We start from the raw sequence: 72,089 nt of genomic DNA on the forward strand, positions 1-72,089 counted from the left end.
TTTAAAATCATGCATGTGATTCATATTCATACAGTTTTAAAATTAATCATCGGGATTTATAATCATATGGTTTGCAAGTTTAAAAATCTCACTTTTTTTGTCAAATTTTTGTGTGTTGTCTCTTTTTTTACTTTCTGAATACTCATCCCTGAATCTATAAATATGAAGATGCAGAATATAACAGTTTTGGTTAAACCTATCATTTCAATAAATGTTATAATGCTTTTTTTAATTTATTGTTGTGTTTTTGTCGTAGCAAATAGTAACTTTGTTAAGTCATGAAAAATTCTTAGAATTAGTCATGGATTTATAAATCTAAAATGTAGCAGATACCCTGTATAAAGTAAATTTTATTTAAAAACTTTTCTTAAAAGACAAATTAAGAAATTTAACAACAAAAAAACCACTCCGGGAAAAATTTTAATTGTGAGCCAACCAAATAAGTATTTAATGAGCATAGAATAGTATGATGAGTGAAAAGTCCTTCGAAGAATTTGTTATATGCCCCCCTCAACAATTGAGAATCTGTTAAAATTTCAGACAAATTTAGAAAATTTTCGTTTAAAAATCCTTAATGTTAAAAACAAGAAGGAGGTACAAATAATTAAACCTTTTGCCGGTATTTAGCATTGAAGGGAAAAAAATTCTTATAAGTGAAATTAAGAGATTTTTTGTGAATCCTAATTTAATTTCGTCCCCTAAATCAAGAAAAAATGTTTAGAAAATTTATAAACTTGGGGGAAGGAGCACACATCTCCCTTCTAATTGTTCATATTTTAAAACTTTCACCTCTCGTAAGTTATTCAAATAAAATTTCCCCTCATTGAAGCCAAATCATAAAATTATCGAGAAATAATAAATAAGGAGGCGTTTTCAGATATTGGCAGTTAATTGACAGAATTAAAATTCAGGTAGTCGTTTGAACTAAGAATCAGAAGTTTCGGTGTTCGGGCTGATTTTCAGGCAGAGTATTGAGAAAGGGAAAGTTTCATCTAATTATTTAACAAAACACACACTGCGATGATAATTTCTGGGGATGTAGAAACGTCAATGTTCCGGTTTCAATAACAAGTTTTTCTCATCAGGAAAAAAAAATTCTACCATCAACTTTTAGCTTCTTGTCCTTGAAAGAAAAAGCATTCACTGAGAAGCTTTTCAGCAAATAATCTTTTTTTTGGTAAAAATAGATAAATATCAAATTCAAATGATTTCTATTTGGTTTTTCTCTATTCTTTGTGGACTATCTTGTGCTTATGGTGAGTAAAAGTTTTCCAATTAAACCTTTTTAGCTAATCACGTATTTTTCTTTTCAAAATCATATTGTAAAGATAGGAACAACCAAGCAACGCAAACTATCGAAATCTATGTATTCATAGGATTAAAAGCTTTCAAACTGCTTTATTACTGCAGAATTGTTTGTACAAACGAACTATGTATATTACTGCCGAAAATAGTGCCAAATTTCGGATATAGCTAAAATTGCCTGAAAATTCCAAAAGCGCTATGTAGGGATGGAATATTTTATATATATATATATATTTTGCGTTTTATATATAAATATTAAGTTAGCCAGCGCACTTCCAAAACTCAAACGCTGGTAAAATTTCTTAACGGATATTTGAAAACTTGCTGTTTTCCCATTCAAATTTAATACTCTGAAAATAGAAATCCTTCACAGAGATTCTCTTACAGAATTTTTTATTATTATTGGAATGATGCATTTGTTTAGAAATTTTTCTACCAGTTTTTTAGTTTCGGATGGATGCTGGTCAGCTTATATATCGTAACGTAGACCTGAAACGTAGGTCGCAGGTCTTCTACTCCAAATTGGAAAGGGAGGGGCATTTTCTAGATTAATACGAAAGTGATGCGTTCAACTTTTTTCGTTATCAGGTTTGAAAAATGTAGTTTTTAAAATTTTATTATTCTTTTTTTTTATTTTAGTTTTGTGCTTGTTTTTTGTTGATAGATATTTTCAGCTAAATCGTAATTTCGTAGGACGGAAAATTCTATTTGGAATCAATTGAAACTTGCAATGTCATGAGGCATAGAACTTCATTTCATATTTTAATATAGTACTTATAATCTTCACTTATGACACCCCAAGAGAACAGATGGATTAATTTTGTTCTATAAGTTATATCTTAAATGTGCTAATTAATTAAGATTAAATTAAGAAATCAGGAGCAAAAACAATCTTTCTTTAGATTAACATACTTTTTTAATGGGGGGGGGGATTCAAATCTTTGACAATTTAAATATGCTTCTCTTAGTTAAGGTAAGAGTGCAGACGAAGCTTTGAGCCTCAAAAATCTCATTTTTTGCGAATTTCCCCACATTTTTTATGCCAATCGAAACAATTTCGCTCTTAATTATAAAATAAGTTTAATGAAAGAAACTATTTGTAAAAAATAATTGCTAATAATTATTAATTATTTTGTTTCATAATGGTAAACTCAAGTTATATGAATGTTTACAGCATTTTAAACTTTAAAAATGCAAAATTTAAACGAAATTGGTCGAATATTTACAGAGTTATCAAATTTTAAAAAGTCATCTGCTTAAAAAAGAAAATTAAAAAAATTTGAGGACTATTTATCGTTTTTTTCTTCTTTTTTTTTTTCTATATTATTGTCATTTGAAATTGCATACTTTCTTTCAAAATGATGTAAAAAATCTGTATACTTTGCTATTCAAAAACTTTTCGACTATTATTTAATAAAACAATAATTATAAAAAATACATTTTACATGGAATTATAATTTAGATAACCAAATTTTATAATCGTGTGCAACAGTGGCGTATCCAAAAATTACTTTTGTAGGGTGCATATTGCTATTGCCATGAAAGATGCGGTTTCTTTAGATTAGAGATATCATTTGATGATAAAAACTTTAAAAATAAAATACACCATATCGATCTAATTTCTCCTATTTGAAATAGCACAAGAAGAAGAAATATTATTTCAAAAACAAAATACACAAGCAAAGACAATTTACAAGAAATAATACCATGTAAACCAAAATTTTGCTTGGGTCATGAATCCAAATCCTCTTTCCCTTAATGAAAAAAAAAATTATACTGAACTTTTTAGTGTGCTTGATGGATAATTTTATTGAAAAATATATATATATATGTTTAACGCATAAATAGAACGAGTATTGCAAGATTACCTGAGATGGAACTACACTCACATGAATCCAAGTTGTACCGGAGCTGGTGGAAGTGTAAATCCTTGCATGGACATAAGAGTTTGTGATTTTGCTGCTGCGTCCATAGCTCTAGGTGGTTGGCCAACTCTGTGTGGATGGGTTGGAGATAATGTGCCCAGAGTTTGCTGTGGTGTACCATTGGTCTTTGGAGAAACCTTGATGAAAAAGATCGACGAAGAAAACGCAAGAAAAAGAGGTACTATTTAACTTTCTATTTAAAAGTTAAAAGTGCTACTGAAGTCATCCGCAAAGCTTATATTTTGTATAATTAAAAGCAAACGTGATTTGTTAAATTTGTGTTCTTAGTGAACACACTTAGTTCAGAATTACTTATTTTTAATCACATCATGTATTTCGATTAGATCCAAATCAAAATAGCTTAAAATTTGAAAAACTGATTATCTTTTTTTTTTTTCTTTCCCCGAAAGACTATTTATTCTTTCCTAAAAATGATACAAAAATGTTTAGTTTTCAGACAATCCTTTGTTAATTGGATGTGTTTTCATTTTTGAGGCCTGCATCTGTTCAAAAATGATTTGGTGTTGTTATAAAAGGAAGGTTGTTGCCCCCTGCTAAGTTAAATGGAGAAATATGGTGACAAACAGAAAAAATTAAATCCTACAAGAATCTAAGGCAATCTAGAGATGGAATAACGGTTTTCTGCTCATCTAATCTTACAGCCGCATTTTCGAAAAAAGAATATATATATTGAAGAAAACGCATTTCAAAACCTTGCTTTGGCAAAAAGAAATATAATCCACGTAGCAGATAGAGCCGAATATTGCAATAGTGCATGCACATAGACTTTAATTATCTTTTGTTAGCACATTTATTTTTTGGAAAAAAATTATTCGAAATTTTGCGACAGCTAAATAGTATTTTTTATATTTCACATTGATAAAATTTTGTACTACCATAATAAATACTTCTACAGAAAACCGCTGTTTTATCAAAAATTAGTTATTTTGCACATAATGACATAGCTTGATTGAAAAGACACGAAGTAAAGCTCTTATTATACTGTATTGGCCAAATTATTATATTAGTTTCATTATTTTACGAAGTATATCAATATTTTTTTAGCATGTTTTATTCACTTTCTCTGACATTTTAGTACTTTAGAACCATTTTAGTACTTCGAAGTACACCCTGTTGCCTAACTTGAAACTTCGCTTCGATCAGAGCAGAGCCGTCTTAAAATTAAACACACAGAAGAAATTGTAAAACATTTTTATGAAATAAATTATTAAAGTTCTAAAACTATAATTCTTTACCCTCATCATCCAAGATAATACCAATTAATTTACCATTGTTTTAATATGCAATATTTTATTTTACAAATCAAAATTAGAAATCGATAAAGAATATATAAATGGAAATTATTTAAAACAAGTATGTACAATCTATATGATTCTCAGGTCACGAAATAAAGTGACTTTTATCTGTTTTACATAGTATTTATAACACGCTGGAATCATCACTGCATATAACTAACACAAGACCAGCTGAAACATGCATCGCAATGAGTGAGCTTAGAGCTATCACTATCAATACAGAGCTATCACTATCATTATAAGGTCACTATCAGTACCGAGACCCTATCTTCTACTGCAAACTCCTTTCGAGGGGCCCTGCTTCGATGCGGCTCATTTAGTATGCTTTCATTTGCAATCTTTGTTTTATATTTTTACAGAAAATTAATGCAAGAGAAAATTTAAGAAAACAGTGCAATGAACTTTCTTTTTTTAAATTTCAGTATAGTCCAATTTTAATCTTTTTCAGAATGTGGAACAGTTATTCACTCCCCCGGACTATCAGAAACAGAAAACAAATTTTTAGAGATTAAAAACAGTTTGCCACCTTTGGATAAAAGTAATCCAAACAAATTCGATCCACCGCTTGGTAAGAGGCATTATTATAACTAAACTATTTGTTCCAATAAATATTTAGAATAATATGAGTTGTTTTGATGTACTAAGCAAATGAAAATGTTTTCTATCTTATTACATACCTGCCAACTTTTACGCATTTGGGTGTAAAATTTTATTTTTATATTTAAAGTGGTAGTAAAATGTATACTTTCTATAGATTCCTCGCATTTATAAACTTAATTTATAATCTTTTTGTCAACCACTATTTTTTAAAAAATTAAGCATATATAATAAGATGTAATACTGTTCTGCTTAAGCTTTTTCAAAATACAGCGTATGTTTCTGCCTAAAATTGTAATTAAAATTTCATTTTACTACCACTGGGGAAAAACCTCCTCGAAAGGATTAAAAGTTGGCAGGTATGTCATTATTTGGAAGTGAATTATTGATTGTGTGCAACGATTTTAATTATCTATGCATATGTACGAAATTGTTTTTGATATTAAAAAAAAAAATTATGAAGCTACTATTACAGACCTCAAAGATTCAAAAGGCCCATCAGTTTTACCTGTTGGCGGTGTTTCATCTAGACAAGGGGATTTCCCATGGATGGTAAGTTAGAGTTCAATTTTCGCCCTAACTCAAAATTTTCTGTAGTTTGTTTAAAGATTTATTTTTGAAAAAAAAATTTTATTTTGAAGAAATAAATTGCTAAGTAAATCTAGATATTTCAGATAAGTAGATAAAAATAAAGATTTCCGTTCCCTTTCTTTTTAAGAAAGACAAATCTACTTCATGGCTTATCCTTAAGGATGAATACTAGACAGTCGCCGATAACCTTCTAGGGCAGCTCTAGTGCTATATTAGCTAACAAAATGAAATCTTAACATGGGTTTTGGACTAGATTTCTTGATCATCACAAAATCAGAGTTAATGACAAAAGTGAAAAACTGATCTCAAAAGTGAAGAACGGTTATCAGCATAGGCGTAGTGTCTGGGGGTGGGGCACAGGTGGTACGTGCCCTCCCTATAATTATTTTAAACTTAAAAGACTTAAAATATTTTTTATAGTTACTTCTTTCTTAAATCCTCCAATAGCTTTTTTTAATGTAATAGTTCAAAATCCTTATATCAAAAATTTTTGATAATTTATATATATTTTAGCGAAACAATTTTATGATTATCACTTTCATGTAGACTTTCTTAAAAGCCATTAAAGAATTTTTTTTAAAGTCGTCAAAATTCGAACTCAATGGAACAAAATTTAAGAATAATGAAACTATTTTTCAATGAAACATAATTTAAGTAATATATTTTTTTAGATTTTTCAATGTAGTTAGCTACTATTTTAGTTTAGTTTATGCACAACATAATGTTTTTAGTTGTAATAATTATTTGACAACACTCATTATAGTCTAAAGATTTTTAGTACCGTTTTGATTAATTAGGAGACTCAGCACTAACCAAAGTGTAATCACACAACATCTTTCGATCATCTCTGTTTTCTCATTAGTCTTAAAAGAAGATAACTTTATTTTTTAAAGAAAGGATCATTTGTTTAAAAAATATATAATAACTATAGTTTTGTGTAAGAACATTTTGTTAACATGTTAATAGCCACAAAGTGGACTTGGATTTACACATTACTCGGATTTGCAAAATATTCAACTAAACTTTAATGGAAAAAATACTTAGAAATACATTACGTATTACACGATAAGAAGAAATAAGTGTAAATTAATTTTACCTGGTCAATATAATATACCGATAACATAAAGGATTTGGACAAAAATATGGAACACTTCTATACTAACTCTACATAAACAATTTTTCTATTAGCTGGAAATGTTTTGCATAGCAAAACTGTTGGCACAATTAGAAAGATCATGCTTGATACCCATAGACTCTAACTCATGCCCATGATCCGTCTACCACTGAGGATATTTTACGTCAGCACTGTGGTTGGTGCAAGCCGGATGCGGAATTCCTATCGACCAGCCATCGCTGTGATCGTACCCGGATCGCCTCATTGGAAGGCGAACTCTCTATCCTCTGTGAAATTTTTTGTTGGAATCTTTACGTTTTCTGTTTCAGATCTTTCCTCATTCACGTCTGTTGAGTTTTGAGAATAGGCGCTTATTTTTGTGGGCTCGAGGCATTGCGAGTATATGATTTAAGTAATCACCCGCGACTGCATATAATTCCGCTCTATTCTGTTATCAAATTATACAAATATACATTATACACAATTTAAATTTAAAAGCTTCTAAGAGTTAAACACGTCAGACAAAAATTTAATTCATGCTATCTTTTACGATATATAGAAAAATTATTAAAAAGAGGTTATAGTTCCGTTCCATTATACAATCTTTGCCATGACTTGGCGACATATATAAATAAATAAGTAGAACATTCGTTCATGGAAAAGACACAACTATATGACGTTGCAAGAGCATTGTAATTAATTGGACAACTAAAAATGGCTGGTCTTATGCTGACATGCTCTTAACAAATCAAAGGCGAGACAAAGAATTTTTACTTTTGATTCGCCGTAGAAGAAAATCGTCTGCAGGACACAATATTTATTATTCTTCCATCAGTTTCTTAAAATGCGAAATATTTATTATGATTTTTAGGTGTCATTTTTAATAATTCTTATTACTAGTTGATGAATTATTTTGTTAATAAGAAAGCAAGCAAAAGGGAGGCTGTGCAACGTCGTTTCAAAAAGCTCAGTAGCAAAGTAACATGAGCTCGTTCTTTTTCATTTTTTAATTTGCAACTGAGTATAAAAAGAAGTTACAAACTTCTTCTTCTCAATTTGGTTAACTGGAAATTTGCATGGGTATAAAGAACATCATTTTTAAAAAACTAAAAGCCTCTTTCAAATTGGGCCAACAGTTTTGCCTTGTAAAATCTTCCGAAACATTTGCTACTAAAAGAAAGATTGTTTACGTAGAGTTAGCTTAGAAGTGTTTCCATATTTTTGTGTTCAAATCCTGTGCATTATATAGCAATTCAAATCGGAAACTGTCTTCCTCTCTCCCGAGATTTTGAGACAAATTTTAGGATTCATATCCGGTAACATCTAACGTCTCTTTAGCTCTTTTTTTTTAAATTTTTATTTATTAACCTTGTTTGTTGCTTTTGAAATCAACTCAAGTGTAAACTTATAAAATGAAGATCTCGAGAGAGATAACTAAGGTTTTCTTCAATAATGGGTAAATAGTCATTAAACATTAAAATTACTGTCTGTCTAAGCTAAGAACTCCTCCCGCCACAAAGTCTGAGGCCTTCTGGTGCTATGGAAAGAAGAATGGCGCATTTTAGGGAGGGTAGCTTTACTCGAGGAGTAACATAATAGACTGAAGAAAAAGATTCCCTTTCTCAAGCCGACCCGAAACCACTCCAAAACATTGTCCCCGCACCCCTACTTGAAATAGTCAAACCTCGTTACCATAGTCACCGCCACAGGTCCAGACGAATGTCTGGAGGAGTTCTTATTTTAGACAAACTATACGCCACTGTGCGTGTGTATAAATTAACAAATATCTTTTAGTTAATTTATCAAATCTCCCTTAATTTTTGGAACACCTGATAGATGAAACATACAATACGGTGATAGGAAATGATGAAGCAAATACTTATTATTATTAGATGGGACAAAGAATGCCCGATTTCTTTCCGGTATATATATTCATCGTTTAGTATTTCTATTTCTTTACTTTAAGTTATGCAATTATAGGTATCTATTCGTAAAGCTGGTGTGCACTGGTGCGGCGGAAGCTTAATAGATCGTAATCATATTCTTTCTGCTGCTAATTGCTTTGTATCAGGAAGGTAAGATGTCGTCTATAACGTTCCTTATTTTCCTAAAATTTCAAAAACATTTTTTAAGAAAATGTACTTAGTATAATCTTTATAAATATCTACTTGTTGTTGTTGTCGTATGCCATTAAGGCAAGGGGTGGAATTGTTCTTGTCTTCCAGTATCGCTGTTTATAGCTAAGAATTCGACTTCTGCAACGCCTCTTTATAGAGCGGACCCATTCATACATCCACAGATCGTGATTTTGACGTGAATTAGGGAACTATCAATCTCCAATTCAGTACCACCAGAGGTATAGTTTGTTATGGAAACGTGGAGGACTTTGTGACCCGACATATTTAATGTGCACCAGTCACCATTTACTGCACGGGGAGTCTCCCGTTCTCACGAATGTGAGACCAGCGTCCTGCCAACCAGGCTATCGACGTGTGTACTATAATATAAAAATATACGTCTAGAATTAGTTTTCTTTATCTTTAGTATGATTCATTTTGATTATTTTTTTATTTATTATTATTTTGTTTGGTTATAAAATACATTTAACGGTACTTTCTTTCGCTTATAAGGAAGAAACCAGATCCTACCATGTACATGGTGCATGTTGGCAACATTCATATCGATAAAGGACAACCGTATGCTGTAAAGAAAATTGTGGTCCATGAAGGTTATATTCCAGGGAAATTTTATAACGATATTGCTATTCTGACTTTGCACGAAGAACTGCTGCATCCGATGATTGCACACATTTGTCTGCCCTCGCCTCGAATAAATTCCATGAGTTTAGTTGGAAAAAATACAACTTTATTGGGTTGGGGAGATACTACATTTGGTAAGTAGTCGGCTTTTAATGAGTATATAGTATATACTTTTAGATTAAAAATAATCCTTGTAAAAAAAATTTTATTCACCTCTTGAAGTATGCTCGATGACGTTTCCTGTTGCGACTTAATTAGCGCATTGAAGAGTTGATTCTTGACATCATGTTTATGATACTTCCTTAGGAGGGTCCTACTAAATATACGGCAATGTTTATGAAATTCTGTGAATGTTTAAGATAAATAACTCTTTATCAGAGTGTGTAGCTAAATCTTTCCACAAAAATAAGCACCTTTTAAGCACTCAGAAAATATTTTTAAGCACTATATACATTAACAAAATAATTTTCGAAGACTTAAACATGATCATGATAAAATAACAAAGAACTCTTTTCTTCATTATATTAGCCGTTGTAAAATGATCGATATTTTTCGGTTCGATATCAGAGGGTAGAAAATGAAGTCTGAAATTGAGAATATCTTGCAAAATGCAACAGAGTAGCACATAAGAAAGCAATAATCTCGCCGAACCCAGCTCAGTAGACGCACATTCGGACTCGAAAGTATTTTCATCAAACATGTGAAATGATTGGCGCTTTCGTACGCTATGGACCAACTGTACGCCGAAATGGATTGTGAAAACGTTGAATGGAACAATGTGAAAAGCAAGCTTTTGCAAATTACGTGCCGAAAATCGACATGTAAACCAAAAAAAATCTAATTTTTGAAAAGGGAAAATTAAGCACTTTGTAAAAACACCCAATGAAAAAAGCACCTTTAAGGGCTTTTAAATAACGAAGATCGAAAATAAGCACCCTTAAGCTCTTTTTAAAAATGCTACGTACCATGTTTATAAGCGAATGTTGGATAATCAATTTTCGAAAAATTTTCTTTGTTTTCTGTCTAAGATTGCAAAGAGTATTAAAAAACTGTAAAATTGCTAATGAAAAATAATAATTAAGATGAGATATTTCTGTAAGATTAACAAAATACTGATCTCAGTTTATTAAAATATAAGGATGTTGTATTGTTATATAACAGTTAAAATTCCTTCTTTGAATTGTTAATACCTTACCTTCAGGGACTAATTAACGGAAGAAAATTCGAGGCAGGTATGGATTTTTTGAAATTGTTTTTTTTTCTGTCTCGTGTTCTCGAAATAACGCTATTCTTTAAAAATTCTTCGTAAAAAATGCATGGTGCCTGAATAAGAACACGGAAAGAAAAAGAAAAGAGAGTGCTGGTAAGGGCGGAATAAATGTCTCGATAAAAAGATTTGTCTAAGTTATGAAATTTAAATTTTAGATTAAAAATTTGTCGGAATATAAATTATCGATTCTCAGAAGTCCGCGAAGAATCATATGCCTGTTAAGGTAGAAAACATTAAGCAGTTAACTAACATGCTCACAAAGCCAGAGATTGAAAAAATGTGAAACAGGTGACAAAATAGTATTTTACGATGCAAAATCGAGTTCACTCACAAAGTTTTGAAAAAAAGTTTTAAAGTGGGTGCTACACCGATGTGTGCCATCAAATCCCTGTCCAATTTCCCAGAGGTTTCATGCATCCCAAAAAAGAAAAAAAAAAATCTTTTGGGAACAGATCTAGTGAACGATGTGGCCACGAGATAGTTTGAATTTTACCATATGATATGATTCTAGCTTGTTATCATGCTTCTGATCTTTTCTTAAAGTCCACTTTTGAACAATAGTTCTGAATCACCCCATAGGTATCTACCCTAAACCCTATTAATACAATACATATATAGGTATCCAATACAGGTACTGTTGTAATAAGATTTTTGCGATCTCTTCGATACGGAATAATATCCCAGATAGTAAAATAAGGTTTATTTTCACTCAGCAAAAAACTTTTAATGTAAACCTAAAAGTGTTTTTATGCGGTTTACGTGTAAACCTTCTAACCTTTAAACGAGATCTGCTCATTCTACACACATTACCCTAATCCAAAACATTGGAGAACAACCGTCTATATAAAAACCTGAAAATTGAGGTTGTCTTAGGGTTTTCAAGCGTGAAAAAATCCTTGAATAAAGCTAGTCTTAAGGAGATAATAATCTTAAATCTAGGTAATTATGTTTCTTTTCGCAACATCTTGTATGCTCAGCTACCCAAAGTGACAATCCTTTTTAGAAAAGCTTTAAAAAATAATTTTTATTCCTTTTATAATGAAAGGTTCGAAACTGCAATATTTTTGCTGTATTGAAAAAAGCTTTATTCTCACGAAAATTTTTGTACTAAAAAGTACAAAAATTTTCGTGAGAATAAAATGAAAATTAAGACACAACGTTGCCATAAGGTTACATGCTTTCTGGGTATTATACTTATAAAAATATGTCTATTCAATTAGTTATATTCTTTTTGAAAACGGACTTATCATAAAAATTACATTCTCATTTCGGTTTTTTTCAGGTGGCAGAGGTACTTCTGTTTTGCACATAGTGGAAGGATTACCAGTAGTATCAAATGAAGAATGCCAAAAAAGATACAAATCAAAGATTGTCAATGTCCTACCGCATGGAATAACTGATGAGTTTATTTGTGCAGGATTGCCAGAAGGTGGAAAGGATGCTTGTCAGGTAACAATTTTTGTAGTGAACTTTATCTTTAAATTTTCTATACTTATTACGAAATTAATATTCCAAAAACGGAAATTTAATCATTAAAACTTTCATTCTGCATAACAGTAAGTATTTGTTATGCAAGACGATGTATATATATCTTAATTTTCTTCGTTAATCTCTTTTTCTTAAATTATTTTTGTCCTTATGTTAATCATGTAAATATATGTATAAAACTAAAATCCCAGACTTGATGAAATTCTGGATCACATTCTTATTAAATGCAGAATTTTTTTTTATCAGGAAAAAAAAGGCTTTTCATTTAAAATTTACATATAGGAAATACTTTTACAATACGAAATAATTTTTGGTATAAACGCATATTTTTAATTAACTCAAAATAAATGTAATTTCATTGTAATGACATAATGGACAACATACGTCTTTTGCTGTTTATGACATCAGTTAATTAAAAGACGCATCGCTGGTTCAAAGTTAAAACGACACTTTTGCACTCACTTCTCATTCAAATAACGTGAGTGCAGAAGTGTCTTTTTAACTTATAATAGACATCAGTTTTTTTTAAAATTATAAATTAAAATAAAACATCAGCGAACGGTACCGTTATCTGTATTGCTAATTAATTACTTCGCTTATAACACTCCAGTATGGGCAAAAATTGTGAATATTGCCCAGCTTTCGTGAGTAGTTCATGGTTAAAAAGGCTAGAAATATTTATTTTGAACCTCATTGCTCGTCAGTTTTAAGGCAAACCTTTTGCCATAAAAATAACTAATTCTTTTTGACATTTTTGTTTGGCAAAACTGGAGTTCAGCGATAAGTGAGGCACTATGAAATTAGCTACATAGTATTTGTGAAAGAATAATAAACCCAATTTGAAATATCTATCCATTGGTATCTGTCGTAGGCTAGTTGGAAAACCCTGCACTTTGAAAACTGCTGATACGCACAGCTAGCAGTCATTGGCTAATAAGAAAATCTAGCTCTTTGAAAACTGCCTAAGCTCACTGTAATTAGAATTTTTCTCAGCCTACGGGATTTATACTATAGGACAAGCATTTGAGAAGTTCAAATATATGGGACTTTCGGGCAGTAAATAAAATCGCCTAACTGCAATTAACATTTTCAAATAATATAACAAGATTTTATTTTTAGAGCGATTCCGGGGGACCATTGATGCTTAAAGATAACGACAAAAACCTACGAGACTTTCATCCAAGTATACCATACTCCTTGGTCGGTATAGTTTCTTCTGGATACAGCTGTGGTGAGCCCGGTTATCCAGGAATTTACACCAGAGTTTCGAGCTTCATTGACTGGATTAAGAACAAAACATAACTTAAAAACGTAATAAATTTTTTTTAAAAGATTGATTGAATTCAGTTTGTATACATATTTTTAAAACACATAATTCTTAGATTTTAGCTGAACTTCAATTATCCGCAGCAAACGTAAAAGCTTACTCCAAAATTGTTCTACAGAACGAAACGAAGATCACGGAAGATTTTTCGTAAGCGTTGATACGCTCTGCTTAGAAAATATAAATTTGCCCCCACTAAATTTCAACTTTACAAAGTTCGAAAATAGATGGCACTGCTGCCTGAAAAAAAAACTAAGTTTATTGCAAATGAAATTTTCGAAAACATCTGTTCTCGAAAAGCGGTCACGTGATGATAAATATTTCTTTTCTTAAAATTAATTTAATAAATAAACCATACATTTTTGAAACATCAAATCGGTAATTAAATGTAACTGATTATAACTAATTTTATGAAAAAGTGCAAGGGGGGGGGGGTATTGCGACCTGTTAACCTAAGCAACAGTGCAAGATCCCTTGTAACATTTGAACTGCCCCCAAACCCAAATAAGCCATCAATAACTACTGAATTCTTATTTATAATAAAAGTATAGGTCGCTTAATTATATTGTGGTGTATGAAAGGAGTATCCTTTTGTCGTGCAGGATAGGTGACTGGGACTAGAAGCTGCTGGTGGGGAATCGAATTAACTCAATAGAACTATTCGTTTTGAAACTAAAATCACGAGGGTTTTACATCTACTATGAATTCGAAACTATCTGTTCTAGCAACATTATCTTGATTTTACTGGGTTTAGAGCAGTGTTTCCCAACCTTTTTTGTGCCATGCCCCACTCAAGCCTTTCTAAAATTCTTATGTCCTCCTTGTTCACCTAAGAAACTTAAATGATAGGTTTCAGTGAGAAATCTCTAGTAAATTGTTGACGAAACACAGTAAGTAAAATTTCGACTTATAATGAGAAACTAAAATTCAAATTCGAAATAATGTTCATAAAGAATTTTCTATAATAATTTAATATGGAGAGATCCTTGCGCTTGCTGCACAGAGATTTTATGTTAGTTTCCAATTTGGTTAGCTTGCAGCCTCAAGTCTACCCACTGTGTTATATCCAGGCGATTTCCCTTTCTTTTTTTTTTTACCAGTAAATCATTTACAGCACTAAATCCACATTCAGCTAAATATGAAGATGGAAACGGTAACAATAGTTTTCTTGCATATTTGGGTATTTGATTTCTGTTTCCTCACAAAGCCATGCCATCACTCCTTTTATATGAAAATAAAGTTTTAACTGACTTATCATTTAGCATTTCTGAGAGTTCTTCTTGACACTGCATATTTCATATAACAGACAAATGCACTAACATTGGCTGCATCATCCGTGTTGAAAAATCTATTTGTTTTAAATCAGAAAATCTTTCTTTTATATCAGCCGATAGAATTTTCAGACGATCGACAATATCAAGTAAAGCGACATGATTTACTTTTAATTTTTGGGGACAATTAAACTGATCCAAGGTTTTGTTTTCAGACTTAACTCAATAAGGGCAATGAAGCCAAATATCTTCGTTTTTGTATCAACAAGAGTTTTACTTGTTCCTTGAAGTTGCTTAGTTAATATATTTAGTTTTTCAGAGATATCGGCTAATTAACTTACAAATACTTTACCTTCGACTGTCAACAGATAGTTCCTATCAGGTTTGTCGCATAAAAAATTACTAAGAGTATCAAACAGTTCCATGAATCTTTTCAAGCAGTTCCCTTTAGAGACCCATCTTACTTCAGAGGAAAGTAAAAGTCTCACACGGTTTGCATTTTGTTCTTCATAAAACAGCTTGAAAAGGCGCTCACATTTGGTATTAGCTTTAATAGCATTCATACACTTTATTAGTGAATGTAAGTACTTCATTTAGAACAGGCGAGATGTTTTTAGCTACCAAGTTTTCCCTATGCAATAACACAATGCACAAGAATCATTTTTGAATTCTCATCTATCATCAATTTTAAGTAGCAATTTTTCTTGCTCATCATATTAGGAGCACCATCTGTAGCACAAGATGTTATATTTTTCATTGGTATATATTAACATCTAAGTAGTTTTTTCAAGCTTATTATATAATATCTTTGGAGGTAGTGGTGCTTTCTAATCTTTTACCGAACATTTCTTTAACAAAATGCCCTTTACATACTATGCCTAAATACATACTATGGTATTGATTTCTATCACTGAATGTTGCGACGGGCCATTCAGATGCGAACAACTGCATAGTTTAGCGAAATTTTAAATCGTCAAGGGGTCTACGCGGAGCCGCCATGTGCCGCAGGGAGGTTAGTTAACTTGACGACGCCAAAAACCCAGTTGATATTTTTGTCTCATCAAACGAATTTATAATATTTATTGACCGCCATTATTTAAAAATTTGTTTTTCTTCTTTCAATTTTGGCACCGAGATCTAGCATTGTATTTAAATGTCCCGGAGCAAATGGGTAAAACTCTTGTCGAGTCCATTTTCGAATTGCCCCCCAGTGGGGCGTGGGCCCCACTGGTTTAGAGTAAAAAACAATACGAGAAACCTTGCCTTACTAAATTAGTGCTGGAGGCGTTTCGATTAGCCAGAGTGCCTAGTGATTCCCAACCCTCGGACGGTGAATCATATAGCACCGAGTCAGCTAAGGAACATTTAAATTTCCACTTTATTTACTGCGTATTTATCTCGGGTTTGTGCGACTTACTACGGACGAGAAGTTATCTTAGATAAACACACACTGGGAATGTATTTTGTCAAAAGTAAGAATTCTCCTAACTAGCCATGCGCCTTGACTCGTGGCGGTGACTACGGTAAAACTATTTCAAGTAGGGTTGTGGCTCTGATCGGCTAAATCTTTTTCTTCAGTCTATTGTGTTAGCCGCAGAATGAAGAGAAGTGAGAACCTCCCTGGAATGAGCTATCCTTGTTTCCATAGCAGCAGGCGCCTGACTTAGTGGCGGGAGAAGTTCTTACCATAGACAAACTATAACTGCATTTTGTTTTGAAGGCATGTTTAAATTAGTAAATCAAAACTATCTAACATATATAGAAACATCCGCTGCCGCGGTAAAATTATTATTAACTATAAAAAGTTTGGGGAGCAATGCCTTAAGCCACTGTGGCTCATTACCCACCCATCCTTGAAATGGAGATGTCTTGTGGTCTTCTAAAATATTAAGTAAAATTGGATCAAAATCTGCACTGTGACAAAACTTTCATAACTTGTCTAACTTATACCATATTGATACATAAAATGAGATCAAAACCAAGTCACTCCACTACCACATGTCTATGCCATAAGCTAATACCCAGCTCTCTACTTAGCAATTCGTCAACGACGCTCAGGGCGATAATCTTTCAACGGCATAGGAAATTTACAAAGCGCTAGCTCACGACATATATGCTAGAATGGGTTGAAAAGCATTCTTTTTACACATTAAATATCAGTTTGACATCAGAAACAATGTATCATACTTCTTTTAAAAACTAGCAGTATTAAATTTTTTTTTAATCACGCCATAACTTCTCTACAAAATTTAAGAAGAATGAGACCACTCAAAACACTTTATGAAATAACTTTAAATATAAAGCTAGTCTTAATAAATCACGATTTACAAACTGAATGGAACCGGGACAATTACATAATTGGTTAGTGTTTTCCAGGACATTTAGTAATTGCGTCTAAGACACTTTAGTCATTTTATTAACTAAGTTAATTAAGGAAAAGTTCCTAACTTCTCAAGAAAAAAAGAAGATACATATATTTTTAAAAGAATGACCAGTGTTGTCAGATTAGGGGTTTTCCCCCTAAATTTAGAAGGATTTTTTTAGATTCAGTGTTAGGGTTATTTGTGAATTTTACTAGTTTCATTTTGGTTACGTTCTAACATCAAATAATATAACTGAATGTGTGAGATGGTTATATGAAAATCAATATGTTAAACCAAAACAAAAAAGATTAAGATTTAATCTTAGAACTTATGTAGTAAGTTATTACTTTTTTCGATCAACCTGCGCGTTTGGTGAATTTGAATTCAAATTATTAAAACATTTTAATGTGCATGGTTCAAAAATAATGCCAAAGGATAAAGAAAAAAAAAAGTACGAACAAAAGTGCAAGAAAGATTGGGAATATGAAAAGCAGTTTAAAGGTTAATTAATAGTACAATTGTTCATCCCTTTTTTTAATTATCAGCATATTATTAATTTGTAGATAATAAAATATTAAGAAGTATTAAAGCAACGTTTTCTATACATGATTAAACTTTTGTGGTATTTTTTATACATCAAGCTAAAAATTTTGGGGTTTTTTACAACGCTATCTGGTGGTAAACGGTTATCGGCACCTGGCAACACTGAGAATGACCCATTCAGGTAAAATCAATGTCTATAATGTCAGTGAGTCAACCCTTTAGTAATTCGAATAAAAAAAGTCATATGCATTATGAAAATGATAAAGGTACTTAGATGCTGTCAACAAAATTAAGAATGTAAAGTTAGTTATTAATTTAAAACTCATTGTCATTTAATAATTCTGTAAGAAAAAAAATATTTTAAAGATTGACAAGTGAGGACAAAATCTATCCATTTAACTATAACTATACACCCAAGTGTCAAATAAAAGTGCTGTTTCAATTATATTTTTAAAAAAATTATACCCAATATTTTTTATATTAATACAAAACATACATACATAAAGAAAAGTAACAAGCATAAAAAACTACTATTGTCTTTCTCGATATTTTTTAATTTTAAAGTAGATTTACAAGTTCAGTTAGAACAATGGCTCAGGAAATTCGAATGTAACCTCTTTGCCAGTGAGCTTCTTATAAACAGCAGCAAACGTATCAGTCTGAAAATAAAAAAAAGAAAACATTTAACACAAAAACTTCATAACATGCAATAACAGATATAAACTTTTTAAGAATGTGAACTCAGCATTATGCCTTTTATAAATAATCGGACTACTAATGTACACATCAGTGAGAGAGTTCTGTTATTTCACATGATTCAAAACTGTAGTCTCATCACTAGAGCCCGGAAGTTCAGGCAAAATGCCATAAATGCCTATTTCTGCCTTTTTTAAACGTTTTCTTCTGAAAATGCCTTTTTCGTTCCTTTTGTTCATAAATGCCTATTTCTGTCTAATTTAAAAAATTTCTGCAAAGCTTTTTGCGCTCTTGACCGAGCATAAGTGCAAAATGAAGAAATTTTGAAGTACAGAAATGGTTGACTGTCATCTGACGTATTGTAATGCATTTATAGAAATTAGGACTTTATTCCTTTTGTCTTATTAATATTTTTTCTCTGTCTCTTCGTGGCGTCACATTCGTCGTGGCGTCAGAAAACGTGGCGTCACCTTCGCCCGATGCGCTTTGCAAGGAGAGAGAGAAAGGGAGTGAAAAGATTGGAGTTATTTTTACTTACAGTCAATAGAATTTATTCTTACTTACGGCCCATATAGCCTACACCATCGAATTTCGAAATTTTGAGAAGAAGTATTTTATATCTCAGCACTTGGAGACATCTAAGCATAAAACAGCAAAAGATAAAAAAGATGGGAAAACATCGACTCTGATTTCCACCTGTTTTCAATTATCTTCTCGCAAATCGGAATTTGCAATGGATTTATGCAGATCATTTGTGGATGCCGGCATTCCGCTGTGGAAACTTGAAAATAAAAGTATACGAGCTTTTTTGCAAAAATATACGAATCAAAGTGTGCCTTGTGAATCAACTTTAAGGAAAACTTATTTAGATGACTGTTATACCGAAGTTCTTAAAACTATTCAAAATGAAATCGGAACGAAAAACATATGGCTATCTATAGATGAAACGACAGATGTAACTTGACGATATGTTGCGAATGTTATTGTTGGTGTTATGGACCCATTTGAAAAACATAAAATCTTTTTGTTGACATCTGAACAGTTGCAAAAGACTAACAGTACTACAATTGCACAGTTGTTCACTAATGCACTGGCTTTACTTTGGCCAAATGGTACTGAGCATGAAAGAGTGCTATTATTTCTTACAGATGCAGCCTCCTACATGAAAAAAGCTGGAAATGCCTTAAAAGTTTTATTTCCTAATATGATCCATCTAACGTGCCTTGCTCATGCATTGCACAGGATAGCAGAGGAAGTAAGAGGCCTCTATCCTGAGGTAGACTCGCTTGTTTCTAGTGTGAAAAAAGTTATTTGTGAAAGCCCCTTCAAGTGTTGAAAGAAATTGCACCAGACATTCAATTACCTCCTAAACCGATCCTTACGAGAACATGGATTTCAGCAGTCTCATACTACTGCACAAATTTTGAGGAAGTTACTCGAGTCCTTACCAGCTTTTCGGATGAAGAGGCAATATCCATAAGAAAAAGTAAAAATCTGCTTAGCAGTTCTAAAATAAAAAATGAACTGACTTTTATTTCAACTTATTTTGGGAAGCTCCCTGGAGCTATTGAACACATGGAAAAAAGAAATATGTCTTTGTCCGAGTCACTAAAGATTTTCGACAATACTATTGAAGAACTAATGTCTGTGCCTGGACCATCTGGTGACATAATAAGGAAGAAATGTGAAAACGTCATCTCTGCAAATACAGACTTTGAATGCATCAAGGACATTGCAAAAGTACTTTCTGGTGATACTACAGTTGAACTTACCATATCTCCTACCATGGCAAGTTGTTTTAGGTACGCGCCCATAACTTCTGTCGAAGTAGAAAGATCCTTCTCTTTGTTTAAAACTATATTGACTGACAGGAGACAAAATTTCTCTTTCGAAAATTTGAAAAAGCATCTAGTTGTGATGTGCAACAACAACCAATCATCAGAATAAATCTGCATACAATATTATTGTAAGTACGAGTTTTCAATTTTTATTTCGCACCTACGCAGTTAAGGATTTTTTTTTGTGCAATTATGTCCACTTCTTTTGTACTATTGCTACGACAGTCGAGTGAAATGAATATGTGGGTATACCGGATACTTCTAGCAACTTTTTTTATACCTTGGATACCTATATGGGCTTTTAGGCATTACCAACTACCATTTTGCTCCAATTTTAAGTGCCTTTTTTAAGTGCCTATTTCAAGCTTTTTAAATGCCTTTTTGCCTGCCTATTTTTGCATTTTTTATTGCCTGAAATTCCGGGCTTTACTCATCACATGTATATCATAAATATCTTAAGATTTGTTTAGAAACTTATAAATAAATAAAAGGAGATTTTGACGTGAGAAAAAAATACCTTAGGCACCTACCAAAGACTAGAAAATTTTAAGTGAAAAAAAAAAAAAAAAAGACAAATTTACAGTACACTGTTTATATTGCATCAGTGAGAGAGTTCTTTTTATTCATCAACTTCATAATTTTTTTCTCATCATTTGCATAAACATAACGTAATCCAATAATTACAAATAAACACCCAGCTTCAGTAGGATATAATTTAGGTTAATAGTGAATTACTGGTAAGATAACATCAGTGAGAGAATCACCAACTTCATAATTATCTATTATCATTTGATTAAACATCACATCGAAAAATTACAAAAAAATACGAATTTTTATTTGTATATTCAGCTGAATTCCAGATATTAGAAAAGATAACATCAGTGAGAGAGTTCTATTTATTCATCAACTTCATAATTGATCTATCATCATTTGCATTATCATTACATAATTAATTCAATAATAACAAACAAATATAAACTACACATTCAGTTCTGTCCAGGATATCAGAGAATTGAAGATGCTAGTGAGAGAATTTATTTATAACATAACTAATCTATCAAAGAAGAAAACAGGCTCTGGGAAATTATACTTTTTGTATTCTGTAAACTTCATATTTTAAAAAAATCACTTTGACAATATATGAAACAATTAGAACCATAAAAAGAATTAAAAAGTAACAAAAGTGCAAAGAGAAAAACAATAAAAATCATCTGAAATTTCGGTTCAACATACAATAATACTCTGTTGTAATAAATAATTACAACAGAGTTCCCTTGACCAGAGCTTGCTCATTATCATACTGCATGCTAATTCAGGACACTAAAAAATTCTCCACATTTAACATCAGTGAGAGAGTTCTATTTATTCATAGGTTTCATATTCTCCTTTTCATCATTTGCAGTCATAAAAATAAACTAAATTTCAAATTAAATTTTATTTGAGGATAGAATCTTGTTTATCACTTGAGCAAATACTAAAGAACCATGAGATTTAACATCAGTGAGAGAGTTCTATTTATTCATATATTTCATAATTTATTCCTCATCATTTGAACATGATTCTATTAGAATTTTTCTTCACATCATATAGTTTCTGTACATGATACTAAAAAAACTCAGGGTAATACATTCGCAGTAATTTCAAATACATAAATGGGATACGGATGAAAATAGATTTAGAGGAAATAAACATCAGTGAGAGAGTTCAATTTACTCACAGAATTCATTTTCTTTTTATTCATCACGTTTATAAACTAGTCATGAATGGAACAGAAGGCAAAAAATTTCAACTCGATAAAAGAGTTCTCAAATTAGCCTGAATAAAATTCATCTAAACTATTTCTTTAATTTCAATTCCATGAGCACAGCATTTAACTCATTTTGTAAAATGAACTTTTGAATTAAAGGATCATAAAAAAACATTTGATAAAATTTTCTTTATAAGGATATATACAGGGTGCGTAGCCAAATTTTTGAATAAAAAATAAGCACTTTTTAAAAACTTTTCAAGCACTCAAAAAATTCATATTGAATCAATGATATTATTGAAAAACAAAAACTTTTTATGAACAGTTTTAGCATTAAAAAAAAAAAAAAAAACTCAAAAAGAAAACTCAAATCGAAACAATCAGTACTTTCCCACATCACCAAGTGAATTCAACTTGACTCTGAACTCAGAACAAAAGTACCCTTACCCCCTACATCAAAAAGTGTTAGAAGTAAAATAAAATAAACAAGAATAAAATTATAAATAAAAAATTTAATAAGGATCTGACTCTATCCGAACTGGAGCACCCTGGTTTCAGTTTCGAGCGTGAGTCATAACGTGGGTATGACATGAAGTCCGTGTGAATGATAACGTAGCAAACACCCCATTTTTCGTGAAATGCAGGGGATCCGCCAGATATCACTGAAGGAAAAAAAAAATTATTCGTGAAAAAAATAGCACTTTTTAAAAACGGCAGCTGAAAAAAGCACCTTTAAAAGCTTTTAAAAATGAAATCTCCCAAAAAGCACCTTTAAGTACTTTTTACAAACGCTATGCACCCTGATATATGTTTGAAAAGCATTAGCTTGGTTTCCTCAGCTGTATAAGAATTTTAATAGTTAAAAGTATTAAGTGACTAAAACACTGATGTATAGATAAAAACCACCACAATAGCTATCTATATGCCTAGATACTTCGGCACGAGACCTTTAATTAAAAAGGCTGCGAAACTGCACATTAAATAGTTATAATACACTCACGATTAGTATAAGAACTGGAATGAAAGACGCAATAAGAAAATGAGCATTGAATTTCTTTTTACTATGATTACTATTTAACAAGAGATCAGATAACATTTTCAGCATAACTTCATAAGAGTTGGATTGTTTTCTCATCATGGATACTGATTTCTAACTCAGCACAATTCCCCACACAATTATTCCTAAATTATAGACAATTAAACAACTTTTCGACTATCTTACTGTACAGTAATTGAAATCAGATATAGCTATCCTCAGAAAAAAAATCAGAGTTGGATTGATATCATCATCAAAAACCATAAATTAAAGCATACAGCACCTTTAATGAAAATATTCAGGGTTGCCACTCAAATCTGGAGAAAAAAAAATTCCTTGTACATGTTATTATATTAAGAGGAAACAACAATTAGTGCGCTCATGTGTGAGCTATATTAGGCTAACTATACTTATTAGTTTCAATTGCTGGAAACACAGCTGAACATACACAAATAATGCTATGGTAAATGAAATAGTTTAGTATAGCTGAAATATCATGGTTAAATATCCCATAGATAATGCTTTGAGTGGTTTTAAAAAAAAAAAAAAAAATTCCCTGTATTTTCCTAATTTGTAACGAAAAAAATCAAAATTCCCTGTTATTTTAGGTAATTTTTAAATTCCCTGTACTTTCCAGGTTTTCCCTGTTCTCCATGTGGAGTGGCAACCCTGATATTCCATAGATGAAATAAAAAAGCAGCTTATCAGACACTAGCATCACATACAGCATAACTTCAAATAATCCATTGAACAAATAAAATAGGATGCGAATGATTTAGTCAAATGAGGAAACTCATTAAAAATAAAAATGCTCTCTATTATTGATTATTATAGTTCAGTTACTAAGAAATAATAACTAAGTTTCAAAGGTACTTATCGAAATCCGTATTTATTTAAGTGTTATATTTAACCTTTTAAACCAAAATACAATTACTAAAAAATGTTTATATCTGTAATATGCTAATCCAGGGTTGCCACAGAAAAAAATTAACAAAATAGTAGCTTTTAGTAGCTTAAAGCATGAAAATAGTTGCCTAAATAAGAACAAAAATTCGCGGGCTGCAGGTTTTCAACCCAATTATGTTAAAAAAATAATGCTAGGAGTACAGAAAAGTCCCTTTCCTGAAAATAGTTGCTTTTTTAGTCTCTTCAGGGACAAAAAGTTGCCAGTCACCCCATGCTGAAAATAGTTGCATTTTAGTCGCCTGTGGCAACCCTGTAATCATATTGTAGGGAAAAATAACAACTGTACATTAAAATTGAAACTAGCAGATAAAAAAACTTACTTTATGTTCTATATTAGTCTGCTGTGTTTTATCTAAATGTACTTTCATTAGTCTAGATCCATCTAAACGCACCCTTATCCTTTTGCCTACTATTTCAGCAGGGAATACTAGATCTTCAAGAATGGCGTCATGAACAGCAGTAAGAGTACGGCTGAAAAACAAAATATTCAAATAAATATTCTGAAACTTTTGATTTAATAGGGGGAGAGCAGTAATTGATATCATACCTCCTGGGCCTCTTTTGCTTATTCTTCACCTTCATTTTCCTTGTGGGTTTAGGCAGAATTGTTCTTCGAGCAATAAAGACAACATGTTTGCCACTGAATTTCTTTTCCAGTTCTCTCACAAGTCTAGCTTGAATTTTTTGAAAGGATTTTAATTGAGGGACAGGGACAGAAATAACTAAAGCCTGCAGAGGACAAAAATAAGCAAATTAAAAAAAAGCAAGTGAAACTATCTTCATACCTGCCAACATTGGAGAAATAAAATAACGGGGATTTTACGAGACATTTTTTCGGTTATGAGTTAAGCTTTAATACAGGGTTTCTTAACCTGTGGTTCATGGACCCCTAAGGGGTCCATGAGTCTTATTTTGGGGGTTCGCTGACTACTCCTAATTTTTAAAACGTTTTGAAGCCTACCCATTGCTTGTAAAGCGAGCTATGGTAGCTATAATTCCGTTTGTTACATTGTATCTTTGCGAAGCGAGATTTTCCATTCAACAATAAAAACAAAACATCGAAATCAATTAAATGTTGAGCATGATATGAGCGTTGTCTTGTCGAAAGCCATCTTCCAATTCAATTTATTAATTAAGGAAAATCAGCAGCAACCTTCACATTAAAAATTTTAATATTAAAAATGTTATATACTATTAAAATAATAAAATTAAATGTTTTCTAATAATTGATGTTTTTGCAATTATTTTTTTCATAGGGGGGTGGTCCATGACTTCTTAAAATTTTTTAAAAGTGGTCCATTATACCGAAAAGGTTAAGAAACACTGCTTTAATACATCATGCATAATCACAAGAGTCAAAAAGAGAAATTCAAAATATAAGCATTTACATTTAACGAAATAAAAAATATGTATATAAATCTTAACCTAAGAGATTTTTTAAAACCGTTATTTATAATCACTCAAACTATAAACACTCAATATACTGCAGTACTGGCAATCTGTTGAAGAATAAGCATTTCTGCAAGTGTATATTTTATCGCTAATGTTTTTTTTATTTTATAATTTCTTCAACAAATATGAAGAAATTTGAAAATACACAGGTAAACAGGAGATATTAGTAAAATACAGGAGACTTAGCAGGTAGGCATGTTGCAACCCCCCCAAATTAAAGTATTTTAAAGCTTTTCCTCACAATATATGTACAGTGTGCAAAAAAAGTATAACACTGGAAATAAGGGGAAAAAATGGACTGAAGGACGATGGTTTGAGGTATTTAGTGGATGACATTTTAAGCTACAAAATCACAAAAACGTATTTTCTCTACATACCTCTTTTACAACAGATTCATATTCTGCCTCAACCAATATAGGGGGTAGCCCCACCTAGGATATATGGTCCGAATGGTTTGGTCAGGAAAGTGAGCATAAGTTTGAGCCCCAATATCATACCTTTGTTACTTTTTAAACTTTTCAAGCGAAGGGAAATTTTTTTACTTAGTAAAAAAAAAAAATTAGAATTGTAAAGTACACACAATTTTAATGTGTGCATTTTTACATGGCAAAATACAAAATTTGATTGAAATCGACAGAATAGTTGCTGAAAAGTCTTTAAAATTAGATCTCGCAAACTGACCAATTTTGCAATGTAAAATTGCACACTTTCGACTATTATGAAATAATACAACCGAAAAATAGTTTCTTTGTGATAAAGTCTAGTAAACACTTATTTTTAATACTTTAAGTTAGTAGAGAACAATTTTAAGAAAGAGTTAAATTTCATCAGAAGTATCATAGGCACAAATCTACAATTCACGCAAATCAGACAGTATATTATTTGGAGCAGTCTAATATTTTCTTTATCGCTTGCATTCAGAATTACGTCCCATAATGTATAATCATAAATATCAGAAAGTACTGACATCATTACAAGCCCTAGATCTGGAAAATGAGTCTATGGAAATGAAATGATTTTAAAACGACAAGAATCACCTATATTTCGGAATAAGCTTGTGTTCACGCACAATCAAATTCACCAGAACCAATTAGGTTAGTACATACCAAGCCAAAAACTTGGACAACTAATTAGCTAGCTAAGAAAACAGAGATTCTAGCATACTTAACTTTGAAACCAGAATACATAAGCTTGCATTCAGAATTACGTCCCATAATGCATAATCATGGATATCAGAATGAATAGATCATCATTGCAAGCAGCAGAATATTTAATAACTTTAAATAGTCATTTATAAAAAAATGTAACCAGAATTATGTCCCAATTTACATAACGTCATTCAGGTTTAAATATATCACTTTGAATTAGTAGACTGAATGAGCAAACATAACAAGAAATAACAAATCTTTTTTACTCAGTTGACATAGTTATCTACATAATCAATTCAGGAGAACGAAAGTGTTAAGCATCATGGTAAAAAAGATGTGGTTGATAAGGGAGAAAAAATAAAGAAAACCGTAATAAAGGACACACACTAAGATTATTTTACCAGAATTAATTAGGTTGGGAGATATCAAGCCAAAAAACTTTGAAAACCCTAATTAGCTGAGAAAACAGAGGTTCTAGCTTCTTAACCACTATCACAACATATAAGCTTGCTTTCAGAATTACGTCCCATAATGAATAATCATAGATATCAGAATGTATAGATCATCATAGCAAGCTGCAAAATATTCAATAGCTTAAAATAAAGAGTTATTCATAAAAATTTGCAATCAGAATTACGTCCCTATTAGTATAATCACGTGATTCAGGTTTCAAATATCATCATTCTGAATCAGAAATCAGAACAAGAAATAGCAAATCTTTCTTTTACTCAGATGACATAGTTCTACATAATCAATTCAGGAGAACGAAAGTGTTAAACATCATGGTTAAAGAGAAGTGGTTGACATGGAAGGGAAGAAAAAACAATGAATGACACACATTCAGATTATAATGTTCTCAACAGCCAGTTCTGGAGAACAAAAGTGGTGGTTTAAAAAATAAGCTAAAATTAAAAATAAATTTGCTAAAGAAGTCTTTGAACTCAGATAATATAATACTCTACACAAGCATTTCAGGAGAACGAAAGTATTGAAACATCATTGTTCAGAATATAAAAAAAGTACAACAAATGAAGAGCTTAGTGGAAGAACTAGTGGAATTGACACTTTAGCGAATTTGAGCAAACAAGTGCTAACATTTATTTACTCCTCCTTTTTGCATTTCCCTTCAATCTATGCTTTAAGCATGTTTGAGAAGCAAGTTTGTCATAAATTTTTGGGGTCTGTTAATTTTATTCCAACTCCAATAAAGAGAGATTGCTTGATATCACGGCAAGAATTTAGCAATTTTTTAATTTATAGCTGCTTTTCTTAGCTGCAGATCCAAATATTTCTTACTCCCCGTAGCTTAGTGCTTAATGCCAAGCAAGAGATTTTCTAGGCTTATTTATAACTATTTGCTGTTAAGTCGCTTAACTAATCCTTCAAGTGAGTATCTCCGGATTCAACAGATTTAGCAAAATAAATATCATATAATTAAATGAAGCTAAAGTAAGAGCTTTCCTCGAGGAACCCCAGTTTTTTCTCTCCATACATGTCACTTAACCAGCTATACCACTAAGCTCTTCAAATATTAAATACTGGTCTACACACTTTTAATAAAAATCTAAAGCAACAGAAAAGAATTTTTAAAACCTTTTAATTACACCAGTTTAAGAGCTGGTACAATGAAGAGGTAGAAGTTAAGAATATAGTCACTGGTTAAAAGAACCAAATTTTTCATTTAAATAGACTTTATTAGATTTACCCTAAATTCTCGATTTCCATAATAAAATTAAAACACTTCTCTTTAGTTTCAAACAACAAGCTTCATGCTAGATTTACACGGCAGATAATCTATATCAATGCAAAATTCAATTTATTTAAATTACATGAATACAAATTTTGATATTTGATTTTATTACATTCATAAAAGTTTTGACATCAGATTTTAAAATTCATGTGAATACGATTTTCAATGTATAATATATAAGTCACTTATCACAATAAGGGTAATAAATGACTTAAATCATGCGAATATGAAAAACTTGTCAATTGATAGAAAAAAAGGGTAAAAAATTATTTTTTTCACTTGATTATTCAAGAAAGACAAACCTTCAATTAAGAGGTGTATTTTTTTTAGTAACACTAAATTCCCCCCCTAAATGAATCTGTTAATGTGTAACAACTGCTCCCGTCCAAACCAGACACAAGAACATCATATTTCGTCATCAAAGATTAAATAGAGGGAAATACATTAGTTTCCTTAATGTAAGAAAGTTCATAGACTGAATATATATACATCAAGGCCTGGTTTCATAGGACAGGACGTCATCAGCTGGAAATCAGCGCTAACCTCTGATTGGTCCATTTGTGAATTTGATAGTATACGTCATCAAGTTCAAGATGAGCGTTCGATGACGTACACTATGAAACTCACAAATGGACCAATCAGAGGTTAGCGCTGATTTCCAGCTGACGGCGTCCTGTCCTAAGAAACCAGGCCTTCAGATAGATATGAAAGATGCTTAACTCAGCTGATTAAAGATTTCCGTAAATATAAGAAATAAACATATTCTAGGGAATTAATGTTATAGATCCTATACAGAGCTACCATGCACAAATTTGATACACAAAGTTTGAAAAAACATAATTTGATCTCTTAGAAAATTTAAAATATACATATAACTGCCAATGGAATCAAATGAGACTTCTAGATTTGGACTAACTTTAACTACATTCAAGCAAATGTATCAGCAAAAAAATCTACATCACCACAGTAAATTTTCAATGAGAATTGTAACAATCAATAGGAATAGACTAGATAAAAAATTATTTCTGTAATTATAATATTCGCATCTTCTAATTGAATTTTTTTGCTGCATCATTATATGGAAAACGCTCTATATCTACTTTTTCATCGGCTATTATATTTATTTGGCTGAAAAATATCCGTATTTGCTTTGACCGTTTCTTCCGACATTTGTTTCATTTGTCTGTTACGTTCATGCAAAGAAAATGTAAACGTCTTACACGAAGAAACCTTACCTACGGTGAACACGCGGTCGCAGAGAAATGTGTTCCGTGGTTCGGTTGGTGCTCTGCTGTTCGCAACAGCTATGAACAATACTGATAAATAGGGAAGCTAGATAACAAGGACCGATGTTCAAATTAATGAAAGTTTAAGGAAGAAAAGTTAAACGTATTTTATATATAGTGGCAAAAGACGAAATTTATTCCAAAATTGAATTTTGTAATTTAGTTTTTTTTTATTGCGACAAAAGAAAAAAATAGGCGAGATTCTCGAGCTGTAGTGATAACACTGCTAAATAGATTTGCAGCTTTTGAAACTCTGCCCAAAACAGTAAAAAGTATATAGGAACTGACAGTGATAGGAAAATGTATTTTTACTAACATCTTATTAATTTACATCTCACATGCACTTTAAGATCAGACATCTAAAAAATAATTTATGTTAGAAAACTTGAATGAAAAATTTAGAGCAATTAAAATAAATAAAGAATAAAGACTAAAAATCTAACATACCTTTTTTCCATCCACATCAACTTCTTTAGCACCAACTATGTACAATTCTCGCAGTTGAGCTTTCAAATCGCTGTTTAATTCAAGCTCTAGAAGAGCCTATGGAGCAGAGTAAAGCATGTTAAAGACTAATAAAGCATCAATGAATTACAATCAATTTAATTTATCCGTAACTTAATGTAGAACTGTAGATTACAAATTTTATGAAAATATTTAATCAGTAAGAAATTTTTAACACAAAACTGGATCCTCTCTGGAGAACGAGATTGTATTAATATCGATCAACAATTCGATTAAGTAACTTTAGCTCATGACATAATCTAGGATTAATTTCCATAATTTACGAACAATTTTTGCTTATAAACTAATTCAGTAGCAAGAGAAATATTGTAACACCAATTATGAATGCACTAGAATACTAATAGAGTTAACAAATCCAAGATGAGTTAATACCATTTATTACTAACTGACTAAACTAACCAATAAATCATACAATATTTAAGGATATATTAATAAAAGTTAAGCTTTACATAAACATTTATACATAATAAAAATGGGAAATTAACCTAATTATTTTAATTATTACAACTCTGAAATATGTAAACAACAAGTTAAGTTTAAGAATTAGAGAACAAGACTAAATCTCACAATTTCTGTTTTTCAACATCTTTTAAATTGGTAACATAGTTTATTAAAAATTAATCAAAAGAGGCTTCCCCATCAGAGATATAATTTTATTTCATAATAACTTCAATGTAGGTAAGGATACTCATCACTGGGGAAGCTTATAAATTAATAACAACAAAACATACTTGAGATATTGTATTTTCCAATTCATCGGGCTTTTCATTATGGGGTTTCAAAATCTTAGCTCCAATGGCATACATCTAAATAGCAAGAAATAATTATCATAAAAAATAGACAAAATAAGAAAAACAAACGGTATATTTTAATAAATTTGATATATGCATTAAAGTTGTCAAAGAAATAACAATATTTACTGTTTTAGGTTAATAAGAACAACACAAATTTAACTTATTCCTGGAGATACCATATAAACATGAAAACAACAATCACTTTTAATCAAGATTTTGGGAACCAATTTAATTATATGAAGTATATATTCGGATAAAATAATAACTAAAAAAGAACTATACCTAGTTATTGTAAAGGAATTATGAATAATTAGTATATAAATATGCTTAATACTCACGTTGAATGCTGTACAGTTTTCGCTTTACACCTTTGCCGACATAACAGATTTGGGTTATGGTCGAACGTTACGGTTATGAAGTAACTCTGACCGAGGTAGCTACTATTTAAAAAGACTAAATATTTTGACAAATACTTTAACTTCTATTAATATTTCTAATCGGAACATTTGAAAAATATTGCGTAGCGCTGATGGTTGTCCTTTCGGTAAAATTGCGTTTCTTGGATTAAATTGGTTTAAAAGAAGAATAATAATAAAAGTAAAAAAACTAGAGATATGAATTTAAAATTTGTGTTCTTGCAATTTGTAATATTTTTAGTATAAACTTAATTTTCAGTTTAAATTAATTTTCATTATATTATAATTATTTGAAACTCAAAATGGAAATGCTCAGCTTTCTTCATTAGTTTTAGTTTATAATTTATTTTATCCATATTATTAAAAAAAAAAATGATTATTAGATTTTGAAATGCATTTTTCTTTTTATATTCCTAACATGGTTCCCAGCAGATCACCGAAGTCAAGCATCACTGGCTACGGTCAGTGTGCGGGTGGGTGATCACTTGGATCAGTCTGTGTAGAGACCGAGGGTGTGCGGTATTGGTCCTCCTTAAACTGTGCTATCGTAAAGTGCTCGACTTCGCGCGCAGGTCGTCGGCTACCGAAGCGGGGGTGCCATCCCCTCCGCAGAGGATCAAAATTGTGATGGCATGTCTTCGGATCCTCCTCCGGGATGTTTCCCAGACCGTCGCCAATAGCCCATTGTGCAGCTCTAGTGCGACGTAAACTAGCAACAACAACAACTTTTTATGTTCCTTAAGAAAATTGAAATAGTATCTTACCTTTATACAGATAATTTAAAAGAATTCCGAAAATTCAATATTTTTAATTCACCATTTATTTTGGGAGATGGAAATGGGTTACAGGTGGCGTAGAGTTAAACTCTCTTCCTGTGTTAATACTTTCCACGTTTTCATGATTAGCGCGTGTATAGTCATACAAGAAGGAAGTACGTTAGTTTCTATCTCGTTTTTCAAATAGGCTAAAAACTTTTAAGTTAGAAAACTATACGGAGCTAAAAACTGAATTAAACATGGTTTTTAAAGAAAAAGTAAGTATTCTCACCCTCTGGGACTGGACTCAAAATCTTTAACAAGAACTTTTATATTTATTGCAATTTTGGATTGTCCAGAAAAGATGTTAAGTTTATTGGGAAATTTTGAGAAATACTCGCCCTAGGGCAGAAATAAAAACAGACTCTTCTGATGCTTTAAAAAACCTATCTAGTGACACCTGATTTAAATCTTTCTACACTCCCTGGTGCTAGGGTTGTCTCCCAAGAGATGAAGTTTTCTGGAGCAGGGGCAAGGGTTAATATCATTGAATGTTTGTTTTATATTTCACACATGCATTTTTACATTTTTCATTTGGCCCTGATGCCATCCAGGGCATTATATTAGTCCGATCAGAACGGGAAATTGAATCCCGTTACAAGTAGAAGGCTAATATTATAGTTACTACAGGGACTGCAATCCAAGCAGAAAGGAAGAAAACAGAAGAGAGAATTTGTCCCGCAGTGGACTGATCGTTAAAACACAGTTCCCAGCAGATCACCGAAGTCAAGCATCACTGGCTACGGTCAGTGTGCGGGTGGGTGACCACTTGGATCAGTCTGCGTAGAGACCGAGGGTGTGCGGTATTGGTCCTCGTTAAACTGTGCAACCGTAAGGTGCTCGACTTCGCGCGCAGGTCGTCGGGCTACCGAAGCGGGGGTGCCATCCCCTCCGCAGAGGATCAAAATTGTGATGGCATGTCTTCGGATCATCCTCCGGGATGTTTCCCAGACCGTCGCCAATAGCCCATTGTGCAGCTCTAGTGCGACGTAAATTAACAACAACAACAACAACAAGAGAGAATTTCCTTCCACCAAATATCGAAAGCGAGAAGAAAAAAGATTTTTCTTTCTCTAAATTCATTTTTCCTTTTATAATTGAAATATAAGTTTTATGGAATTTCTAAATATCGCCACAATAGATGAAAGAGTTGTTGCTGTAACTAATTTACGTCGCACTAGAACTGCACAATGGGCTATTGGCGACGGTTTGGGAAACATCCCTGAGGACGATTCGAAGACATGCCATCACAATTTTGATCCTCTGCAGAGGGAATAGTTGTAGCCCGATGATCCGCACGCGAAATCGAGCACTTTACGGTAGAACAGTTTAACGAGGACCAATACCGCACACCCTCGGTCCCTACGCAGACTAATCCAAGTGGTCACCCACCCGCACACTGACCTTGACTGTGATGCTTGACTTCGGTGATCTGCTGGGAACCGTGTTTTAACGATCAGTCCACTGCGGGACATAGGTGAAAGAAGTCAAATTTTTTGATAGTTTCTTTTTGTAATAGTTTACTAACGTAAAAATAAAAAATGCTTTTGCGTCATAGCTTTTTATAAGTAATATTTTCCCACCGAATTTTTTTAAGCATTTAGTATTTTTGTTTTCATGAATCCGTTGCTGGTTTTCAGTGTAATATTACACGATATGATATTTTGCGCACTTCTTTTTCACGCAATATTTTATTATTATATGTACGTATATATATTAACTCCGGCAGGCACTTCTTGCTTTTGCTGTATCATTTTGGACTCTGCATCTTGAATGCATGCTGGTAAAGAGAAAAGTAAATAGCCTTAAAACAGGTAAGGGATGAAAATTGTCATTCACTCCCAGGTGGATGATTACTTCATTCAGGGTACATTACAGGGTACTTCATTCAGGGTACAGGGTGTTAATGTTAAACATTTTAATCAACGAAAAAACAGAACCAATATTGGGAATAAATGTATTATTTTTAATTACTGATAAATTTTGTGACAGAAAAAAAATTAAAGCCTGATAGATTTCAGAATTTTAGAAACGCCTTCTAGTTTTACCAATCAAATAGGTTTCGATGTCTTTCATACCACCTGTCTCATTTGTGATTCAACATTATCATTTCTGTTTCGTTCTTACTTAATATTAATATGATTGCGACAGTTAATTTGCATACCTCTTTTACTACATTTTTCGAGGAGTTTAAAAATATAATATTGAGGATTTTAACTGAAATTTGCTTTTTTTGTATGCCTCTTTCATTACGTCATCATCACATCCACACGCAACTGTCTCCTCTAAAAATGAGATTGCAAAACAAACGTGTGTAGTTATTTAATTTCATATTCAAAAGTAATTGTTTTTTGAATTGACAATTTCAGTCATTTTAGATATTTTTAAGTGCTATTTAAAACTGCTGCATATCACATGAAAGCATTGAATATATAATTTGTACACTTTTAAAGTAAAACAAAAGGAAAATTCTGATCCTTAGAAACAGATATTAAATAGTCTAATGATCGAATGAAGGGGTTAAAAAAAAAAACTTTTTTATCTTTTAAACTAAAAAATTTATTTATAAATAATTTATTAATACTTAAATTGCTTGAAAGATGATATGTTTCATTCTAATGACAATGAAGTTTTTTGTTTTATTCAGTCATTTATTTATATTTATTATGCCCGATAATGCAGAAGGAAGCATTTTGGGCTTCTGAGGGCCCTTGTCATCTCGGGGCCCCAAGCTACAGCTTATACGTAAATCCGGCCTTGGTAAATGATGTCCAGTCTGTTTCTTTCTTTTTTTGTTAGGTGATTAGCAATTAAATTAGAAATGTTTTAAAACATTAAGCTAATGCATTACTATATTATTTAATATTTTTAACGAAAGCTGCTTATTATTTCTTGTAACAGCATATTCCATTATTCAATATTATGAATATTTCGTTTTTTTGTTTTTTATACTTATTATTTAAAAGATAAATACAGAAAGCATCACTATTAAAGTAACTTAAAAAATTATTAAATTAAAGATATTAAAATATGAAAAAATTATCAGTTTGTGAAACTAACAAATCTTCTCTTTTTTTTTAAACTTCAATTTATTTTAAACGATTCATTTCGCAACAAGTCACTACTCACAATTATGTGAACCAAATAAATAATTAGGTGATCAGCAAATGTCGTCGAATACGGAATAAATTATTCGGAAAATCAATAAAACAATATGCTTGTTTCGTGTCCTAATTTTTTTTTAAAGTACCAATTTTTCTTTACTTAAAGAAAAATAAAATAAAACTCTTTTTGGATTGTATAAAAAGTATGAAAGTCAAAAATCTTAATAATTACTATATTAATATAAATTTGAGGTCCACTTTTATTTTCGATGTTGAGCTGGAATAAAAGATTATTACTGATGTAACGAATGTTTGAATTAGAGTTGTACCATATCCTAAAATTTTACTGGGTTTGAGTACCCCATAAATAAAGAAAAGAAAAGAGAGACTTTGCAGTGAACGAGCCAGTAGACAATGCCAACCTTCATCTATCAAAAGGTATCTCAAAATTGAATCAAGTTATCATGTCTTATATATAAGTGAATTGATGTTAAAAAATAGTAGTGGTAGTTACGCCACAATTCATCCCCTCTGTATTTGTGAAAGACCAGGAGAGCTGGATTAAGGTCACCAGGTTTTGAGCTTTAGCCATGAGAGTTGTATTAAGTTCATGGCTGTGTGTAGTGAATCGATGTTTAATAATCATATTGGTAGTTACACCACATGTTTTTAATAAATTTTGTGATTTAAGTCTGTTATTAAACACACCAAAATAAAATTTATAATTTTAGTTCCAAATTGCATAACCTAAGGTAAAAATATAAATAGAGACAAGTTTTCTAATATAGTGAAGATTTCAAGGAGAGGGAATCCATCAAAACTAAAAAATAATCATTTCACAAAAAAAAAATATTCAATTTAAATATCAAAAAAAAAAAAAAAAATTTCAACAATTTCAGTTCAATTGTTACAACTTTGATCCAGACATAAAAAGTACATCCTAAGAAATAAGATTAGAAATATGATTTTCATAACCATATAACATATATTTTTGGTCTCAATTCCTTTAATTTAAGGAAAACATTTTAATTTAACTCATCATTTTGGGTAAAAATAAGGTAAATATTTTGAATAAGAGGTAAAAACAATCTACCATGGCAAATAATTTTAATAAAATGTTTCTGATGGTCAATTGAGCTAATACAAAAAAAAAAAAAAAAGTCAACTACATTTCTGGACTGCATTTCTTAATTAGTGGTTACATTTAAAAGAATAAAGTTTTTTTTTTTAAATAAAAACGTAAAAAAATTGCCAAAGGAAGTAAAATTTTAAATTATATAAAAACAGGAAGACTGAAAAAGAATTTCGTAGTTCGAACACAAAACCTAACTTTCGTCACTATTTGTATAATAACATTTACAGGATTTAGATTGGTCATTTTATTCAACTATATCACTATATAAAATTATTTTGAAAAAAGTAGTAAAGAATATTTGCAAAATTCTAATGCAAAGAGTGTTAATTTAAACCTCTTAGGCTTTGATCGAACTGCTGCAGAATTTTTAAAGTTTTTGCTATCAGATAAACAACACTAAATATGTATAATGGTTATTAAACAACAAATTATTTAACATTATTATTTATATATGGTACAATTTGAAGGTTTCATGGAGCTTTCATTAACAAATGCTAGTATCTTTTTACATTTATCAGTTAATTTTTGACATCAAATAATTTACATACATTTCTTTCCTTTTTGTTACTTTAGATACGACTTTTAATATTGATAAAATCAAAATTTAAAAAAACTTAACAACACTGTGAATATAGGGATAAATGTCTCAAGAAAAAAAAGAATCATGCCAATCCTGGATAAAACTGAAGTTATATAATCGAAACTATCGAAAATAGATAAACTTTTATTAAACATTTTCTTAATCAGATGGAATGAAAAAAAAAAGGTAAAAAAGTCATCTGCAAAAGCACTGGTAATACAATTCTATTCTACCATTTAGCAAAACTATAAAACATCAGTCATTATTAGACAATTGTGTTTCTTTTAAAAAATGATATTTTAAAATTGAAGCAATAATCAACATTTATAGACTGCATGTTTTAATATTAATTGATATTAATAAAAAACAAAGGCTTTCAAACTGAAGGTATTCAAATTATAATTTGACATAATTAAATTTAACCTATCTTATATAAAAGGGTTTTAATAATCTTAGTTGGACGAAAATAAAAGTATTTTTCGAATTTCAAAAGCGCAAACAGAATAATCATAAATTTTTAATATATTCAATTAAATGCTACTGCTTTAATGTCACTTATTTTGAAGGATATACTTATACAAAAATCTTCTATATTACATTTAAAAATGTAAATACTTTCAAATAATTTTTTATAATCATAAACATGGTTAATTTGAAAAACCAAGGGCTGAAGGCACAAAAATCACACAGTGTGTACTCTACTCAATGCCATTATTTCAAAGGAAGTGTGTATACCTTGCTTATGTAGAAAATTTCTTTTAATAGGGTGCAGTAGGAATGTATACAGGAGCATGGCATACTGTCGTTTGATTGTTTTTGTTATGATAATCATAAATTAAGCATTTTTTATTAATGCAAAATTGCTTAAATTTTTTCCAATATTCATCTATATAATATAATTTAAATATAATAAAATTTAAATGGACAAAAAATTAATAAATGTATGTGTATGCATAAGGTAACAACTCTTTATTATTATAATAAACTTTAAATTATGTTATAAAATAAACAAATAAATAATAAGAGTGAAAACACTGTAACCAGGTTCTAGTTAAAATTAGTTGCAGTTAAAATAAATTGCAAAAGTTCAACATGCTATTTTCAGAAGAAAAAAAAAAGCAAGATCATATTTATAAAATTTGTAAATTTTAGTTCTCTCAAATTGCAAAATTTCCCATCACAATACTGCTTTTTGAATAAATAAAATACTCAAAAGTAAAGCTATATTCAAAACTCTAGTAGATGCTTTTGAAGAAAAAATGCTTGCAAATTTTAAAATTCTTTTGAGAAATTCCAGTGCCATCAACACTTAATACACAAAAAGTGAATTTAACATTTTAATCGTTATATATATATTTTTAAAAAATTATTAATAATAGGTCATTAATTAACAGGATCAACTATTTTATTTGATAATAATAATTTCCAAATAATGCAAGATTGAAATTGATTTTTTGTGTACGTACTAACATTAAATACAATTTTTTATGAGTAATTAATATAATTATAATAACATTAAATATAATTTTTCAATTTTTTACTATTTTCAATGAGCTCTTATTCGTTTAGAAAATATAACGATTTTGATAGAAATATTTTAGTAGCGTATAAATATTAGTAAAACTAACTAGCAGATAATTTTATTTTGAGACATTTGCCAGAAATTTCAACAGAGTATGTAGATTAAATTATTCTTATGTCTCTAAGTTTTAACACTTTTAACATAAGAAATACGATGTTTTAACACCTTTGCATCTAGATTTCCAACGATTTTTCTTTGGTTCAACTTTCAAGTTTATTTCGAATTTAAATGTGAAGAAACAACATAAATGAAAGCTACGTGATATCAATGTAAACATTAAAATTGCTGATGCTAGTCGCTAAATCCTGAATAACTCTCTTTCAAGCGCGTTCGTAAACAACTGAAAAAACAAAATATTCTGATTTTCGATGCTGGAAAAATTATTAATTAGTGACTTTTCTCCCGAACAGTTAAACAAATTAAATACTGAATAAAATGTTTTAAAACTGCTATTGGAATAAAGCTAACAATCTGTATTAATACCTAAAACAAAAAGAATTTGCAATTAATGAGAATATAAATAAGTATTTTATGCTTTTTTTCGCAAATTGTCCTCATTAGCGGTAAATTCACATTTCTCGTAGCCTTGTAGCGCCATCTATTTTCCAGAACCAGAACTACAAAATCAAATGTAACAAAACTTTTATATGCTTTTAAAAATAATTCACAACCTAATTTTCCAAAAATAAACATTTTAAGGTTCTGGCTAACAAGATTCTTAAATGTCGTGAAAAATTTCGAGACCCTTAGTACGCTATTTAATCTGTGTAACTGTTCGGCGGTTTTTAACATTACAGGTATACGGCTTTAGGACCACCTTAAGGTATCCCGAAGTGGACTGATCTTAAAGACATGGTTCCCAATAGAACACAGAAGTCAAGCATCACTGGCTGCAATCAGAAAGCGGATGGGTGATGATCTGCTTACGTAGGAACCGAGAGTGCTCGGCATTGATCTCGTTCAACTGTTCTACAGTAAAATGCTCGCCTTGGTGCGCAGGTCGTCGGGCTACCAAAGCGGGGGAGCCATCCCTTCTGCAGAGGATCAAAATTGTGATGGCACCTCTTGGGATCATCTTCGTGGATGTTTCCCATACCGTCGCCAACAGACCATTGTGCAACTCTAGCGTGAAATATTTCAATGAATTTTTTTAGGGAAATGATTGTTACAATAGCAGCGCTTGGTTTTCCGTGATTTATCAGCACAACTATGACAATTGTTGTAGTAACTATTTAATAAAGAACAGTGCGCCTAAAAAAAAAGAAAAAGAGATACTACCCTGAATAACTTTTAATTTAATGATCGGATCATCATGTTCGAGAACTCAATTTTAAGGGCTCGAGGGGGTGACTTCAAATATGCTAATTAATAAATGAAGACGATATTTGAAGTTTCGAAATCAGACTCAAAAACGTACTTTCTCTTAATAAACATACCTTTCTTTTGTTGAAGGATTTGGATTTCTCACCCCCAAAATATAGGAGGTAGCTGTAATCTGGGAAATATGGTCCAAATAGCTTGGTCAGGAGATTTGCTTGTTTATTTCAGTAAATATTTTTTTTTTCAATTTAACTACGGTTGGAAAAATTTTAAATTTAAAAATGCTTTATGCCACTTTTTGGATTTTAAAGAATGTAATTTAAATGGCAAAATACAAAATTTGTGCGAAATCGGTCGAAAGTTCCAGAAAAATTGAACTTTAAATGTACGACTTTTCTAAAAAGATGTAAAAAATTGTTAACATATTTGAATAGTAAACTATTCAAATATGTTTAGAACATTATTAAATAAAATAAAAATTTTTTAGTCAAATTTATTTTTTGCTATAATTATCTTTGAAAAAACGAATTTCATAATTGTGAACAATTTTTTTGAAATTCGTTTAAAAAGTGCTCGAGATATGGTGAAATACGTAAAAAGTAAAATTAGGGAGTAAATTCCATTTCTCTGAATATTCCATTATTAAAATAATTACAATAAATGTTTACTGAAAGTTATTTTTTACATGGAATTATCTTTGGATAAACAAAGGGGCCCAAGCTTTGGAGCGCTCTCCTGAGAAAACTATTGGGACCATACTTCCCAAATTGCGGTCACCTCCTATATTTTTGGGTGTGTCAGAAATCCGAAAATTTATTCCGAGAAAGTCCGTTTTTATGCCTGATTTCGTATTTTAAAATATCGTCTGAACTTATTGTGAAGATCCCATCAATTAAAAGTTATTACGGACTATGATATTTTTTGGAGTACTGTACATCAAATTATATAAAATCCATAGCTGTCAACATGGATAGGAAAAAATGTAGTAGATTTTACAAAAAATAAATTTCATGATAATTGCTGCATAATGTACTAAATATTTCACGTGTAGGAAATTTTAAGGATTTTTATGGTCAGCGAAATAAAAAAACGGCAATATTTTTCAGTTAATGATTGACATTAAATGAACTCGAAATGCACTTGCGAGCCTGTAATATACATTTACTACTAATTTTGAATAGTAATAAGCATTTTATTCAAAAAACTCTTTAATTAATATAAAAATGGAGTTCTGAATAAAAAAAATTTTTTTTTTTTAGAGTGAAAAAAAGTTTTTAACTGATTTCTGTAAATGAGGCTTGCTTCATTACGTATTAGTAATATGTATTTAAATATTCAAGCATGCAAAAATGCTATTTCAAAAAAGATATTTTTAAGAAACTCACTCAATATTAGGGAATTTTCCAAAAATGTACAAAAAACCAGGAGAATTTTTATTTTTTTCAATAAAGTGTAATAAGTTTCATAAACACTCTCTTTCAGTCCAGTTATTTTTTTACAATAGTATTGTTTGTAATAGGTCAGCGTTGTCGAATTGTACAATAAATTTAAAGTTATTTTCTAATTAGTTAAAAGTATTATTTTCTAAAAATAATTTGATAGACTTTCTATATTTAATATTCATAAGTTTTATGCCAATTACATAGAGATTGCAAAAAATTTCACTTGAAACATTGACTCTTTTTTAAAATACTACTAATTTATTTAAAATGTAGCAAACGCAATTTAAAGTGTCTAAAATATTTTATTGTGTTATCAAATAAGTTCCAAAATTTTTTCCCTGGACTAAAAAAAAGATAAGATTCAGCTCAAAGTATGAAAAGTAAAAAGTTTTTGGAAAATATGATGACACTCAGTAAATTTTTTTCTCTTTAAGTTTTAAATGGCACTCCAGTTACAAAAATTGCAAATACAAGAAATGATGCGCTACCCAGATAACAGTTAAAAACAAAATTTTTCATAAAATTTTTTTACACTTTTTGGAATGGTCATCCATTATTGCCATTTGTATAAGGATCTGACCATAGATGATATCAAATTTTCTTTTTTTAATATTTTTAACTTCCTCCACCACTTTGAAACAAGGTGTTCCATTCATTTGTACCTCCTAGTTACAGTTCAGAAACAAAGCACTACATTATAAACCATATTAAAAACTTTATTTTTAAATGACATTTGTGAGCACAGCAACTATATGTAACAATTACAATAATATGTAATGATTACATAACAATATGCATATACGAGCACTTATTTTGAATGACAAAAGATTAAGGTTTGCAACAAGAAACATACAAAAATAAATTATATAAATAAAAAAAAAAATTAATATAAAAGAGGAATCAATAAAACTATAGCATTTTGGAACTTTAAATGGATGTTGCATTATTTTCTCTTTTCAGATTGTTCAAATTTTGTGAGTGATTCACATTATTATAATTATTTTCAAGAGTAATAATGCCCCAAAATATTTCCTTTTAATTTTAAAGCAGGACAAACATAAACTTTAACCAGCATAATTTTTTATTTATTATAAAATTAAATCAATGTGATTACAAAACTAAGTCAGTAAACAGTCATATTTATGTCATTTTAAAATTAAAAGTTCGATAAAGAATTATTGAAAAAAAATACATAGAAAATATAATGTTATGTTCCAAATAAAAATGTGTAGTATTAGACTACTTGTTAGCCTCTCCATCAATTCTGCCGTGCAAATGAAAAAACAACGTAAGCACCTCACAGTAGATGTTGAGAAAAGTGGCTTGACAACTATTTCGTTCCAATTGCTAATACTATGAATGCTGAAATAGGACTTCAAATAATCAAATAACTGATAAAACAGAATTTCATTTAAAAAAAAAAAATATTTTTCAATAAGTAGCTGATCATACAGAAATGCCAAATATATAAAAATCTCAATTTTGAATTTTTTGTCGCTTACTTCTGAGTTTTTTTTCTTTAGCACGTTAGAATTGTGGACAGCTCAAAAAGAGTAAATCCAAAAATTCTACATCAAATAATGTGTGAAGTAAAGACAAGTAAAAAGAATGAATTGGATAGACAATGAATAAAAAAATATACAAAACCAAAATAGCTTTTATATTAATTTCAAAATACTTAGAAAATAAAGAAAATTGTTATTCAAAACCATTCTTAAAAACTGATTATTTCCCCAAACCAAATAAAAATAAAAGTCTTTTGGCATTGCTTTTTTATTTTTAAAAGTATAAACACATCAAAAGTGGGACTCCATACTGTTTGAAATACGTCTTTTGAATGTTAACATTACAGAATCTGTAATGTTTGCAGAGAAGAGCTTAAAATTATTTTTAACAAAAGTAAACACATATTTGTTAAATACAGAAAATACAATTTTCAAACATTTAATGCCTATATCATGCATCTCTTATAGTAAAATGTTTAAATTTTTTTAATGTAACTGGGAAAAAATGATTAGTACAGTGTCTATGAACAAAAGCATTAAAAAAACTACATTAAAATACAAATATTTTTACACCATTTTAAGCCTTGATTTTTAGTTACAAAATACGACTTTTCAGAAGTTTCGTTACGTTGAAATTATTTGTCTAATTTTGTTCAAATTTTGTATATTGTCATTTAAAATTACAATAGTTTAAAACGGAGTAAATATTTGTACCAAACAATTCAAATGTTTTTTCAAACCTTATTAAGTAATGCATTGCATGAAATTATCTTTTGATAAACAATCTGCATAACTATGTGCAATTTATTTTCATTCGTTTAAAATTTTTATTGAGATGCAGTAAAACATGTGAAAAATGAAACAAAAATTTATTCTCTTATTCTTCTGCCTGAACTGCTGAACCATATTTACTCCACTGTGGTTGACTCCAATATTTTAAAGGTCACAGACATCAGAGTAGGAAAAGAACAAATAGTCTGAAAATAACAATCAATAATAAAAAAATAAAATAAAAAGAGCATGTTTTTCCACAAAAAGAAATCTTTTAAATTAGTTAACATTCTTTTTTACTATAGGGAGAGTATAAACAGTTCAACAAAATTTTAAGCTTTAATATATAAATTAAGATTGAAGAGAATAAAATAATAATAAAAAGAAAAACAACACAACAATAAAGAAATATAGAGCATTCTTCTAAAGTTTAGAAAGTCAGAAATCCTAGCAAAAGTCAGAAGAATTTCATGCTTGTGGTCGAAAATAGAAATTTGGTATGATCATTCCATAAGTTAAATAATAGTTTTTACAAAAAAATTAGTATATAATTGAAGTTTCTTTTAACCATCAAGATTTGCCATTATTTCATAAACACCAGATCATTAAAATAAAAGTTATTCAGGGTGATTTTCTTTTTTTGCTAACTTTAGCTCCAAACATTTCGTTCACACTACATCTCAAGATCAAGGGAGCATCAATTTAAATTTTCTTTACTTGTGAATGCTTTATCGCATGTACTACATGACATCCAGAACTATGGTGCCGGTGGATGAATTGTTCAACTCCGCTTACAACTTTAAGCTAATTTTTTAAAGCTTAATTTCAACGTGTTTTATAATTTTCATAATTTAAGAAATAAGCTTAAAAACTATATATTTTGGCAAAACATTGATATTGTGCAAAATCATTGCAAGGAAAGAGATAAATATCAATATCTCACATACACACTTCAACATAAATATTTCACGACTAGATAGTTTAGTGTATATTCAAGGAAACAATGAAAAAGAAGAGATATTATTCATTTGCAGATCTTTTTAATAAAATTTTCAGCTTAGTGGGGCAATTTTGTTTGTGAACTTAGGAATTAAACAACTTAATAATTCAATCATTAGATCAAAAATGTTCAAATATACTAAGTTAGTGATAAGTTATAGATTAAAATATGTCAAAATATTATTTTATGTACTTTTGTTTCCCTAATTATAAATATTCATTTAAAATTTAAAACTTCTTTTATTTTAAAGCAAAGATCTAGGAATTTTTTATTAATTGGAGTTGAACACATTTCCTTGATTCTGAGGCCATTCTTATTACATGCGACTGAGAACTTGATTGAGAAATTATTCACAGGTGAATATTTTTCACCAATCTGGTTTTATCCATGCAGGATTATTTTTACAACCCAAAAAAAATTCAGGCAAAAAGAATGACCTCCCGGACACAAATTCCTAGAAAATTTTCTTTGAAAATTGAAAACTCCCCAACCCTGATGACAACTGGTTCTCTTTAATATGATTAGTATAGTGTTCATTTATCACACATAAAAAGGATTCTCTCTAATAAGGTTCCCTCTCAATTTTAAGAGTCACATGGGACATGGATGGGATGAAAATATTTCAAACAAAATAAGTATGTAATTTTTGTAAACATTTTTGACTAGATTTTGTTTTTCTGTTATAATATTAAATATCCAATTTAATTAGTTAAAAATGAATCAATTTTCTTTTATACAGTTTTTCTTTAAAGAACTAAGTTAATATGTCAATAACAAATTAAAATTTAGATTTTAAAGGTTACAAAAGAAAAAAAAATGTATGATTACTTTAACTGCATGAAATGCTTAGATTAACTTTTATATCATAAGTATTTTAGAAATAGAAAATTTATTGAATAATTTTCTATTTTAATTTAATTTCTTCAAATTTCATTACTAAACTGGGATTTTTTTGTAGAAATTAGAATGGAATACTTTTCAAAAAATAATATAAAAATTTTTTTTTCTCTGAAATTTAAAAATTATAAATAGTATTAATTTTTTTTATTGCTTAAACAATAAAAAATATAAGAAACTTTTTTAAAATCACGTAAATAGCTAAGCAGATGAGGAAGATACTCATGAGGGTTGCTTACAAGAATTAACATGAAAGTGATTATTTTGATAATCTTTCTATGAGAATGGTTAATCACACGCACTGCATTGCATGCTTGTGTTTATTATGAACAAGATTATGGCTATTCAAGTGGTATTTCAGTGCAAATGTTTTATCACACACATTGCATGAATAAGGCCTTTCCTTATTATGAACTAGATTATTGTGTCTATTCAAGTCATATTTATGTGTGAATGTTTTATCGCACACACTGCATGAATAAGGCTTTTCTTTATTATGAACTAGATTGTGTCTCTTCAGGGAGTATTTGTGTGTGAATGTTTTACCACACACATTGCATGAATAAGGCTTTTCTTTACTATGAACTAGATTGTGTGTATTCAAGTGGCATTTCTGTGTGAATGTTTTATAACACACATTGCACGAATAAGGCTTCTCACCAGTATGAATAAGATAGTGTCTACGTAAAGAAATTTCTTGTGTAAAATTTTTACCACAAAAGCTGCATGAGTGAGGTTTCTCACCAGTATGAACAATATGGTGTTTATTTAAGTTGGTTTTAGACGGAAATGTTTTATTACACAAAGAACAAGAGAATGAATTTTTTACAATATGAGTAGCAAAGTGTGTTCTTAAAGTGCCTTTATGCGCATATGTCTTATTACACATGCTACATGAGAATAACTTTTTTCCATAATGAATAGTATAATGTTCATTTAAATTGCGTTTGTTTGCAAATTTTTTGAAACATACACTACATGAGAAGGATTTCCCTTCATTATGAATAATCCTATAGTGTCTGTCTAAATTAGTATTACTTGCAAACGTTTTATTACACATATTACATGAAAATTGCTTCTCTTTGGCATGAATAGCGTAATGTTTCTTTAAACTGCTTTTGAATGTGAATGTTTTATCACACAAAGTACACGAGAATGTCTTTTTTCCAGTGTGAGTAATAAAATGTACATTTAATTTTTCTTTGCGTGAGAATGTTTTATCGCATACGCTACATGAGAACGGCTTCTCTCCAGTATGAACAAGAAAGTGTAGATTTAAATTACTTTTAAATGAAAATGCTTTATCACACAAACTGCATGAATAAGGCTTCTCACCAGTGTGAATACGACGGTGTTTTATTAAACTTGTAATATTAGTGAATGTTTTCTTACACACACTACATGAGGGATGTTTCATAACATAGTGTTTACTTAACCAGTGTATGTGTGTGAATGTTTTATTGCACACATCACAAGAGAATGGCTTTTCTCCAGTATGAATAATACAATGTTCTTTTAGTTTACATTCATCTTTATAAGATGTTTTACAAACAGGGCGTGAATAAGGCTTGTCTCTAGTATGAACACGAATGTGTTGATTTAAATAAGATTTCTGTGTAAAAGATTGATCACATACACTGCATGAATAAGGTCTTTCTTCGGTATGGATAAGTGTTTTTAATGTATCTTTAGATGTAAATGTTTTATTATACGCACTGCTTGAACAAGGCACTTTCCCCAGTGTCAACATGATAATGTATATTTGGCGCCTATTTATACGAAAATGTTTTGCTATACACATAAACAGCACGGTGGTGATTATGTATGTTTAAACCAGTTTTTTGCATAAGACACGAATTCGTTTATAGCAACAAGTCATCATCCCAATTAGTTTTTTTTTTTTTTTTTTACGGTTAAAAGACACTATTGCATAGATTTGTTTTAAAAAATTACTCTTAGTGAGCAAGTTTATAGAATACGCATTATATGAACAAGCAACTGCTTATTTTTATTATAAATAATAAAATGGTAGGAAACATTTCTGTACTCGAATTTGATACTCGAAAAGCTTTACTACTCCCGGCTTGAAAGCTGATAGCTACGTACTTCTGCCATAATAACAGTTACATACTACGAATCAAATAGAAAATAGGAACCATGAAAAAAGAAACGAATAACTTTTTTGTTTATTGGCAACACAAAAGTTACTCTTGTTTGGCTTTTTTCACGTTCGCGATCACGACGAACTATAGGAAGCGTTGTTGCATGAGACGAATACCTGCGATTTCTATGGATGGTGTTTTCAATAGAAATGTAAACAATAACAATCTCGAGCTCGGGACCTAATCTAGTTCCGGTTAAAAAGTTTGCAGCTGCTCACTACATGTTATTCTGATAGGCGATGTTTTCAAACGGATAATTTTGTTTTCAATAAAAGAAATAAATTAAATAATTTCTGAGCTCAAATCTGCCGTCTTTCATAAGATATTAATGTTATTATGTAATTCTGGGGAGTTTGGAGAGAAAATGTGTTTTAGTCATTTTGTTATTTATTATTAAAAAAGGTGACATGGTTGCTAGATTTCGAATAACTCGCTTTTTTGGCAGTCTTGATTTGGCCTCTTTCCATTTGTTTATTACTGTTTGTTCGTGTTGCAAGCTGTGCACCATCTTACGTTAGGGATAACATTTTTAGTATTGCAAACACAACCCTTACGAAAATTTAAGGTATCTTTAAGGTTGATTTGAGGTATTAAGGTTGATTTGAAGTATATTTGAGGTATATTTAAGGTTGCACAGAAAACAGCAATAAAAATTATACCTCGTAAAGGTTGTAATTAAGGTGTACGAGGTTGTTTTATATACACTTCAGCTTGTTTTGAGGTTGTTTAAAATTCACTTCAAATCAACCAGACTGATAAGATGATTTTTGAGGTATACCAAGTTGATTTTCTTACACTTGTAACAACAGAGTTATTTTTGAGGTATAAAATTTTTTACCTTGTTTCAACTAACGAAAGTGAGGTATTTATTGAGGTATATGAAGTCATTTTATTTACACCTAAGCTTATTTTGAGGTAGTTTTAAAATCACTTCATACCAACCAGACTGATAAGGTGATTTTTAAGGTATACGAGGTTGTTTTTCTTACACTTGTAACAAAAGAGGTATTTATGAGGTATAAAAAAACCAATCTTATTTCAACTAACGAGAGTGAGGTATTTATTGAGGTGTATGAAGTCATTTTATTTATACCTAAGCTTGTTTTAAGGTTGTTTAAAGTACACTTCATATTAACTAGCTCAATTCCCAGAGTTCCGTGCGAGCCGGCAAATGGCGTGTGTGTTGACAATTGAAAGTGTATTCGAAATTCGGTAAGTGTGCTTGACATTTATTAATTTGGTTCTATCACTTTTAATCAAATATGCTTCAATTTTCAAACTTAAATTTTATTATTTTTGTTTTAAAGATGCCTCCTGATCTTAAATAGTTTAAGTTGGAGGATATTCTTAGAAGCTATTAGTGTAGGCTTAGCAATAAGAGAGAACAATCGAAATATTTCTCGTCGCTGTTTAGGGTAACGTTACTGGTGAATCGTTACAGCAGGTTATGCAAAGTTTATTTTATTGTTTGTATTTTATTCAAAGATAACTATTCTTTTATTTTGCTTAAATGTATATCTTTCAACGCTGCAGTATGCAAGCTTATTAGTTGAGTAAAATGTTCATAATTTCTCTTATAAATAAATCATTGAAAATTGAAATATCTTTAAAATAGCAATTTTGCTTTGAAATTCTACTATAGCTGTATGCTTATCGTTTGCTCGGATATCTGTTGCAAAGTTTATATTGTTGTTTATGAGTCAAAATATGTATAGTAACACTGCATTTTAAATTTGAATTTTTTTTTTAAAATCTGATTAACGTGCAATTTCTTTTTCTAATCTTACATATATATATATATATATATTTACAGAGCTTGTCCACTGTTCCCTGATATTGCTGAGATGACCTAGGCTGTAAATAGCCCATGTGCAGCAGCGATGAAGAAGTGACTAGCAAGTTACTGCTCAGCCTTCCCCTAGGAAATAGTTCTGAATTCATACCATAAAGAAAAAGTAATCTCTCCTAATAAACTACAGCATTTATTCAATTGTTGATAACAATAGTTTGCTAGATATTTGATAATTGAAAACTAGTAACTGTACTAGCTCACTTTTTTATGTTTGATCACACTGCTATTTTCACTACGTGTTATTTTTTCTCAATTTATCCACGTTAATTATTTACTAAGCAGATTGTTTTTACTTATTAAAATTTTGAATAGAATTAAATTTAACCCGATTTCAAGTTTATATGACAATTTGTTTCTAGGTTATGAGCATTTTTATGCAGCTGTTTATAGTTCACTACTTCGAAAATTAGCGACTTTCGGAAATCTTAAATGTTTTAGAAATAAGCCAGTATAGTTTCTTATGCAATTTTAATGCTGAATTGAATAAAATCAATTGCAAATAAAGACATTTATTGTTAAAAGTAATATGCGATTTTTTGAATTTCATCTTATGGGATGTGTTTTTATATTTAAACAAATGTTTGTAACAACTAGCTATTAGTTTTATTTTGCTTGGTATTATAAATTATGTAAGAGATATTGTTCTCAACTTATTTTGAAAGGATTATTTCAAATCATTCTCTCTTAGACATTTTCCTCACATAAAATTATTCACAACTTTAAAATAAATGCTCCTTATCAACTTGTAATTTGTTCTATTCGATTGAGTGTAAAAAAAAGAATAAAAATTGGTACATAACTTTAAAATTTAATTTATTAGACGATTGTTGATTCTTGATTACATTTATTAAAAAATATTAAAATAACTATTTTTTATGAAACTCTTATGTGATTGACAATAACGGAAGTCCTTTTCAGAATCAGCGTCTAAAATTTATAAAAAAGCTCTTAGTTTCATAAAGTCTGACAAAAAGTTTAAAAATATATAGACTAGGTTTATTGAGTTTAAAGATTTATAAGAAAAGAAAGAAAGAAAATATAATTATCAAACTTACAAGTACCATAATGATACCAAATGTATAGAAAAATACAAAGTGTAAAAATTGCATATTAAGATTGGAATTATATCTTTGAATTTCTGTAAATGTTGTTAATGGTAGTACTGACTTCAGTGTACTTTATTTTGTGGCTGTGGTACCTGTCATGCTTTTTAGCTATGAGGATTGAATAGAAATGGCAGAAGAGTACTACTATTTATCTGAAAAAGAAAATTAACTTCATCCAGTTAATTTGAATCATAAAAAAAATAATTTCAAATATTTTAATAGTTTAAAACCTGCCACTATTACTGTAAATATGACTTACTTACTAATTAATTTTTTTTTCCTTTAGGTTCCAATAATTACAAGTTTCAACTGGTAGACGGAAGCAGTATTTAAAATAATTTTGTTGATTTGTAAAAAAATTAAGTTTCAGTTTTAAATAAAAGTATTTGAATTACAGCTGACTAATTACTTAAATTTGTAGTTTTATAGCTTAAGAAATTCAAGCACATTAGACAACTATTTTCTAAAAATATGAGTTCCCATAAATAGTTTTTACTAATTGTAGAATTTGGATAAGTGTTATTTTAAGATGATTTAATTCAATCTATTAAAATTACGGAAGAATTATGCATTTAAAACCTTCTTTTATAACTTAACAAAAGAAGCAATTACTGCCGAAGGTTTCATATTAAAAACTTCAGATTGATAAATGAAGATCTCTACTAGTGAAAAAATGTAATGACATACATTATTCTTCATATATAGATAATATCTTTATATATATATTATATTTTTTACATAGTGAGGTTAAAAATTAATCAACTAGGTGAACACCTCACATTCGTAAGTACTGAAAAAACAGCTTTAGGTTGAGCTACATGAGCCTGAAGTGTAAAATGTCGCATCTTTGGTTGATAAATTAATACTTCTAAAAATACAAAAATATATACTTCAGATTACGAAATAATAACTTAAGGTAGAACATGGAACGCATGACGTTAATAAAAAAATAACCTTTCCAAGTGTTGAAAATACACTTCAGGTTGATTTATAACAACCAGAAGTGTAAAACGACGCCCCACTGGTTGATAAATATATACCTCTACAAACATATTGAAAAATAATTACCTGAGGTAGAACAAAATACACCCAAGGTTGATTTATGACAACCAGAAGTGTCAAACGACACACCATTGGTTGATAAATATATACCTCTACAAGCATAAAATTAGATACCTGAGGTTGAAAAATAATTACCTGAGGTAGAACAAAATACACCTGAGGTTGATTTATAATAACCTGAAGTGTAAAATGACACACCTTAGGTTGTTGAAAAAATACTTCCACAAGTGTAAAAAAATATACTTCAGGCTGATAAGTAATAACCTAAGGTTGAAAATAAAACACTTTAAAGTATTAAACATCTACCTCTCCACAGATGTAAAATTAAACAACTCAGGTTGAAACATATATACCTCTGGAGGTATATTTAAGGCATATTTGAGGTTGATTTTGAGGTATTAATTTGCACCCTTTTCAACCTTAACGACGTATTTAAATAACAACCTTCTTTATACCTTTCAAATATACCTCGTTTATACCTCATTTATACCTCGATTTTTTCATAAGGGAAGTATTGTTAGCATTGTAAACATAAGTAATAAGTAATCAAATACATTGTTTGCAAGAATCTCAAAACACAATGATGCCAAATGGCTTTAAAATACAACTGAAACAGTAACCCGGAAATTTAGGCAGTGCCGAGCGCACTCACGGAAATGCTCACGGTTTCGGCACTGCTTGGCGTGGTCGAGAATAAGCTCACTGAAAACCGCAAAATTGAGAATATGGTAACCCAACCGATCAATGCGTCACATCTTGCTACAGCGTGCAACCCTATTACGTTGATTGAGTAGGAAAATGATAGTTCTATTCTAGTTAAAAATTTCTTTCTTATTCACTTCTATCTTCACACCGCTCTTGTATTTTTTATAAGCGGTTTTCGTTTTGAATGAAAAATTCATACTTAATTTAATGTTTATGTCTCAGAATTTTATTTAAAAACAGATTCTTGTAAATATTTTACTTTTCAACTTCTTTTTTTTTTTATTATTGTTCTTGAAAGTGTAAAATCTACTGTTTTTTTTATTTTTAATTTACTAAGACAGTTTACCATTCTTTACTATGCTATATATATAAAGGCTTGTGTGCTCACTATATACTAAGGCATATCCCTTATGAAAAAATCGAGGTATAAATGAGGTATAAACGAGGTATATTTTAAAGGTATAAAGGAGATTGTTGTTTAAATACGTCGTAAAGGTTGAAAAGGGTGCAAATGAATACCTCAAAATCAACCTCAAATATACCTCCAGAGGTATATATGTTTCAGCTTGAAGTATATTTTTTTACACTTGTGGAAGTATTTATTCAACAACCTAAGGTGTGTCATTTTACACTTCAGGTTATTATAAATCAACCTCAGATGTATTTTGTTCGACTTCAGGTAATTATTTTTCAACCTCAGGTATCTAATTTTATGCTTGTAGAGGTAGATATTTTTCAACCTATGGTGTGTCATTTTACACTTCAGCTTATTATAAATCTACCTCAGGTGTATTTTGTTCGACATCAGGTAATTGTTTTTCAACCTCAGGTATATAATTTTATGCTTGTAGAGGTATATATTTATCAACCTGTGGTGTGTCGTTTTACACTTCTGGTTGTTATAAATCAACCTCAAATGTATTTTGTTCTACCTCAGGTAATTATTCTTCAATCTCAGGTATATAATTTTATGCTTGTAGAGGTATATATTTTTCAACCTAAGGTGGGCCATTTTACACTTCTGGTTGTTATAAATCAACCTGAAGTGTATTTTCAACAATTGGAAAGGTTATTTTTAATTAGCGCCATGTGTTCCATGTTCTACCTTAAGTTATTATTTCGTAACCTCAAGTATATATTTTTGTATTTTTAGAAGTATTAATTTATCAACCAAAGATGTTTTTTTTAGCACTTACGAAGGTGAGGTGTTATACGGACCACTTAGTTTATTAATTTTTAGACTCACTATATAAAAAATATAATATATATATAAAGATATTATATATATTATATGAAGAATAATGTACATTACATTTTTTTCACTAGTAGAGATCATTTATCAACCTGAAATTTTTAATATTAAACCTTCGGCAGTAATTGCTTCTTTTGTTAAGCTATAAAAAAAAGTTTCAAATGCATAATTCTTCTTTGATTTTAATAGATTGATTTAAATCATCTTAAAATAACACTTATCCAAATTCTACAGTTAGTAAAAATTGTTTATGGGAACTCATACTCGTATTTTTAAAAGATAGTTGTCTAAGGTGCTTGAATTTTTAAAGCTATAAAACTATAAATTTAAATAATTAGTCAGCTGAAATTCAAAGTACTTTTATTTAAAACTAAAATTTCACTTTTTTTACAAACCAACAAAATTATTTTAAATACTGTTTTCGTCTACACGTTGAAACTTAAAATTATTGGAACCTAAAAGGAAAAAAAATATAAATTAGTAAGAAAGTCATATTTACAATAATAGTGACAGGGCTTAAAATATTAGAAAGTATTTTTTTTATCATTTAAATTAACTGGATGAAATTAATTTTCCTTTTCAGATAAATATCTTCTGCCATTTCTATTCAATCCTCGTAGCTAAAAAGCATGACATGTATCACGGCCACAAAATAAAATACACTGAAGACAGTATTACCATTAACAACATTTACAGAAATTCAAATATACAGGGTGTTTATAAAGTCTCGGACCCATTTTGATGCTTAATAATTCATAAAATAATAAAGATAGATTAAAATTAATAACATAAATGGTTAGATAGACTCAAAAACTTTCATGAACCTTGTCAATGAACTTCCACGTGTGCCCCCTTCGTCGCACGGAGAATATCAAGTCGATAGTCAATTTCACGCCAGGTAGCGGCAAGCATGTCGGCATCCACAGAGGCTATTGCGGTTGTAATTCTGGCTTTTAGGCCATCAATGTTCGACACGATCCTCCTGTAAACATTGTCCTTTATAAATTCCCAAAGAAAAAAGTCCAGCGGAGTTATATCAGGTGATCTGGGTGGCCAAGGAATTGGACCTCCTCGCCCAATCCATCTTCCAGTAAAATGGTCATTCAAAGAACTACGAACGATGATTCCCCAATGAGGTGCTGCACCATCTTGTTGCAAAAAGACATGTGGCTGAAGCTCTTCTAGTTGTGGAAATACGAAGTTTTCCGACATGTCTAAGTATACGACTGATGAGATTGTCTTTTGTGTAAAAAAGAAAGCTACCTCTCGTGAAATTGACTATCGACCTGATATTCTCCGTGCGACGAAGGGGGCACACGTGGAAGTTCATTGACAAGGGTCATGAAACTTTCTGAGTCTATCTAAGCATTAATGTTATTAATTTTAATCTATCTTTATTATTTTATGAGTTATTAAACATCAAAATGGGTCCGGGACTTTATAAGCACCCTGTATAATTCCAATCTTATAATGCAATTTTAACACTTTTTATTTTTCTATACATCTGTAACATTATGGTACTTGTAAGTTTAATAATTAGATTTCCTTCCCTTTCTTTTTTAAAAACTATTAAACTCAATAAACCTAGTCTATATCTTTAAACTTTTTGTCAGACTTCATGAAACTAGCAGCTTTTTTTTAAATTTTTGACGCTGATTCTGAAAAGGACTTATGTTATTGTCAATCACATCAGAGTTTCTTAAAAAATAGTTATTTTAATAATTTTTAATCAATGTAATCAAGAATCTACAATCGTTTAATAAATTAAAATTTTAAAGTTATGTACCAATTTTTATTCTTTTTTTACACTCAATCGAATAGAACAAATTACAAGCTGATAAGGAGCATTTATTTTAAAGTTGTGAGTAATTTTATGTGAGGAAAATGTCTAAGAGAGAATGATTTGAAATACTACTTTTAAAATAAGTTGAGTATAATATCTTCTATATAACTTATAATACCGAGCAGAATAAAACTAATAGTTAGTTGTTACAAACACTTGTTTAAATATAAATACACATCCCATAGGATGAAACTTAAAATAATGCATATTACTTTCAACAATAAATGTTTTTATTTGCAATTGATTTTATTCAATTCAGGATTAAAATTGCATACTATACTGACTTATTTCTAAAATATTTAAGATTTCCGAAATTCGCACATTTTTGAAGTAGTGAACCATAAACAGCTGCATGAAAAAGCTCATAACCTTGAAAGAAATTGTCATATAAACTTGAAATCGGATTTAATTTCATTCTGCCCAATATTCTAATAAGTAATAACAATCTACTTAGTAAATAATTAACGTGGGTAAAATGCGAGAAAATAACATGTAGTGAAAATAGCAGTTTTGTGATCAAACATGAAGAAGTGAGCTAGTACAGTTACTAGTTTTCAATTATCAAATATCTAGCAAACTATTGTTATCAACAATTACATAAATTCTGTAGTTTATTAGGAGAGATTACTTTTTCTTTTAGGTATAAATTCAGAACTATATCCTAGGGGAAGGCTGAGTAGTAGCTTGCTTGTCTCTTCTTCTGCGCCGCCGCGCATGTGCTATTTACAGCCTAGGCCATCTCAGTAATATCAGGGAACTGTATTATATGTGAATGTGTATATATATATATATATATATATATATATATATATATATATATATATATATATATATATATATATATATATATATATATATATATATATATATATATATATATATATATATATATATATATATATATATATATATATATATATATATAAACAATAATATAAACTTTGCAACAAATATCCAAACGATAAGCATACAGCTATACTAGAATTTCAAAGCAAAATTGCTATTTTAAAAATCTTTCAATTTTCAATGATTTATTTATAAGAGAAATTGTGAACATTTTTCTCAACCAATCAGCGTGCATACTGCTACATTAAAACATATACATTTAAGCGAAATAAAAAGAATAGTTCTATTTGACTGAACTACAAGCAATAAAATATACTGTGCATAACCTGCTGTAACGATTCACCAGTAATATTACTCAAAACAGTGACGAGAAATATTTCGGTCATTTTCTCTTATTGCTAAGCCTACAACGATAGCCTCTAAGAATATCCTCCAACTTAAATTATTTAAGATCAGGACGCGTCGTTAAAACAAAAATAATAAAATTTACGTTTCAAAATTGAAGCATATTTGATTAAAAGTGATAAAACTAAATTAATAAATGTCAAGCATACTTACCGAATTTCGATTGTCAACACACACGCCATTTGCCGGCTCGCATGGAACTCTGGGAAGTGAGTTAGTTAATATGAAGTGTACTTTAAGCAACCTTAAAACAAGCTTAGGTATAAATAAAATGACTTCAACACCTCAATAAATACCTCACTCTCTTTAGTTGAAATAAGGTATATTTTTTTATACCTCATAAATACCTCAATATCGTTAGTAGAAAAAGGGTATATTTTTTATACCTCGTAATTACCTCACTCTCGTTAGTTGAAATAAGGTTGATTTTTTTATACCTCATAAATACCTCTTTTGTTACAAGTGTAAGAGAAACAACCTCGTATACCTTAAAAATCATCTTATCAGTCTGGATGATTTGAAGTGAATTTAAAACAACCTCAAAATAAGCTTAGGTATAAATAAAATGACTTCATATACCTCAATAAATACTTCACTTTCGTTAGTTGAAACAAGGTAAAAAATTTTATACCTCAAAAATAACTCTGTTGTTACAAGTGTAAGAAAATCAACTTGGTATACCTCAAAAATCATCTTATCAGTCTGGTTGATTTGAAGTGAATTTTAAACAACCTCAAAACAAGCTGAAGTGTATATAAAACAACCTCGTACACCTTAATTACAACCTTTACGAGGTATAATTTTTATTGCTGTCTTCTCTGCAACCTTAAATATACCTCAAAACAACCTTAATACCTCAAAAATACCTCAAATCAACCTTAAATATACCTTAAATTTTCATAAGGGATTGCATTCAGTTTCCAATTCAAATGTAAGAAAATTTTATATAAGGTATTTTTATTGCAGTCCATTGCAAAAATTACCTTTATCGCTAAATTCAGCATTTCAGATGCGTAATTAGGAAAAAAATTTAATTCTTTTATTCCAAATGCATAATAAAAATTCTTCACAATGAAATACATATTGTTACGCTAATAATGAACTATAATAGATTTGAGAAATGAGTTAAAGAAGAACTTTATATAGTTAAAAAAAAATTGCCTCACTTGTTTGCTTTATCAGATGGAGGAGATTTTATTAAATCGTTTTTCCTCAAATAAAACATTTAATTAGAAAAAGGTGATAATTTTCAATTGGAAATACATGTAAGAAATTTTTCACAAAGGAATCGATACTTTTACGCAAATAATAAATTAAGATAGATCTGAAAAAATAGACCTGAGAAAGCAATTAATACATTTAAAGTGCTTTAATTTAACCTTATCATTTTAGTAATTTGTTTGCAGTTTCAAAAGTAATGAAAGTTTCAAAAAAAAAAATGTTTATTTCATTATCATACGCAGCACTTTACTTTAACCTTATTATTTTATTCATTTTCAATAAGATGAAGATTTTAATGACACTACTTCAATATTTTGAAAGTTTCAAAAATTATAAAAATTCAGAAAAAAAAGTTTTATTTAATTTTAATCCGATCAAATTTACTTTAACATTATTTTATTCAAATGCAATTTCAAAAGTGATGAAGTACAAGAACCAAGTTTTATTTTATAATTATACGACTAAAAATTTTGCCATTTCTTATACCATTACTAGTGCCATTTCTTATAACATTACTAAATAAGATATTATATAATAGTATAAGAAAAAAAATGAATGGTAGATTCAAAATAAATAATAAGAAATACTTCACAGAAAAATCGATATTTTTACACAAATAATAATTAATTGGGGAATATCTTAGGAAATGGATCTACAAAAGCAAATTATACAATTAAAATAATTTATCCTTAGAATGCAACAGTGAACTATTTTGTTAATATGAAATATATTTCAGATGGTTTTGTATATAGTTTTAAAAACTTAAATAAACATGTATAATAAAATTAGTTACAGTTCCTTGACATAAGAGTTTCTCTGTTTCTTCAGTTTGATTAGACCAATCTGAACTTAAGTATATATAAAAGAAAAATATAATTTATATTTTAGGGCTCTAAGAGAACTTTTGCTTTTATTTGTTCTTTAGCATTTATGCTATTTTTAACCTAATTGATTTGTTTTATCCACCGTGATTGCTTGCATCTGAAAAAATATCTATAGTTGATTTATAGAGAAAATTACATTGTCAACTTTCATCATAATTAACAACACTTAAACTCGAAAAAAAGTTGTTCGCAAGTATAACACTAGTTTTCATTGCACGCATTTCAATTATAAATTTGGAGTTTAATTAAAAAGAAAACTATAACTTTAAACGATTAATAAATTATAAAATGATTTTATTAAAATTTAAATCAATTCAGTAAAAATAATATTTCATTTATCTATTTAATTATAATTTTTTTTTAACTAAGAAATTGAAAATAAAAAACACTTCTGAGAAAACTCCAAACAAGTCAATACAATCAATGTATCAGAATACGTCATCAGGTCAATGCCCTTCACAGTCATAAAATTTCAAAATTAAATTCCAGCTTAGAAGTTCAGATTAAAATTATTACTAAATATTGCAAAGAGAATTTTGTGTTTTAATATTTGAGTTACATGATCTTATGAAAACACTAAAACAATGAAAAAAATTGTAATAAAATAGTGAAAACAATTCTATTCCTTGTTTATAAACGCAACGCAAAAGCGATTTGGCGACAGAGCAGGTTTGACTTAAAAGTTTCCGCCAAGAATGCCAAGCGGTGCCGAAACCGTGAGCATTTCCGTGGGTGCGTCCCGAGCTTGCAGCGTACCCTAGAGTAGAAAACACCATCCATATGAACAGTTATTCAGTTACTCTGGAGACGTCTTTAATGTAGCATTGTAACGTTCTTTCTTTCGTGTGGCTTATTAAATTTTAAAAAGAAAAATGTTTGATATTCTTTCTTATGCAAGCGAAAACAAAATGGTATCTCTTTTTTTTTTTTAGAGAAGGAACATCCAAAACATATCGGAAAAATATTTGTAAATAAACGGGAAAAAATTATGTATCTTCTTATTAGAGTTAAAACCTAATGCCTGAGAAATAGCTTTAGTAAATTTAATGGTATAACATGAAAGGCCTATTTAAATTTTATATTCCATAGTTGTAAGAATCATATTACCTCAAACATTAAAATGAGCAAAAAGTATACATAAGCCTCATAATTTTATATAATTTAATTTCGTAAAAAAAGTTTTTTGACAACAATTTTTATCAAAAAATTCTTACTCAGTTTCAAGTTTCAATAAAAGTCATTATTTAGAAACTTAAAAACGTAAAATAACGAATGCTTGTGAAAAGAAAACAGTTCTAAAAATTCCTCACATTAAAGTGAATAATTTTCATGCTTTTTGTTTTTATTCATAATCGGAAGTAGAAAACCATTCTATAGAAAATTATCATCAAATAATCCTGGATATCATCTTTTGGTTTCTTTGTGGCCTTGTTGTTTGCTGATTTTTGAGTCCATTTTTTAGTGCTACGAAAATACATGTTTGGGATTCGCGAAAAATAGAACAAGATGCAATTTTATTTTTTCAGAAGCAAAATATTATACCAAAAAAAAAAAAAAAAAAAAAAAAACGAAAACGTGCCAATTTTTATGACATGAAACTTTATTATGGTAAACGTACGTTTTGGAAATGTAATTTCATTTGGAATTTTGTTTCTTAAAGTTCATATGGCGACAGCACATCAGGTGAAAGAAAATAGAGATTGTTTTGAATCTATGTTAAACTCTATATCGGCCCATTTTGCACCGAAATCCGATTAATTGATCCTTTGATTTTAAATGAAGTGTTTTGAATTTTGAAAGTGTCTTGATTTTAAATAAAGTGTTTCATTTTATGATTTGTTGCAAAAATTTTAGGTGTAGATTGGCGGTACTTAAAAACTGCCAAATCTGCAGTTGCGGTGGCGTTAATACGTAAGTACCAAATTTTTGTTCCATATTTTTCTGAATCATTTTACCTCAAACATTAGAATATGCAAGAAGTATACATAAACACATAATGTTATACTGTTTAATTTTTCAAAACAATTATTTTAACTATAATTTTTATCAAAAAATTATAAATTAAAAAACGTAAAATAAAGAATTCTTAGGATAAAAAAATGATTTTAAAAATTCCTCGTATTGAAATAAAAAACTTCCATATTGTTTCTTTTTTTATTCTTATAGTTCTTAATCAGACATAAAAAACCATTCTGTAGAGAACTATCATCAAATAAAAAAAAATTATTTACAAGAAAATATTTTATTATAAAAATCCTGATTTATAATTCCGGAGAATTCCAAAATGAAGTGTTCTTCGTTTCAAAATTTTATCTTCAAATGATATATACATAGATTATTTCTTCATTGCTTTAAGATAACATACCACACAGCAAAATTTTATAATTGAAAGATCTCGATATGAATTTTAATATGCAGCTTTAAAACAGAATAGCTGAATTCTAGTTGAAATTATTCTTTCAAAACTAAAAAACACTTACCAAGAAAACGATGAAAATGCATTAATAATCAGCACAAATGATATTATTTCAAGTAATACGGAAGATTTTTTATTGTTGTTTTCTGAATTATGTAGATACGGAAATATATACTATTCTATAAAGAATAATAATATTCTATAAGTATTACAATTCTGTACGTTCTGAATTCACATTTATTCATTGGAATGAAGAAAGCAATGTTGACTTCACTTTAACTTGTAATGAATTGAAGACAGAAGAAATCTATTTTACCGTAATACACACATTGAACAGTATGCAATCCCGAAGTTGGAGGTTATCAGCTTGCTGATAATAGAAGTTAAAAATTGAGAAATTTTTCTTCAAATATTTGGCGTGTTCTGTTTCTGAAAGATTTACCAATATTCTGGAGAATTTTTTCAAGCTCTTCGGCCTTTTCCTTAGGGAAATTTTTCTTCTTATTCGCTGCTAAGAAAATGGCGCCTGATTCTGCCAATGATTTTGATGGAACTAAATAAATTAATGTCTGATATTTTCAGGCTCCCACTAGAGAGCGTATTCGAGCGTTGTGATTGCGAATCGATTGAGATGGGTATTCGTCATTCAGAATAATGAATAATTATTCAAACTTTTCCTGAATAATAAATAAAGATTTATTCATTAGTCAGAAATATTTTGAATAAAGATTAAGTCATTCATTTTTTCAAATAATTTATTCTTTATGGATGATGTTTTCTACACTAGGGAATGCTGCAAGCTCTATACCGTCTATACTTCCGGGTTAACGTTTCCGGTGTATTTTAAAGCCATTTGGCTCATAACGTGATCATTGTGTTTTAAGATTCTTACAAGCGTGGTATTTGATTCCTTATTACTTGTGTTTGCAATGCTAAGAATACTTGTGTTTACGATGCTAAAGGTGATAACACTAACGTAAGATGATACACTGCTCGCAACAAGAACAAACAGTAATAAACAAATGGAAAAAGGCCAAATCAGGACAGCAAAAAAGCGAGTTATTCGAAATCCAGCAACCATGTCTCCTTTTTTAACAATATATCTATAAATAACTGAAACAAATTTTCACTTCAAATTCACCAGAATTACTTAATAACATTAATATCTTATGAAATACGACAGATTTGAGCTCAGAAATTATCTAATTACTTTTTTTATTGAAAACAAAATTAAACGTTTGAAAATATCACCTCGCAGAATAAGCTGTAGTAAGCAGTTGCAAACTTTCTAACCGGAACTAGAACAGGTATTGAGCTCAAGATTGTTATTGTTTACATTTATATTGAAAACACCATCCATTCATTAGTTCAGAATAAGTGAATAATTTACTGCTTAATAGAAATAGGCTCGGAATAGTCTAATTGACTACTATTGCGATAACTACAAATAACAAGTACATAGATATAAATTACTAGTAATCATTTTTATAAGTTACAAGTAACGATTTCAGATAAATAATTATTATGATTACCTGTAATCACAATACGACGCGATAAATGATATATGGTTACAAATGGCCGAAATCTTATGCTTCTTATTTGCTACTAAGAAAATGGCGTCCGACTCTGCCAATGATTATGATAGACCTAAATAAAAACTTAATAAATAAATGCTTGATATTTTCAGGCTCCGTTTGAGGGAGTACTCAAGCGTTGCGATCGCGAATAACGATTAGAAATCGAGTTTTATAAATATTTGAACAAATTTTATAAACTTCTTTTTAATACAACTAAATATAGGAAGTTACAAAACAATAATGTCATGCTGGGGTAAGTTAAAATAACTTAGTTTTATGATTACTAATTTAACTAGTATAACTAGTTTATGATTACTAGAATAATTAGTTTATGATAAGTCTTAGTTTTATGATTAAATTCCTCATACAAGATGTTAAGAGCAAAACGTGGAAAGACATAGCCTTGATGGTTAAAGAGTTTGACTTGCATACACATAATGTATGTGTATACATATATTGTAAATATATATATTTCCTGCAGATGCACACATTTATACGTTATATGTACTTACATGAATGCATACATTGTATGTACATACGTGTAATGCAAGTGTATTTAAATATTTTTCTACATACATACGTGCACTCATACATTACATACATGTTTTGACAATGTACGTAGATATGTGCGTAATTTCATATGAACATGCAATACACTTACAAATCATATATGACTGTACATGAATTTCATATGCATAAATATTAACAAATATCGGGTGTGTAATATCGTATAAATCGTATGTTCTTAGGTACAATGCACGTACAGTCCGCAAAAAAAAAAACGAATCACCCTGAATAACTTTCGTTCTAATGATCGGATTTTCACGAACTAAGTGTCAATCTTAATGGTTCCTGGGGGTGACCTCAAATATGCTAATTAATTAGTGCTAACTATTAATTAAGTTACGAAATCAGACACAAAAACGTACTTTCTCTGAATAAACATACATTTTTTTTTACATATTTGGATTTCTTATCTTCAAAATATAGGGGGTAGCCGCAATCTGGGAAATGTGGCCCCCATAGTTTGGTCAGGAGAGCGATTCAAAGTTCGTACCCCTTAATGTTAATTTCGCTTTTTGCGTTTTCAGTCATATTTTAAAAACTAATGAAGCAATTCAAAAAAAAATTGCACCCACTCATAAAACTCATTTACCCAAAGATAATTTCATGCAAAAAATAATTTTTAATAATTATGTATTATTTTTTATTATTTAATTAAAGTGAGGATGAAAAAATATTGAATTATAAGGTATGAACTTTTTTATACCATATTAATCTACATATTTTTCAATTGAAAAATCTGAAGTTTCAACTGTTTTTATTTATTAGAAGCTGAGAAAAATTAAAATTAATTATTTTTAAAAAAATAGTTTGGCGACAATAAAGAAATAATTAAATGGGGCGATTAATATTAAAATGTGATAAACTTGTGAGGAACTTGACTTCGCGCGCGTAGCGTAAAATTTCATTCATACTTTTTTCGCTAATAATCGTTTGCTAATCTTTTTATTTTTATTTCTTTCACACTATAAAATACGTTTCTTTTTTAGTCATTTAATAATTTATTTGCAATTTAGTAAAGAATTTTGAATAAAAAACACTTTATTCAACAAATGTCTAGTTTTATAACAGCTTGCTTCTGATAGAATATGATTATACACCAGATTGTGCTTATTTAATGTGCTTATTTTTTTTAATTTTTTTTTTCAATAACTGATACAATTTCAATAATATACATACGTATGCATAGATTTGGAAGAATATATTTATCAATTTCTTGAATATATATTTTATAAATATTAATAAAAATACGTAGTCAACGTTTTTAAACATCTCTCACAACATCGCAAATTTCTCAACATCTTATAGGGTAAACTAACCAATGAAGAACACTTAAGCTTAGCTTGCCTTTAAAAAAAATTCTTAAAAATTTCGAAATTTGTAATTTTAGCTAAATGATGGTGTCGAGATACTTGTTATTAAATGCAAATTATGTAAAAAAAAGTTAGATAACTTACATAATATTGTTTTAAGCTTTTGGTGGTATAATAAGTAGTAAGATGACCAAGTGAAGGAACAGTTCTTACCAGTGAATAAACACTAAATTTTCCAATGAATGAACGCTTAATTTTGAGAATGTTTGATGCTCGTTAGGAATCCATAGGCCACACAAATGTCTAAAAACAAGATTTTTCTTGGAATTACGACATATAACCGTAGTTAATGAGGAAAATATTCCTTTTTTTTCAGTCATGGAATGGAAAGTAAAATATGTTTGAATACATAATTTAAAAAAAATGTTTTTCATTTTTTTCTTGCAGTTTAATAGTTTGTTCTAAATTATGAATGTTTATCATTGTGTAATCCGATGATGTTTTTATTATTATTATAATTCGATCATTTTTTTGTTTACTCTTCTCTCCATATTTTTTAAGCTTTTTTTTAAATCTTTTTTAGTATTTTTTTTCTCTTCGTCATAAGTAATTTATTTCTTTTTCTTTTGATTTAACCTTCCTCTTTTTTCCAAATTTTTGGCCAATGTAAATGTATCTTCGAAATTTCTTTTGATTTTCCAGTTCCATTTCTAGAATTCCTCACTGGATAATAAATGAGAAAAAGGAGTTTCGAAGTTTGAGTAAAACCCATCTCTCATTGACTTATATCTAGTGGGTTTTCAGCAGTACTTACCATTTACTTATGGAACCAATTGTTTTTGCAACTAACAATGTCTCAAGAGGACTTATCTCAAAATCAGTTTTCAAGATACTTTCATTATCAATGTTAGTTGTATCAGCTTCAGTGCCAAAATGCGATTAACCAAATGTTCTTTTTGAAATAAATTCTTCAATATTGAGAAAAGCACAGGCTATTGGATATTTGGGAGATTAAACTTTTCTGTCAATGTTCCTTTAAAAATTTGCAACATAACTTGTGAGATTTCCTTCTCAAGCTTCTGAAGAAATAGCGCATCGTTACTCTCGAAGCATGTGTTTTGTTGATAAGTTGTCTTGCTCATTAACTCTTGGTGTCTGTTTTGCATGCATTTGTCATTTGTTAAAGTCAACGTTTTCTACATCGAATGGAAAAATATCGCATTTCATAAAAGCATTTTAACTTCCTCAGTTGATGCCTCAAAATCTTATTTAAAAATGGATGTAAAATTTTCTCGACATATTGTTTTACAATTCTTTTGTTTTCAAGATCTAACGAGAGATTTCCATGAATTAGGTAGAAAACTAAACCAGAAAATTTGTTTTGAGGAACAAAATTTGCTCAGTTTGAAATTGATATGAGATTTATACCTATCCAGAAGGATCAAAATATGGAATTTGATAGCATTTTTAATTAGCAATGGGTATAAACATTTGCAATATATTTGTAAAATGTTGCTGCGGTCATCGTTTCATTTCATGAATAGCTTTTTTCAATGAAATATATAGCAGGGACTGATTCTGTAATATCTCAAAGAATTCTTCTGTAAGGAAATACTATCAATGGAGGTACTTTTTCTTTCCTAGGCACTTTAGAATATAAATCCTTATAATTTTTAGGGCCAAAGATTTTTCCCGTTTAAGGGCAGTATTCAACTCTTGTTTCATTCGCATTGTAAATGCAATCACTTTATAAAAGGATGCCAGGGCTACTTCCCTCCTAAAGATTCTTCTAAAGTTCTTAAAACCAGTATTTCGAATATTATTCTCTAAGGGAAGTTTTGCCTTTTGAAATTATCGTCGCATTGCACTGAGTTATCGGTGGATGTCGTCTTAAAAAAACTTCATCCATTTTTCACCTAGATAATTGTCTTTAAATGGATTTTTCCTACCAGTTCCCGTTAAGACATTAAAGACGGCAATAAGATAATAATTTAGCTAATTATTGGCACAAAAGCCTGCAAAGAACTTTTCCATTCCAGCTTTTATTATTATATTTAGTTGTTATATTTAGTTAGTAAACATAGTTTGCTAAGGTGTCTAAGGTATGATGTAATAACTAATCACTACATTTATAAGGATAAATAATAAATAAATTATTATTATAATTCTCTAAATAAATTTAGCAATTAAATTTGCATTTTGAAATGAAATTGTTATAGGAACTATTCATACAACATTTACCTGAATTTTAGTTGTCTCTATGTCGCTGAACTACTAATTATCCATGTAAAATCATATTTCACACATACTGTTCATTCACTGGGAAATCTATTCCCAGTGAAGGAACATGCTTGTTCCTTCACTGGTTAGAAGTTGTTTTTTGTATTTTTAACATAATTTTGATTTATAATATGACAAAAGGTACAAGAAAATTAAAAGTTTTCTTTTATTTTCATTAACTTCAAAAAATCCCAGTAAAGAAACACTTGTTTATTCATAGGTTTTTCATCGTTTGGTAATCCAGTTAATAAACACCCCCTAATCTCAGTACTTGCTTATGTTATGATGCTTAAAATAAATAAAACGTAACTTCAATGACCATATTTTGAATGTAGTAGTAAGCTACTATTACCAATCAATCTAAATTAAAGCGTTTAAAATCTTATTTCTAAGAAATATCTATGAAATGTTCGTTCATTGGTTGGTTTACCCTATATCGTCCTAATCTTAAAAGAAATTTCCGGAAGTGTATCGCAGAACCATTTTACGAACTATTTAATTAAATTTTAACATTTTAAAAATCTTATTCTTTACCCTTTTACGTTTATTATTTCTTCATTAATATACTAATAATTTTTTTAGAACTTTAATTTAGGTTCTCTTTAATTTAGGTTTCCTTCTTAAATTATAGTAAAGTTTTTTTTTTAAAGAATTATTGTCTGCTAGCCAAGAATAAAACCTTGTTAAGAAATTAAAAACATTCCGCTGTTTAAAATTATTTAATGCAAAACAGCTGATTATTTACTTAGCATACCATTTTTTTTGAAAAAAGAATATAAATTATTGATTGTCTTTTTTTTGTTTCTTGTGACTTCAACGTAGATTATCTAAAATAGAGTTGATGTTTTATAAGTCACTACAAAGAGGATAAAGATACCGAGCATAAAAAGCTGTGGAATACGTAGCCAAATTTTTTAGCGTCTTAAAATATCTCAGTATCTTAAATGTCGTCCTACTATCTTTGTTGTGAAATTAAATTTTTAATTATCTGACCACGTGTGATTCACTAATTATTTCATTATAACTTTTACTCTTTATGATACCAAGTAGATTTCTTTTCTGATAATATACTAAACTATTTTGTTTAATTTTTTACTTTAGCATGATTTCCAAGATATTATTGTAGTATAGTTTATCAGGAAAATGCCTTATTTTGTTAAGCAGAAAATACTTAAAATTGAAATTTGTAAGGATTCCGAAGCTGTGCCAATTTTAGAGTCATTTGACTTTTAAAAAAATGCTATAAAAAATACACAATTTCCAAACTTATTTTAATGAAAAAAAATTTAAAAAAAAAACTGGCAAGAAGGCTAACATACTTTTTACAGAAACTGCGAAAACTAATTTTCCTATATTTCGTCAAAAGAGGATAAGAATGATATTGCTCCAACTCCTACTCAATAATTTCGCTATTTTCAGAATGAAATCTGTTTGATCGAAACATATTATTCCTTGAAAATTTAAATGAGGGAAAAATTAACTTTTATTATTTATCTAAGCTTATTCCATTTATTTAATGATAGCTGTATCATTAAATAAAGGATATGCTTATATAATAAATAAAGGATGAAGGTTAAGGATATGCGATGGAAGCCCCGCTTATTACTATACTATAAATGCATTAAATCATGTAGCTTGAATAATTTATTTTAAGTAAATTATTTAATAGTTTTAAGCAAATAAGGGTATAAAAATAAACTCGATCGAAATACTCCGAAATTATACCCTGAAATATATGTAGAATAAACTTCGGAATCGATATATAAAAAATACCTTTTCAAACAACTTCGAGTAGGACGGAAACGCTAACTTGTTTAAAAAAGTTGTCCTTGTAACTATTTAATTTCGATTCCTGGTACTAGGGGACATTCCATTTTCACATTCGACTTTTGAAATTTCAATTGTAAACGGAATTGTTTTATGTCCTAAAATGTTAAGGCTTGCAGCAAAAAAAAATTTTTTTTTTTTTACTGCATTGATTTTTTTACGAAGTAGGGAATTATTATTTTTTCAATCTAAGAACCGGTGCCTATAACATATGTAAAACTTATTTTAATATCGAGTGAAATAATTTAATATGTTGTGTAACTAAATGGATAATCCCAAGAAACTGAATCGAAAATATAAAAACTTCATTGATTTAAAAAAATAATAGATGATAATAAAATTGGACATGTTTTGAGCGTCCAATAATATAAGTCACAAGTTATCCAGGCCTGACAAGTCTTGAGAATGGGCGATTATATTTGAACGCTCGAAACATGTCGACTTTCACTTCCCACTTCATATGTTTTGAAGTCAGTTGAGTTTTTATCGTCAATTATTCTGTTTTACATTTGGGTCTTGATCATTATTTTGATAAGGATTTTACACTCATTAAAGTAAACATATGCATTTTAATATTTTAACAGGATTCATGTGGTTTTTAAAAACGTAAGAGCATCAATATTGTAAAAGTTATATTTGACTTCAAAATTAACATTTTGACACCAAATATTTTGAGTAAATGAAATTAAATATTTTACCTTTCAAGTTTTTGTGCCCCCATTTCAGTATCTTAAGGATCTTACGAGCTCTGTTTAAAAAGAGAGCATCAGAAAACAAAAATAATCATAGTAGCAGTATTTGGTAGTAAATGTAGCTTATCGTAATCGAAAAATATGCTGCGCGACATTTTAAGGTGAATTTGCGAACGTATAAGTTTCAGAATATATCGAAACATGAGGATGCTATTTGCTAATCATCTTTATCCAAAGAAAACGATGTAACCTAAATATCTGGTAAAATGAAGCGATTTGTTTAAACAATGAATCTGAAATATGCAACATATTATTCCAATATCTTATTCTTAAACATAACATATTTCAATCTTTTTAAAATGCCACTAAACATTCAGTAATTGCTTGAGTTATAGAAAAAAGAAATATCGTAAATTATAGAAAACCTTGCGAATGTGCATTAGAATTATTATACAATCGACATTTTATTTTTCAAACACTTTTTTTTTCTTTAAACTTTCTTGCCTAGAAGACTCGATTAAAGCTGTAAAAATGATTATCCCTAAAATTTTGTATATAGCTATAATAAGTTATGTTTATTTGAATTTAGTATAAAATCCTCGAATAAATATAGTAAAAACAGTGTAATCCAAATAATATCAGATAAAAAGTTCAGGTATTTAAATTCTGAAAGCTATCATAAATAAATATATAAATAGATTCAAATTTACTTTTCAAAGGAGATTAAAATAATTTTTTTTTTTTTGCTTTTTGGACAGAAATCGCCTAAAAAAATTGTTTATTGCCTAGAAACTTCGAGACATTTTCTATTAACAATAAATTAAACCTCTCCGAGCAATCACAGAACATTATTTCAATTTTTTTACTATCAGAACTTGGTTGCGTAGCAACCTAGTAAAATTAAGCATTCCTCTTTTGAATAAGTCAATGGGTTATCTTAAAATATTTATTTGCGTAGGCGACTTTTTTTGGCAGTTTTCTGGACTATCGCCAAATATATAAACCTTTATTGCGGCCCAGTTTACCACCCAATTTTTCTGAAATTTTGTCTACCCCCCCTAATTCAAGTGTCTAGATTCCAAATATGTAAAAAAATTATATGTTTATTCAGAGAAAGTACGTTTTTGTGTCTGATTTCGTAACTTAATTAATAGTTAGCACTAATTAATTAACATATTTGAGGTCACCCCCAGGAACCATTAAGATTGACACTTAGTTCGTGAAAATCCGATCATTAGAACGAAAGTTATTCAGGGTGATTCGTTTTTTTTTTTTTTGCGGACTGTACATGTCTACATTCACACTATGAATGTACTTGCGTAGATATACATGTATACGTATATATATATATATATATATATATATATATATATATATATATATCTTCCATTGCTTGCTTGTGAAATGCGCAAACTACACTGCTCAAAAAAATTAGGGGAGCAAGCAAAGAAAGTAAAAAAATCGTGCGAGACATCCACAGAGCTGCATGAAATGGATAGTGGATACGTATCAATGCGTGATACAGAAAAAAAGACGTAAAAACATATGGAATTAAGCTTTAATTCATGGAAACTATGGAGAAGAAAACAAAACGCCGATTTCAGGCAACAATGGGTTTACATGTAAGCGATAAAAAAGTAATGTTTGGAAATGATGCAGTACTGTTAATAAGGCGTGTGGTCTCCTCGAACAGCTAAGACTGCTGCACACCTGTTTCCCATGGATGCGATGATGGTATCGATGAGAATATGGGGAATACAGTTCCACTCCTCAAGAAGGGCAATCTCCAAGTCACGGAGAGTTAATGGAGGCCTTGGTCTCGCAGCAATGCGTCGTCCGAGCACGTCCCAAACATGCTCGATTGGATTCAGACCAGGAGAGCTCGCTGGCCATTCCATGCGCTGTATTGTTTCAGCTTCCAGCATGTTCTCCACAAGACGAGCTGTATGTAGTCTCGCATTATCATCTTGTAAAACAAAAGAATCTCCAATGGCTGCTGTGTACGGTATGACATGAGGTCTCAATATTTCGTCTGCATATCTGCGGGCCGTCGAAGTACCGTTCTGAATGATATGCAGGTCCGTATGTTCACCTATGCTTATTCCACCCCACACCATCCAACCAGCTCGTCTGTAGTGTGACCTTTCACGAATGAAAGTGGGGTTATTTCGAGTGCCCCTTTCCCTCCACACCAAAACACGTCGGGTATCACTCTCCAGACTGAATACAGACTCGTCTTTAAACAATACGTGGCTCCAATCCCGTTGCTCCCAATCTTGATGTTCAGCAGCCCATCTTCTGCGAGCCGCACGGTGGCTTGAGGTCAATGGAATGCAGACCATGGGCCTACGAGCATAGTGACCTCCCTGATGGAGCCTATTCCGTATTGTTTGGGTGGAAACTCTTCGTCC

At 29.8% G+C, this 72,089-nt stretch overlaps 3 protein-coding genes, 2 long non-coding RNA genes and 1 other non-coding gene across 9 annotated transcripts; 2 read left to right on the top strand and 4 right to left on the bottom strand.

The window, feature by feature from the left end:
- Positions 1–1,038: 1,038 nt before the first annotated feature.
- LOC107444230 (trypsin-1) lies at positions 1,039–13,699 on the top strand. 2 transcript variants are annotated; one of them, XM_043048523.3, is made up of 8 exons: positions 1,039–1,256; positions 3,154–3,408; positions 4,995–5,114; positions 5,619–5,695; positions 8,829–8,923; positions 9,479–9,741; positions 12,160–12,326; positions 13,485–13,699. In XM_043048523.3, the coding sequence occupies exons 1-8, from the start codon at positions 1,205–1,207 to the stop codon at positions 13,665–13,667; spliced, it is 1,212 nt and encodes a 403-aa protein (XP_042904457.2). In that variant the 5' UTR covers positions 1,039–1,204; the 3' UTR covers positions 13,668–13,699. The 2 variants fall into 2 exon arrangements, with proteins under 2 accessions (XP_042904457.2, XP_042904456.2); XM_043048522.3 differs by having other exon boundaries at positions 1,094–1,256; positions 5,607–5,695.
- A 4,700-nt stretch (positions 13,700–18,399) lies between these two features.
- RpS7 (ribosomal protein S7) lies at positions 18,400–31,478 on the bottom strand. 3 transcript variants are annotated; one of them, XM_043048520.3, is made up of 6 exons: positions 31,443–31,478; positions 31,042–31,116; positions 30,233–30,328; positions 24,697–24,878; positions 24,470–24,620; positions 18,400–18,525 (listed from the first exon to the last, which is right to left on the bottom strand). In XM_043048520.3, exons 2-6 carry the CDS (start codon positions 31,114–31,116, stop codon positions 18,448–18,450), a joined length of 582 nt encoding a protein of 193 aa, XP_042904454.1. In that variant the 5' UTR covers positions 31,443–31,478; the 3' UTR covers positions 18,400–18,447. The 3 variants fall into 3 exon arrangements, with proteins under 3 accessions (XP_042904454.1, XP_042904455.1, XP_071036262.1); XM_043048521.3 differs by having other exon boundaries at positions 31,387–31,478; XM_071180161.2 differs by having other exon boundaries at positions 31,231–31,478.
- Positions 27,011–27,078, bottom strand: LOC147816283 (small nucleolar RNA SNORD36). The gene has a single exon (XR_015430373.1). It is a non-coding gene; the product is annotated as a small nucleolar RNA SNORD36 (small nucleolar RNA).
- Positions 31,479–42,198: 10,720 nt separating the features above from the next.
- LOC139425400 (uncharacterized) lies at positions 42,199–47,712 on the bottom strand. The gene has a single exon (XM_071180159.2). It carries the CDS (start codon positions 47,470–47,472, stop codon positions 45,964–45,966), a length of 1,509 nt encoding a protein of 502 aa, XP_071036260.2. The 5' UTR covers positions 47,473–47,712; the 3' UTR covers positions 42,199–45,963.
- Positions 42,199–48,342, bottom strand: LOC147816284 (uncharacterized). The gene is made up of 2 exons (XR_015432623.1): positions 47,719–48,342; positions 42,199–43,980 (listed from the first exon to the last, which is right to left on the bottom strand). It is a non-coding gene; the product is annotated as an uncharacterized LOC147816284 (long non-coding RNA).
- Positions 48,343–48,446: 104 nt separating this feature from the next.
- LOC147816285 (uncharacterized) lies at positions 48,447–51,184 on the top strand. Its single transcript, XR_015432621.1, has 3 exons — positions 48,447–49,045; positions 49,647–49,788; positions 51,078–51,184. It is a non-coding gene; the product is annotated as an uncharacterized LOC147816285 (long non-coding RNA).
- The last annotated feature ends 20,905 nt before the right edge of the window (positions 51,185–72,089 follow it).

This window comes from Parasteatoda tepidariorum, chromosome 1 (genome assembly GCF_982258835.1).
Source record: "Parasteatoda tepidariorum strain Cologne lab strain chromosome 1, Ptep-v5.0, whole genome shotgun sequence".
Lineage (NCBI taxonomy): Eukaryota > Metazoa > Arthropoda > Arachnida > Araneae > Theridiidae > Parasteatoda > Parasteatoda tepidariorum.

What these genes read in the sequence shown, in the direction of transcription:
- LOC107444230 (XM_043048522.3), top strand. Translation starts at nt 1,205, where the DNA reads ATGATTTCTATTTGGTTTTTCTCTATTCTTTGTGGACTATCTTGTGCT. An exon ending in AATTGCTTTGTATCAGGAAG is followed by an intron (nt 8,924 to 9,478) that starts GTAAGATGTCGT and finishes TTCGCTTATAAG; the next exon opens with GAAGAAACCAGATCCTACCA. An exon ending in TTGGGGAGATACTACATTTG is followed by an intron (nt 9,742 to 12,159) that starts GTAAGTAGTCGG and finishes GGTTTTTTTCAG; the next exon opens with GTGGCAGAGGTACTTCTGTT.
- LOC139425400 (XM_071180159.2), bottom strand. Translation starts at nt 47,472, where the DNA reads ATGTGTATAGCAAAACATTTTCGTATAAATAGGCGCCAAATATACATT.
- RpS7 (XM_043048520.3), bottom strand. Translation starts at nt 31,116, where the DNA reads ATGTATGCCATTGGAGCTAAGATTTTGAAACCCCATAATGAAAAGCCC. An exon ending in TGGAAAATACAATATCTCAA is followed by an intron (nt 30,329 to 31,041) that starts GTATGTTTTGTT and finishes TCTGCTCCATAG; the next exon opens with GCTCTTCTAGAGCTTGAATT. An exon ending in AGACTAATATAGAACATAAA is followed by an intron (nt 18,526 to 24,469) that starts GTAAGTTTTTTT and finishes TTTTATTTTCAG; the next exon opens with ACTGATACGTTTGCTGCTGT.